Source organism: Solanum dulcamara, chromosome 4 (genome assembly GCF_947179165.1).
Source record: "Solanum dulcamara chromosome 4, daSolDulc1.2, whole genome shotgun sequence".
NCBI classification, from domain to species: Eukaryota; Viridiplantae; Streptophyta; class Magnoliopsida; order Solanales; family Solanaceae; genus Solanum; species Solanum dulcamara.
The window spans coordinates 57,785,516-57,857,604 of NC_077240.1; the positions used below are offsets into that span (position 1 = coordinate 57,785,516).

Genomic DNA, 72,089 nt, shown 5'->3' on the forward strand with positions numbered 1-72,089 from the left:
ACTTCTAAGTAGGAATGCTAATATCCTAGGCCAAATCTCCTTATTTGTGATGCTCAACTTTTATTTGTTGGGGATTGGGACACTTAGCCATAAACTCTGCAAGATCCTTCTTCATGCCACTCCACCAATAAACTTTCCTCAAATCTCAGTACATCTTAGAGGATCTCAGATGAATAAAATATCGAGAACTGTGAGCTTCCTATAAAATATGTTGCTCAAACCATCAACATCCGGAAAACATAAGGGACCTTGGTAATGAAGCATACCATCTCTCCCTAGAGGAGACAATAGCTTTTTCTAGAATTTGCTTTCTTCAATTCAACCAAAGTTGAATCACTATCTAGTTTCACCTTCACATCTGACACAAGAGATGATTTTGAGCCATTATGTGCAATAATACTATTATCTTTGAAATCAACCAAACGAACTCCCAAATGAGCTAGTCTATGAATATGTAAGACCCCAAACTTTGGGCAGCCAAACAAAAGAGAAATCTGAGAAAAAGTTAATGGTGTGAAACTTCATAGAGCCTTGTATGAACCATATAAGATTATACATTCTGTTGAAGGCTGTTGTTGAGGGACACTAGAAAAAGGGAATTTTGGGGTTAAGGACTATGGAAGGTTCTACAACTCATGAATAAGTCTACCGACTGTAGACCATCCCATGAAGGACTTTTGAGAATGTTAGAGGGAGTGGACTTAATGGAAGGGGTTACAGGTCGTGTTGGGTTCTACAGATCGTAGAAGGGTCTGTAGACCACACCACTCGAAGTTTGGCAAAATTCGGGCTATGGGGAATTTACGGATGGGTATACGGCCGGTGATATGGTCCACGGACCATAAAATCCAATTGTAAAAGGGGAACCTCAAGACCCTTTTTAGGATGCCTATCATGAGGCACTTGTATGACCGGTAAAGGGTACCACGGGCTATAGAAACCACAGGTGAAAACTGCCCGACGGTGTTTTTAAAAGGGTAAATTAGACTTTTTCCTACTCTTTTATTATTATACTTGGACGTTTTTTGATATATTCCTAAACTAATAACTCCTAAAAACTCTCCTCTAACCCTCATTCTCTTAATTACTCTCCCAACAAAAATCCACTCTCCAAAGAAATTCTCCCAAAGGTTCTTTTTCCAGATCAAGCTAGGGTTCCAAAGATCAAGTGCTTGAATCTTCATAATTGTAAAGCTTCGATTTCCAGGTATATGGAAATTCACTAATGGATTCCATTAATATATTGGGTCCCAAAAGAATCTCAAGTCTCCAATTCAATTTTATCCAATTCTAAAGGGTTTCATGTTAATTCCTCATGGGTTCTTTCTATATTGATTCAATTGTTCACTTGATTATGCATGAATTTACATCACTGCATGCTTTTACATTAATATCACATGGATCCATGCATAATGATGTGATTTATAATATTGAACTATGGATTTATGATCAAGGATTTGTAAATGATTTATGAATGATTTATGAAAAGTTATAAAGTACACTTCAAGTATGAATGAATGAGTTTGAATCATGCTTCAAGTATGAATAAATGAGTTGGGAAATGTTTTCTCACAATATGAAGAAATCATTATTTAGATGCTTAGAAAGGTAAGTGTGAATATGAATTATGTTATGATCGTGATTTTCAAGAAGCTATTCTTATGATGTATTTTATGAATATGGATTGGTACATGTTTGCCTTTCCTAATATTAATGATTTACTTATTCTATTGGGATTAACTAAGACCGGAGGGTTTTGTGGTGGAGACTTGGTACGGGAGTATCTGGTAGCAATCCCTAGTCCTAAACTATATTTCCCCTATAGGTTATCTTAATTTCCCTATCTAGTGGATCCACATATAGCACATGTTTATGGTTATGATACAGTCTATCTTGGCAAGTAGCATATCTCTTATCAATGTGGCAGTTACCTAGGATTCCATGTTATATCTCACATGGTATTAAATGTCGGTTAAAGTTCATATTCTACAAAGTACTATGTTCATCTTATAAGTTCTTATGATGTTTTATGATGCGTTGACCTCATTAAATGTTTTCAAGTTTTACTTTTCAAGGTATTTGGTTGTGCATCACATGTTCATATTAAGTATGCCCATTTATTCATATTTATTCATATTTCTCAGATAGTCAGTACATTCCATGTACTAACGCACACTTTTGCCTACATTGTCTTATAATGTTGGGCCCGACTCTCACCCTCTGGCACGTGGCTAGATCAGAGATCTATTCTACTTAAGCTTTGATTAGTAAATCCTCATGTTTTAAGTGTCACGACCCAACCCCGTAGGCCGCGACTGGAGTCTGACCTGGACCCCCATTTACGTATTTGTCGACTGTAGTCAAATTGAACTATGAGCGAAGCGATACTGCTCACAAACACCCCAATGAGTTAAAACTTTTTCGTGTACTTGTGGCCTCTTTCATTCATATCGTATCATGGAAGAGAATGCAAGCTGACAAGGCTGCCATAATGTAAAAACATTTACAACATGCCGTAAAGGCACAGCCGAAATAAACTCATGAACAACCCACACATACATGTCTACAGACCTCTAAGAATAGGAACAACAATATATGGCGGGACAGGCCCCCACCGTACCCCTGTGTAACCAAATATATACATCGGTGGTTTGGTACCAAAACTTGGCTCCAAATCAATGGAGCTTCTTCTAAACTTGCTGAGTGGAATCCTGAGCTGGTGGACTCCCAAAATCTGTATTGTACCTGCGGGCATGAAACGCAGCCCCCCAAAGAAAGGGGGGTCAGTACGATACATGTACTGATTATATAAGCATAACATAACTTGAGATAACAACTGAAATAGGGATGCAGAAAACCAAGTATAGCATTTAATAGGGTACTGTACCTGCATCTTATAAAATAAAGTCATGTATACCATTATCACGTATCGTATCTGGCCCACTCGGAGACCCGGTGTTACAAACACATCATCTATCATGATAGGTATATATATGTCATTAACGCTATGGAACGTACAGTGTGATCCCTATATATAGAAAGTGCATGCCGAGGAACGACGGCCCGATCCATGTATCATATAATAATGCCGAGGAATGATGGCCCGATCCGTATATTGTATAACAATGCCGAGGTACGACAGCCTGATCCATATAATGTATAATAATGCTGAGGTACGACGGCCCGATCCGTATAATGCATAATATTGCCGAGGTACGACGGCCCGATCCGTATAATGCATAATCTGTCGTGGAATGTACGACCCGATCCTTACATAGCAAAATATGTCGAAGTACGTTCGACCCGATCCATATATATATCATAATGCATATACATGCATGCAAAAATCTGTAACATATCAAACATCCCTTAGATATCACCATACAGCATGTTCAAGAGCCCCTAGGTATAGGAGATTACACATTCCAACACTATTCAACCTATAGAAGGCTTAAGGGTCGTAGTTCAACTACTTCAAGGCCCTTATCATTCAAAAGTGGGTACAAGTCACGAGTTACATCCAGAGTCTATAAATGGGGCTATATCCAAATCCATATCCTATAGTACCTTTAGTCTAGTCTTTCTAGAAGTAGGAAAACACAAGCTTTACATGTACCATTTCCTATCACATGGAAACTTTGAAATTACAGGAGTTCTAATCAGTAGGAAGTGAACAAGAGCCTTAACTCACACTCAGAGTTTTAAGAGTGGAATAAATTCAAACTTCATATATATAATACTTACATCTAATTCATGCCAAAAGAGAGTAAGAATAACTTTACATACACTACTTCTCAGCATATAGAAGACTTGACGAATGGAAGCTTAACTACTTTAAGAGTCTTAACATTCAACAGTGAACACGAATTATGAACCATGAATCATGTTCAGAGCTCATGAATAGAGTTACCCAAGCTTCATACACATATCACTTTGTCATATAGATCTAACACATGCCCAAAAGAAAGAACAGATAGGCTTTACATATTTATACCAAAACATGCCAAAAGAAGGAATGGCTTTACATACCTCTGGACTTTCCTTCAGGTGATCTTCATATATATATTTCATACCCGGCCCTTCATGGGGCTCGGTGAACCACTATGGAATCGTAATCTCATTTTCGTATCAAATACATCTCACTGGGAATGAGAGATAGATTCCCACACATTACATTCGGACACATAGAAGCCCTACTAGGCAATACTTAATCTTCACAGGAACTCCAATATTGAACAGTGGATAGGGGTTATGAGGCATACTCAGAATTCTGGGAATGGAATTATCCTGGCACTTCGTATACAATCCACTTAAGGCTAAACATTGCCAAAAGGAAAGAAAGATAGTTGTACGAACTTATACTAAAACATGCCAAGAGAAAGCTTCACATACCTTGTCTGAATTATTCCTTATCCCTCTTGCCTCGCCGTCCTTTGAACCTATTCAACATGAAAGTAGTATGAATATCAACCCCTTTTACTTTCCAGCACCCTAGGTTACATCTTAGTATTAATGGAATCTATTTCCTTAGTCGTTTTCCTAACTAGTTCTGTTATTCGCTAAGGCGTCGACGAAAATTGGGCAGCACCTCCCCTATAATGTGCCCTATCCAAATTTCCAATTTGGTCCCTAAGACCTACAGCCAATCAACAACAACAAACTGCAGCAATTCACACCAACAATATACAACATAAACTCCAAACGACTTATTCAAAAATGTGGTAGCACAATAGGGCGTCTAGCCTTTATTTTGTAACGCCCTTCATTATACGCAACGAGGGGTCATGTGGATTCAACCAGCAGCACCCTAAACCACATTAGAACATATTTAGTCCCTGCAAGAACACATCAAACCCCTGCAGCAGCACCTCACACGAGCAACACTATCCTTCGACGACAATTTAACTATAGCGATTCCAATTTAGTTTATTTCGAACGTCGAGCATTTCTACGATATTCTTAAAATTCTAGTAGCATACAAGGGGTGTAATACACCATATAACAATACCATAAACTCCAATTTAAAATGAAAGGCCTTACCTTACGTTAAACTTGTCAAACTCGCCAAAACTATCCAAGATGTGAAATCTGGACAGCCCACTGTCTTATATTGTCGCTTAGTTTCGGAGGGGTAATTGAGGGAAACAGTATTTGTGGCCTCAATGAAAGTTATAGACATGTGTATCAAGGTTGCAAAAAAATTTGAATTACCCCTACAGCAATTTTGTACGAAAATATATGACCAAAATACTCACAGCTGTCCGTGTAGGATTTCCAAACACAATCTGGGCAGCAGCTCCCCCATGCTTCACCACCATTTTTCGAGGAGAGAAAAGCAAAACTGGGTTGTAGAGTCTAACTAAAAGTTATATCCCTATGAAATATATTTCCAAAACATCTTGAATCACTTAAAACGAAGCCTTACACAAGGAGTTATACTCATTTTACTAACAGTAGTGTTTGTCCAAACCATGGCTGCCTTTGCTTTCTTCTCCACGTTTTTCTCTCTATTTGTGTTCAAGGTTTTGGCTAAAAATGACTTAATAGTCATCCATACATATATATATATATATTTGGAGAGTGACACATGTCATCCCCTAAGGGTGACACGTGTCACACCCTTAGGCAGCCACCTCAATTATGCAACCAATCCATGGTTGCCATGTGGCAGGTGGGGGTCCACCCCATGGTGTGTCACCTGCTGCCACATGTCACTTTCCTGAGCTGCCATGTGTGCCTATCACGTGCTTCCATGTGTCAAGTAGGTGAGTCACCTACTTGCTTCAAGTAGGTGCGTCGTTTCCTTATTTCTCTTCTGTGGGTTCGTAATTTCGTCGCACTTTAAGAGCCTATGTATTCCTTGGTACTTAGTCTCAACACGCACTCGAGTAGCTTAAGTACATAAGACCTCCAAGTTGGTAGCTTACGTGAGTCAATCGAGTCCTACGTCTCATTTCTCGGCCTCCAACTCCTTTCGAATTTTTATAACCCTATTTCCAATCTTCCTTATTATGAAGCATTTTGTTCTCCTTTCCTTGGAGTTATCTGATAGCATTATTAACTATCCGACTCACATAACGACTTTTAAGAACCTTAAGAGCCTTCTCAGAAACTTGAGAAGTTTAAGAAGCATTCTAAGGTATCAAAGTATGGGGTGTAACATTAAGGGCGAAACCACTATGACTTTCTTTCATGTTTTAGACTATTTCTTTCTTTATGTTTTGGTGAGCTAGGAACTTGTACTATGCCATGTCTAAAGTAGTAGAGGCATGTCTAGATGGTTATGAGTATGTTGTTCCCATTTATTTGGAGTTTATGTTTTGATTCTCTTCTATTGAGATATCTACTTTGAGACTTTCTTCTGTATTGTGAGTTTTTATATGCTATTTCCTACCCTGAATTGCTATGTTATGTATGATAAGAGGCTCAATTTTTATCCTTCAGAATTCTAATCGATGTGTCATGTCTAGGGCCTACCTTGGATTGTGACAGCACATCACGACCCAACTCATTTTTCTCATCTTCAATAAGAGAAACACTATTCATGGACAATCAACTAAGAGCATTGGCAACCACATTTGCCTTATCCAGATGGTAAAGAACACTCATGTACTAATCCCTAAACAATTCAAGCCACCTCCTTTGGCGAACCTTTAAATCCTTTTTGCTTAAACACATATTGTAAATTATTATGATCGGTGAACATATCCACATGAACACCATAGAGACATTGTCTCCGTATCTTCAAAGCAAACACTACCGCCACTAACACCAAATCGTGACTTAGGTAATTTTCTCATAACCTTAAGTTGCCTAAAATAATAGGCTATCACTTTACCATTTTTTATAAAAACACAACCAAGATCAATCCTTGAGGCATCACAATATACAAAAACATTATCGGATCCTTTTGGTGATGAAAAAATTAGAGTTGAAGAAAGTCGATCTTTCTACTCTTGGAAACTCTTCTCGCAAGCTTTTGGCCATTGAAATTTCACTTTTTTTTTAGTCAAAGTAGTCAAAGGCATAGCAATAGAGAAAAATACTTCCACAAATCATCTATAATAACCGACTAAATCCAAGAAACTCTGAATATCTGAAGGAGAAAGGTGTCTAGGATAATTCTTAACCGCCTGGGTCTTCTTAGGATCAACTCTAACACCATCATCAGAAATAATATGGCCAAGGAACTCAACCGACCTCAATCAAAATTCACATTTGTAAACTTAGAAAACAACTGACAATCCTTCAAAACTTAAAGGACAATCTTCAAATAATCGGCATACTTATCCTCACGCCAAGAATAGATCAAAATATCATCGATAAATAAAACAACAAACATATCAAAATATTGGTTGAACACCTTGGTCATCAAATCCATAATACAGGAGCATTCGTTAGTCCAAAATAAATAGCCAAGATTTTATAGTTACCATACCGAGTTCTAAAAACCATATTTAGGATGTCACATTCTCTTCCTTTAAGTTGATGATAACCCGATTGAAGATCAATCTTTGAAAAAGTAACTAGCACTCTGACGCTGATCGAACATGTTTTCAATCCTTTGCATGGGATACTTATACTTGATTTTGATCTTGCTCAACTATCGATAATCAATGCACATACGTAGATAACCATCTTTCTACCGAACAAAGAGAACTAGAGAACCCTATGAAGAGATACTTGGTCTAATAAAACCCCTATCCAAAAGGTCTTTTATCTGATCGTTCCACTTCTTAAATTCTGCAAGAGCCATTCTATAAGCAGAAATAGAGATAGACTGAGTATCTGGAAGAAGGTCAATTTCAAAGTTGATTTTCCTTTTAGGAGGAATACCAGGAAAATCATCAGAAAACACTTACGGAAACTCATTCAAAATAGGAACTTACTCAAGAGTAGGAGTTTTGAAATTCATGTCCCTAACCCATACTAGGTGACATATACAACCTTTAGATATCATCTTTCTAGGATTAAGGCATGAGATAAACTAACCCTTAAACGTTGAACTACTACTCTTCCACTCTATGGTTGATTCATTTGGAAACTGAAACGTAACCACTTGAGTTCTACAATCAATAGAGGCATAACAAGAATGAAGCCAATCCATACTAGGAATAACATCAAAGTCAATCATATCTAACTTTACAAGATCAACTGAGGTGACTTTCTGAAAAACTAAGACCGGATAATAACTAACACCGAATCATAAATAGGAGTAGAGACTAATAAAGATTCTAACAAGATTTTGAGATTAGCATCAAACTTCATAGCAACATAAGGAGTCACGAAAGAAATATTTGCTCTTGGATATAATAAACCATAAACATCAAATTGAAAGACTCGTAATATACTAGTGACTACATCAGGGAAATCCTCTTGATTCTATTGATTCTAAAAAGCATAAAATATGTTCTAAAACTGACCACCACCAAAACCCAGTAAAGCACCTTGCTGAACTGTACAGCTTGAAGAAGTAGACTGAGTTTGATAACGACCATTTCTACCCTTTCTAGAATGCAAAGGGAAATCTCTCACCTTATGACCCACCTTATCACAATCATAACATGCATCAAAACCAGCTAAGCAATATCCTCGATGGTTCTTTCCACACTTCCTATATGCAAGAACAGTCTGACCACTCAGATCACTCCCTAGAGACTTAGGATTAGACACTTTATATTTGTTAAACTTATTAATTGGAGCACTAGATGAAGTTGGGATAAAGAATTTCTTTCAAAGCTGAGAATGACTACCATTACCGTACCTCTTGTGACAAAAGTCACCACTATGTGTCATTGCCTTTTATTCTCTCTAACCCTCTCCCTAAGCTTCTCTTCATCAATTTGTTGAACATGAGTCATTAACCTCAAGATATCCATCTCCTTGAATAATATTGTTTTTTATACTTTTTGGCCACCATCTCCAAAATACTGGAAATGAACTTTCTCATATGAGCTCTAGAGTCATCTACCATTGTCAAAGCATACTTAGATAATTGAGTGAACTTCAAGCCATATTCCTTCACTATCATATTTCCTTGTCTCAAGTTAATGAACTCTTTAACTTTACTCTCTCTTATATCAAGGGAACATAACTGATCTAGGAAAGCACCCTTTAACTTGTCCTAATCCAAAGGTTTCGCATCAATAGCCCTGTCTTCCTTCCATTGAGTGAACCAAACTTGAACAAACCCTTTCAATTGATAAATGGCCAAATCTGCCTTCTCCACCATAGTCATACCCATAATATCTATAATCATTTGAATCCCTTCAACAAACTCTTGTCAATCCTTGTCCACCTTAGAACCATGGAATTCAAAGGATTCATGTGAGTTGTCTCAAATCCTTGTCATCGTCATCATAGTACCCATATTTGGATTCATGGGAATTACCACCTCTTTATTGGCTTGTGTCATTGTATCTTGGAAAAGCACTTGGAAAGCATCCCAAAACTCGATATGTGAGACTTACTTGACAAAGGATCAACCAGAGATTCAAGTACTTGTTGCTTCTCATCTTGATTCACGTTCCTTCTCAATGGAGTTGTTCTTTAAGGCATGATTCTGAAACACATAGAATATGAGTTAAGAGGAAACCTTATAGAGTTCACCTATATCGCACGACTTAAGAGTGATGAAAAAAGTGAAGATTCTTAAATGCCTCATAGCATCGTATTCATAGATGTAACATGCTTCACACTAATGAACAAGACTCTACTTAATGAGGTTTGTCAGACACTCTAGGACTCTTAAAAATCTGATGCTCTGAATAATAAGTTTTTCACGATCAAATCTACCCCCTAGACGTGACATGATGAATAGGATCCCAAGAGACCCTAAACAAGCCACTTGATATAAGCATGACACTAAAATAAATAACATAAACAAGTAATTTGTAAAGAAAAACATAAGTCTCAAAACTAGCAATCTCAACATAAGGAGAATCTAAGTATAAAGACTGATAATGTAGAAATAATACTAAGTCTGACATAGCATCTACTATCATAGGTGTAGCATAGGACAAACCCTATCTCATAAAATAATTTGAAAATTGAAAAAAGTCTAGAAAAGACATAAAAGAACTCATAAGATGGGCATACGCTCAAACCATAAGGAATAACCAAAGTAGTGTACACTGGCAGGATCCAATACTAATTGCGGGCTTAATTAGGAGCATAATGACCTATATTATAAGATAATATAGGCAAAAACGTATACGGTCAATACTATGAAATGTACTGAGTATGAAGAATGTGCAATGCATGACATAATATAATGATCAATCTAAAATATGACATAATCCTTTAAAACATAGTTAGAAACAAGAAACATGGTCAGTGCAAAATTCATAAGAAAATCATAATCTTGACATAACATAATTGAGAATCATACGTCTTTGTGAGAGATATTGTTAACCGATATAAATCATGTGAACTATAATATGATCCAGTATCTTCCCCACATTGAAAAGAGGTTGTTCAACTTGCTAAATGACTAGGGGATTGCTCTATTCCAAAGTCATCCCAGTGCAGGTAAACTCTCAAAGGGATATCATGCATAACATATCATAAACTTTGAAAATGGTAAGAATCTAGCAATACCAAATTCACCATAACTTACTTAAAATCATAGAATAGCTTTTTTCAACATATCATCATATCATAACATATTCATAAAAGACACTTGTATAAGCATCTAAATCATGAGAAGCTTTTTCATAGAAAATCATGGAGATCCTTCATGATGAGAATACATAACTTTGAAGAAACCTTGTTTCATAAAATCATACTTGACACTTTATCTAAAAGCATCCGTAAATCAAAGTTTTCTTAAATTATGATGCATGCATAATTCTCAAAACATAGTTCATAACCATACAATAGGTATAATGCATTAGTTCATGGAAGAGTCCTTAGAAATATATAATTAAGATCAAATCATGCATAATAAGATCGTTGAGAATGAATAAAATCATAATTGATTGAACCCAATGCATAATCATCAAAACCCTAGATTTTTGGAAGAAATCATAAAGAAAATTTGGAGATTCTTTGGGACTCCATGGATGAAATTCCCACATACCTCAATGAATTCTAGTCTTGAAACTCAAAAAGAAGACTTGAAGCTTGAAACCCTAGTTTGCTTGAAGAAGAAGACCTTGAGAGAGAATTTCTTGAAAGTCTTAGGAGCTTTTAGTGAATGAGAGGGAATAGGGAAAATTTTAAGGGTAAAAGTAGTTATAGGACTTAGGACCTAGTACAATCTGTAGGTCGGCTTGTATACCTACTTCTGAGCTTAATATTTTTCCAAGTGTTAGGCTCACCTACAACTGTCTTCTACAGACCTTAGGACCTTTTTACGGTTCGTAGGTGGCCTCGTGAGACACTACACTAGCAAAATTTTTTGCACTTTTATTTTCAATCACACTTTCCAAATTTTGAGGTGTTACACCTGCCGGCCATATATGTCATATCTTGGCTCGAGTCAGGTGGACCAATGCATGAAATTCCAGCTAACTTAAATGCAAATAATACCACGAGGGTGGATATGCCACAATCTTTGTTCTCTCTGTGAGGATCTGCTCTCAATCTAGTGCACAAAATAACATCATGTGTCTGTACATAAAATCATAAATACCTTCCCCTCATTAAAAGTAGATTTTATTACATAATGGTTTGTAGGCTTATACAAGTAAATTACAATAAATATCATTTATCCACTCAAGTAGAATCTACATATAGCACTTAATAATTCGACTATATATGACCATTTATTCTTATTTTTAACACATGAAAGATATACTATTTGACTACTAAGAATTATAAGTGAAAACACTTACGGTCATGCGAAACAATATGAATACTCGACTCGAAGGAGTATTATGAATGAGGACTTCAACAAACGTATGAAGTATGAGGACAATTAATTTCAAGTGGAAAGAGCATATAGATATTTTGACAATATTAGGATTGTAGTCATGTGTTAACATATAGAAAGTGAAGGCTCTGCTCACGCATGTCAAGTAGACTATGTTGACTCTTTCAAGAGAAATAAGTGATTAAAGTCGTGCCTTAACACTAAAGGAGGTTTCATTTTTACATACCTTGTTCACTGTCTTACACAATTGTGAATAACCAGACTCTCCTTACATTAAGATATCTACGCAAAAATAAGTGATACAATCTTAACAAATAGCCCATTAACATGACCAGGTCATATTGATAATATGTCGGCTATTAGGCAAGCAACTAGGATGTCATACCCTTTTTAATTGTATGCATCTCTCTACTTTCTTCTCCAATAAACAACTACAAGTATAATTCACGATAACCATATTTTAGTAGTTAATTAAAATGTGTTTCATGTAAAAATAATTCACCACAACCAAATAGGCAGTATGCCCGCATGACAACCAAACGATTGGTGTATTTCCAGACCTTCCTTTTCCAACCCAAAATGACAACAACCAACCTTCTCGTGAGGTAAAAATCTGCCCCAAACCACTAACACATATATAAGAATAACAACTCCCAAATATTTCAACAATACAACAAAAATTTAAACTCATGACTTTCGATCACCATCTCTTAAGTTCTTACCATAATTATATCTAGAAATTCTAATTCAATTTCATAGACAAGGACGGGTGGAGAGGGCAAAAACATACCTCAAATTTCTAAAAATTTAATACTTGTACTTTGTCTGCTCAAAACTTTACACTCTCTTTCATGGAATGACGCTTGGAACAAGAAGAAATCAAAACACTTTAAATAACATTATGCCAAAAGGGGTTGTCTAGAGAGTTTTTGCTCTAGGGGCTGCCTGAAGCCCTTCAACGTGAAACCACCACTTCTTCACTCCCTTAAAATTTAAAAAAATATAAATAAATAAGAAATGCATACCAAATACTTACCTTCAAATAGAGAATGAATGAGAAAAGCTCAAGAACACCAAGGGAGAAAGAAGGGTAACCAAATGCTAGCAAGGGAGAGAGAGATTTTGTTTTGTCTTGTGACACAAATATGAATAAGTATGTGTATAGATTTGTGGATGAGAAGAGATGGATCTTTTGATTTACCCATGACCTTCCCCAAGTCCAATTGGCTCAATAAATTTGGGACTTACACAGTTCAAGTAGGTGATCCACCTACTAGATTTACTTTAACGTTTAGCCTTGTATTTCTTAAGTAGGTGACACACCTACTTGTCCTTCTTTATCTTCATTTATCCTATTTTAATTAATATAAGTGAAATATATAAATAGCTCAAGCACGTAGGATGTTCAATCAAGCAGATCAACCAAACATGACACATAAACAAGTAAGACAAATAAGTTCAAGCAAAGAGCATAAAGCCTTTAATTTCATAGGTAATATACCCCTAACTCTGCATAAGTTGGGAGATATTCTCATTTAAAGTCAGATCATATGCTGAATCACTTGACGTGACCCTCCACAAGACATCCTTTTGACTTAACTTTTGTTTCAACGCTTCTCTTGACCTAAAACTTTGGTTAAACATATTCGTCGATGTTGCTTAATAAAATCATCCATTTTCATCCTTATTTAAATTTATCAATTCCAACTTAATAGAATATGTATTATTAGCTACCAGTAGGGGTGGGCATGGTATGCTATGGTACAATATTTAAAATTTTGGTATGGTAATTTTGATATTTAACTTTTAAAATTATTATATCATTTACATACCAATTTAATTCTATATGGTGCGGTATTTTGAAGTTAGATTTTGGTATTTTTCGGTATGGAAAATAGTAACCATAGTTTGTACAACTTCGACTAATATATACTCGTATAATAGAGTATTATGACTTTAATAATTCAAAAAAAAGGTTTTAATTGTATCATAGTAACACATTACACATGTAGAAATATATATTCAAAATAAAGTGCAAATAATTTCTTTTGTTAATCAATTACATTTAAAATATATTTCAATCAAAATAGAGTAGGCAAAGTTATTACTTCTAAATATTTAGTTTATAAGAATACTAGGTTGCATATTTGTTAGTATTTTAATAATATATATATGTTATTTAAGTAACTATATACTTTGGTATAGTATTCGTTATTTTGATATGTTATTTTTAAATATCAAATATCGTACCTAATACCAAAAATATTTAAAATATATATCAAATACCATAATACCAAAACTATGGTACAAAAGAATTCAATATACTATGATAATTCGGTCAATGTCACACCATGCCAACCCCTAGCTACAGGGTCTTACAGTAAATATTTGATCAATGCAATATAAATCACTTCATTTCACAAAAAGAAACAAAGAAAAGGAAAGTAAATTATGATTGGAGATTGCAATAAAATATTGAAGCATTATGACTCTTTGTGATATGGAAAGTAATAGTAAAAAGAGTGTCTTTCACTTAAAAAGTCTTATTTTTAGACAATTATAATATTTTTTTTCAAATGTCAAGGTTAATCTTTCATATAAATTATTGTGATTTGTAGTGATCAAATTATACAACAAATCTAGCACCAAAACATTTCCTTCCGAAATAGGGTAGTTCCAACTTCAAAAATAAATTATTACACATTAATCGAAAACTATTACTTTAGGGTGTTATTATCCTCATTCAAAAGGGGGAGGGGTTATTATTTCTTTAACCTTAAAGTTTAATATGGTAAAATGAAATTTATGTCATAAAAATATTCCTTAAGGGAGATTTTCGCTTTCATCAAAAAGTAAAGGAGTATAATTTTCCAACTCTTACAATTAAGGGGACAAAATAAAATTAACTCTAAAACTTATACTGGCAATCTATAAGCACTTTAAATTTTATAATATACAAAAAATTATGAAGAAGGAAGTATGATATATGATGTAAATAACTTAATTTCATACCTAAAAAATAATAATCAAGATAAAAATAGCAACAAGTAATAATACTTGATTTCAATAATTTATGTGGGTTTACAATTTTATAAAATCTTATACAAAAGATGTGATCCTCTAATTCTTCTCCTCATGATCGTCAACTCAACCTTTACTTTGTTCTTGAATCGATGGAATACTTGTTGGTGTTTTACCACAAATGCAGAGCCACGATTTGATCAAAATCATGGAGGTATGGAAACTTGCGATTAACAAATTGGAAGAAGACTTCTTTGTATGTGGAAGACTTGTGGATCACCACTGGAAAGCAAAATTTCTCTATGTATTTTTGCAACACCCCTGAAATCCCTAGCCGGAACAAGCTAGAAATAATCTGGAAAATTGCATCAGAGGCTGACCATGGGACCCTTCACGGGCCATATTGAAGTTCACATCTCATGAAAATAGTCTGTAAAGAAGGCTTGCCATCAGGGAAAAAGGTAAGGGAAGGACCACGGAGGGATCTACGGCCTGTGGTACTCACCACAGACCGTGAATTCATCGGTGATCCTTACCCCCAGGACTTGGAGCATGCACGGACAACAGGAGGGGACCATAACCCGTGGGGACCACCACAAGCTGTGGTAGTCTCTGTGGTGGCTACCCATCCCAAGCCAATATAAGTCAGGGACCACGGCCACTCACCACAGTTATACGGACCGTGGTGAACGTCCGTGAAGGTGCCCGACTGAATTTTAATGAAGGGTATTGTTTTCTTTTCCTACCTTTTTCCAACTGAACCCTACATGTTTAGGGACCAAATATCTATCCTTTCTCATACCCAATAGGTTTTTCCTCTCATTCACACTTTTATTTTCTTGAGAGGAGTGATTGGAGAAAAGAAAAAAAGATAGGGTTCAAGGTCTTCGAGCCATTCCTACGAGTTTCGATCATCCCTATAATTTTCAGGTATGTAAGGCTAATCACAATGTTGGACTGAGTTTGTATATGTGTCCTACATATTCCTTTCATCAAAATTGAGATTAAGTTTAAGTTCTAATTCCATTTGACTAAGTTCTTGAGTTATTATGTAATTCCTTATCGAGTTCTATATATATATATATGAATATATCAGTTAATTCTTATGATTTGAGTTCTTAATTGACTGTTCATGATTTAATTCCCATGAACCCCTACTGAGTTGATGATCTCTTTTTGCAATATATGCATTTACTTTGAGATGAACAGAATGATTTTTATGCATTTATGACTTTTAAATTAAGTCTATGCATATTTTATTGAGATTTGAAAGAACATGAGAATTGATTCTAAATGAGTTGAGCATTGAGTTACATGATTGATTTGAGATAGAGTCTTGAGGAGTTAGGAAAGAGTTGAATGCATGTTTTACACATAAGAGTTTGATGATTGAGATAAGTTGAGATTGATAGAGTCCAATGAGACTAAATGCATTGATTTGATTATAATGAGTTGATTGAGTATATGAGCATATTGAGTCTTTAGGGAGTAGTATTGAGATCGATTTGGGTAAGAGTAAATAACAACTCAAACCCCATAAACTATATAGCCAGTGTAGGAAAGAGCCATGCTCTCAAGTCTCAAAATGATAGACTTTGATTGATTGTGGATCCAATGAGGTTAATCGTCCCTTACCCTAGCAAGGTATTGGATGGCTACGGCAACGGCAGTGCATAGCATAGTATCATCACTAGCTCATAAGTGATGGTCGTTGGTTAGAGAAACTCCCTAAAAATAAATGGTTTGATTTGGTTGAGTTACATATTATTGAGCTTACTTTCAAAGCATTGTTTACTATAAACTTGGATATTATTTTGAGTTGATTTGAATTACCTTTGAGTTGATCCCCCTGAGTTGAAGTTACCTTTGAGTTGAGTCTTTTGAGTTGAATTACTTAATGTCGAGTTGTTGAATTATGTTTTCTTCAAATATTTTACATACTCGTATATTTCATGTATTGATGCTATTTTGCCAGTATATTTCATGATGCATATACAGGTGCTCGAGATCAACAACAGGTACTTCGTTGAAAATATTTTCCTTCTTGAAAGTGGTGGACCTCCTTGCTTCTTCTGGAGGAATCACATTTATTTTTGTTATTACTTATGAGTAGTTTCTTTTGAGATAGTCGTGGATTTGTCTCGGCACCTTTATGACAGGTGATAGAGGCTTCATAGATTTAAATTGCATAGATTAGAGTAGATGTCTTATTTGAGTCTGTTTTTTTAAACTATTACTTTTGAGTTTGAATTGACTGTGAGATTTCTCATTTAAACTACTCTTTCCTTGAGTACTATTTTGATGGCCCGCTTGAGTATCTCCTTGAGTATTTTAATTCTTTTTCTGATATGATTGAATGAGTGATCGGACCAGGTGGTTTGCTTGGGGATAGAAATGATCCCCGAGTGCCGGCCACACCTAGGGTACCCTCTCAGGGCGTGAAATACTTGGTATTAAAGTACAAGGTTCAAGAGTCCTTGGGTGTCTATAAAGTCGTGTCTAGTAGAGTTTTTCTTATGGGTTTGTTGTATACCACACTTATAATCAGGAGACTATAGGACTGTAACGCCCCGCAACTTCTAAGCATAGGTCCGAACCATCCTCTGTATGTATATAGGCCTAAATCCCGATGACTTCTAAGTTGTAAATAGATGTTAAGGTCCTTTCCTGGGTATTTGAACTGTATTGGATATGGTTTAGGATCATAAGGAACCACAAACACAAAGTCAAGTTCAAAGCATTTTTATCAGCTAAGTTTACGCATGAGTTCATCTAAGGATCAATTTCAAACAATCATATCTCTCAGCTTATATAGAGTTAGGTAGACCATTACCTATCAAATTAAAGGTCTATGAGCCTTCTTCCCACCTCCACCAAGTTTGCATTATTTGGAGTTTGGACTAGAAAGTTATAGTTGTTTTACTGAAGCATGTCCAAATAGGACAATTCAGTGAGCTCACTAGCCAATTTGGCGAATCACCAAATGGTTCGGCGAAACCCTACTTAGCTCATCGAATGGACTGAAAAACCTCTAGAAACAATTATTTTAGGCTAACTAAAGTACCCTTTTGGATACTCGCCAAATAGTTCGGTGAGGAAACCTCTAAATTGCCGATTTGGACAATGAGACTCTTTAAAAGGTCATTATTTTTAATATTTGTGGTTTTCTTACATTCCCAGAAGGGTATTCTTCGATTTTTACCCTAAATTAACTTCTCAAAGATTATATTATAGCCTTATAACCTCCTCAAGCATTCCAAACCCTCAGAAAAATTACATTTACATGTTCTAAGTTCTCTAAAGGAAGAAGCTAAGGTCCTTTATTTTCATGCCGAAGTCCAAGGTTTCAAGTCATTGTTCTTCTTCCAGGTATGTAAGGCTACTCAGAGTGTTGGACCAAGTTCGTCCTCAAGTCCTACATCTCAATTCAAGGATAAAGCTATTAGTCTAGGGTTCTACCCAAAGTTTTTATGATTTGCACATTAATTCTAATCCTTTTATTAATCGAAATTATGATACTATATATTATTTGAATCTTTTGAATTATTGTTCATGCTTTGTTCATGAGAACCCTAGTTATTGATGATTTGAAATTAAGCCCTTGTGCATATTTTCATACATTGATTTTATGAATAATTAAAGTGTCCTCATTGATATTCTAAAGTCTCATTGAAAAAGAATTTTAAGGATTTCAATTGTCTTCCATTATATTGTTCCGCATTGAGAAAGAAAAAGTTATATTTTGAAAGAGCATAATTGGTTCTTGGAAAGCATTTCATAAAGTACAGTAAATTAAAGATCAATGTTCCCTTAAGAGGGCTTTTGAGCATTAACTCAACACAGATTGTATATGAGCGCTATTGATATTTCTTATTTTGGAAGTAGTGTTGAGCACCGATGTGGGTAAGAGTTCATATAACTCAAAGTCCCATAAAATACGTAGCTAACGTAGGATATGATCTTACCAAAATATGTGCAACTCTTCACAGCCTCTAAGATGGCCTAATAGATGGATCCATAAGTTAAAGTTATCGTCCCTTACCCTGGCAAAGTATTGGACTGCTGCAGCAATGGCAGTTCAAAGTGTTGTATCATCATTGGGCTCACCAGTGATAGTTGTCGGTTAAAGAAACTCCCAAACAAAGTAAAGTATGTTATTTTTATTTTTCTTCTATTGCATATTTCATTGTAAAGTTGAATGGTTTTTACTTCATGTTTATGTTTCATTTTAATTGAGTTATGTTTAGTTTTTTATGTTCAGTTATGTGTTACACGCCGCCATTTTACATACTCAAACATTCCATTAGTAACATTATTTGACTTGCATCATTTTATGATATAGATAGAGGTGATAGAGATCCTCAACCCGCACAGCATTGAAGATCAGCTTCTACCCAGATTTTGGTTAGACCTCTTTGCATTCAAAGGCAATCTTGAGTCTTTATTTTTCAGTTATTAGTTAATAGTTTGAGGTAGTCATAGGCCTATCCTAGTACCTATTTCAGATTCAGTATTTTATAGGCTTTATATACTAGTAGACAGCGTTCAGTTTATTTCCTAGAGTATGTTTTGAAGTATTGAGTTAAGTCTCATACATTTTATATATTTAAGCTTCATGATTTATGTTAAAGAGTATTAAGTTGCATGTTTCATTGTGCCCATCTATGTTATTTATGAGTTAGAGTCTTCTGCTGAGTGAGTTAGCCAGGACAAGTGGTTCGCTTGGGACCAGCAATGGCTTTTGAGTACCGGTCACATCTAGGGTGTAGGCTCAAGGCATAAAAAACTTGGTATCAAAGCAGAGAGTTCAGGATTCATAGGTTGTCTATGAAGCCGATTCTAGTAGAGTCCTTATCGGTGTGAAGTATGCCACATCTATAATAGGGAGGCTACAGGACATTAGGATTTGTTTCACTTCTTTCTTACTTTATATCGTGCTATATAGTTTAACTCTATGGAATATCCTTCTAAATTTGTGCGTTCATGTATTACAGATCATGCCACTAAGAAGAGTAGTCAGACGTCCTACTAGACATAACAGAAACCAACAAGAGCCCCGAGGGGTCCAGTTGTGCATATTGAACAACCACCACATGATGAAGTTACTAATGTTGAATTTTGTAATGCCATTTAGATATTGGCTCAGGCTATGACGGCACAGGTTGACCGATAGGGAGCAGGCCGATAGGATGCTCAAAATACTTCCGGAGTTTGTGAGTTCTTAAGAATAACCCTAGTAGAGTTTACAGGGTCTGCACTCCATGAGGATCTACAAAACTTTTTGTATGATCTGCAGAAGGTGATTCAGGTAATGTACATCACTGATGCAGAGTGTGTTGAGTCGGATGCATACTAGCTCAAGGGGGTTACAAGAGTATGGTGTCACGACCTAAGCTAGGGTCTAGATGTGACACGGCGAATGGGTAATTTTAAGATATCTCAAACAAGCCTCTTAGGATTCATTAAGCTTTTTCGTCGGTAATGACATTAATAATAGCATAAACAAAAGGGGGAAAAGGGACTATGGGAGATCATCATAACAGGAACCATAATAACCAAGGTTCATCATATATATGTCCACCAATACCTCTACCTTTAGATTTAGCGGAGGCTAAGACATGTCCCTAGATCACCCACAAATAAACTAACAATGAAGAACCAAAATAGTTATCTTAATGTCTCAATATAACATATGCGAGAAAGGGGAGGAGTATTATTCCCAAAATATGGGAACTCACCAAAAGTAGCCTTCAAGCGATCCAAACTAACCACATGAAGGAGGAGGAATGTCGGTCCCTACATGGTGATATCATGTAGGCAAAAGTATGTGCTAGTACTTTGAATATACTAAGTATGTAGGCATGTAATGCATTATATCATGATACAATAAGGTGATGCATGGACCATGCTAGAACCATACAATCATTTGAATTACCATTTGGTGTTATGAAGCATAGAGAATGAAAAATAGAAACTTGAATGAATCATTAAAGAAACTTAAACATTTTAGAGGTAATCATGAGTCATTATAAGGAACCGTATACTTGTAAAGTACCATGAATCGTAAATAAGTATATTATAAACCTTTTGAAAGAAATATTTAACTTTGGGAGAGCACATACTTTACCTGTGAAAAATATAGAAGACATCATATGAAATATCTTAAATATTGGAAAAGGGACCATGTACCTTTGTGAGGGAGACCGGTACCAGACATAAACCATGTGAGCCATAACATGGAGTCCTGATGTTACCCCTACACCAGAAGAAAGGGGGAGACTATTTTCCAAGATAGACTCTATCATGCCAAATTGGATCCACTAAAGTACACTAAAGATCGAGCCTCAACTATGGGTGACCCTCTAAGGAATCAAGCCTCTTCTATGGGTGATCATTTATCCTACTGTGGCATATAGTTATAGGACAATGGGATCTTTCGACAGGTCTCTTGAACTTTACTATGGAAGAAAATACCTATCTCAAGGTCCACTCGGTGCTAAGTAAACTCTCAATAGAATAGACAAACCATAATACATAAATACAACATCATGTGGGAGGGACCATATCTATAATCCATCCACCATTTATAAAGTATAATCATAGAATAGCTCCTTAAAACCTTTAGCAATTCAAGTATGCAAGAATTGTCCTTATTCCATAAAGAGTCTTTCATTCATATCATCTCATCATCCTTTTATTTTGAAAGACTCCCTTTTGATCATAGACATTGTTTTTATAAACATTCATTTGGAGTCAAAAGCTTTCAAGTCAAACTCCATTGAAAACATAGTAAAAGTAGGTGAGTTCTATTCAATTCAACTTTCAAACATGCTTTTCGATAGAACCATGCATAAACATTATCAATTAAGTCAATTCAGAACATACTTCAAATAACCCACCATTCATTTCAAAGACCTGTAATAGCTTAAGTTAGGAGATTACTTGAAATTCAATAATTTATGCAATTGAGTAGTAATATAAGCTTATTTGAACATAATTTCAATAATTTGAACCATAATCTAGCAATTTGAGAAGGATTGAACAAGACCCATTTAAAAATTCACAAACCCAAAATAGAAAATTAGGGCATTCATAGGTAGTAATTAATTTCATGAAAATTGAGTCAATAACCACAATTCCAATCATGCTTCATGCTAGTAAGAAGAAATTAGAAGTACCCATAAAGAACTAATACTTGAACTCAAAGGAATTAGTTTGAAAGGGTTTTGGGACTCCATGGGTGGAAGAAACCATAGATGAAGAAACCAATATACCTTAGAGAAGAACTTGAAGAAGAATTGAAGAGATCTTGAGAAGCTTTAAGAAATCTTAATGCTTGGTCTCCAATGGGATGCCTTGAAATTCTTTTGATTTGAGAGGAATCTTGTAGGAGATGTTTTGAGAAGGAAGAGGAAGGAAAATCTAGGGTTTGAGGTAGTAAGAAGGGTGGAAAATCACCCTAAAAATTGTCCAAACCAGACTATATACGTTCAGGGAATTCTCTAAGATGCCCTCAATTAAATATGGAAATTTTCACAAAAATTTGAACTATCCGGGAACAACTCCGCGATGTGGAGACGTACCATTTTATTTTATTTTCTTCCAAAATAGGTAAATCAAGCTCGGGGAATACAGTAACATAATTTACACATAAAACATACGCATCAATGGATTTATGTATAATTTCCTGTGTTAGGTCAAATTTGACCAGATTTGAGTTCAGCTTGAGTTCGGGCAATTTTGTACTATCAGGGAACAACTTTGCGATGCGCCTTGGTTGCGGAGTCTCCAGTTTTGTGCATTTCTTGAAAATCTCATATCATGGAAAACGAGTCCGAAAAATCCACCAAAGCTATTTTCCCTCTATTTCACCTTATAATAGCATATTCCAACCTTCAAAACACACGGGGCCTTACAATATCTCCCTCTTGGGAACATTCATCCTAGAATGAGACAGGACTTAGCTCGAATAGAGTAGAATGTAAATTAACAACCCATCATGAATGCAATAACACATTAAAATGCAAACAACATGGGATTTTCAAACTTAGAATAAAACATGAATTTTAAAATCAAGTTCATGAATCATGCATGCACATGTAAGGACATAAAAATAACTAGAACTCAAAAATTCATAAGGATAGGCATGAGAAGCTAACACTTCAACTAGCACGGAAACTTAAAAACTCGGATTATCAAGTCAATCATGGCATAACGAATACAAAACTAATCCATACAATCCATTATCATGACTAAAGGAAACCCATAAAATACAGATGAAGTAGCCCGAGCCATCTCTCTTCCTCTTCTAGTAGCCACCGAACAATCCCTCATTATATGCCCCATATAACCACACTTATAGCAACCCTCCTTATTGGCCATGCATTCTTCTTGGTGAGTCCTACCACACCTATCACAAGGGGGAAAGGGACGTTCTTCCTTGTTAGGCCTAGACACCGAGGCATTAGCAAAAGCTGAACCACTATCGGTCTGCGCCCCTTTGAAGTCCCTAGATTTCTCCCTTAGCTTTTTATCTTCTATTTGTTCCGCATATATCATGAGTCGGAAGATGCCATCTCCTTGACCAACATGACCGTCGTGCATTCTTTGGACACCAAACTAGAAACACCGGAGGTGAATTTGCTCATTCTTACGTTTGGGTCGGAAACCATAAATGGAGCATACTTAGACAATTTGGTGAATTTGAGAGCATACTCCCTCACATTCATGCTCCCTCTGCGAAGATTGATGAACTCTTGTATCTTTGCCTCCCTTAGCTCCAAAGGAAATAATCAATCTAAGAAGACACCCTTAAACTCTTCCCACTCTATGGGTCCCGTACCTTCACCCCTCTCAACTTCTTATTTCTCATACCAAACCCTTTCTACATCCTTGAGTTTATAGGCCGCTAGATCGGCCTTTTTATTTAGAGGTACTCCTATAATTGCCACAATCTGATATACTTCCTCAATAAACTCCATTGGGCTCAATAAACTCCATTGGGTCCTTATCTACCATAAAACCATCAAATTCGGGTGGATTTATCCTCTTGAAGTACTGAATCCTAGTAGTCGAGGTAGGCACTTGAGGCGGAGGAGGAACAATACTTTTATTTGCTTGGTTTGCTACAACTTGGGAAAATAAGGTGATGATGTTTTGGAACTTCGCATGTGTAACTCCTTCCTCATAATATGGAGCCTGGGAACCGTAGGAGCTTGGTCCTCATCATTAACCCTTGCTCTAAGTGGAGGTACCCTTCTTTGAGGCATTATCTAGAGAGCACAAAATGATTTGTTAGTTGGAGAAAGTCTTAGAACACTCTAGGGCACGACATGAATCATGAAAGAAATGGAAACTTACCTAAACACCTTATAGTCTCCTATTTAAAATTGTGGCATACTTCAAAACCATAAATAAGACCCTATTTAACGTGGTATGTCGGACTTCGAAGACCATTCAAAACTTCAACCCAAACCTAGGGCTAGACGTGACACGGCGAATAGGAAGTCTGAATATCTAAAACAAGCCTCTTAGTATTCATTTAGTATTTTCATCAATAATGACATTAATAAAAATTGAAACAAAAAGGGGAATAGGGACTATGGGAGATCATCATAATAAGAACCATAATAACAAAGGTTCATCATAAATATGTCCAACAATACCTCTACTTTTAGACTTGGTGAGGACTAAGACATGTCCCTAGCTCACCCTCAAATAAACTAATAATGAAGTACCAAAATAGGTGTCTTAATGTCTCAACATAACATATGCTAGAAAGGGGAGGAGTATTGTTCCCAAAACATGGAAACTCACAAAAAGTGGCCTTCAAGTGATCCAAACCAACCGCATGGAGGAGGAGGAACACTGGTACCTACATAGTAATATCATGTAGGCAAAAGTATGATTTAGTACTTTGAATGTACTAAGTATATAGGCATGTAATGCATTATATCATGATATAATAAGGTGATGCAATGGACCATGCTAGAACCATACAATTATTTAAAGTACCATTTGGAGTTATGAAGCTTATAGAATGAAATATAGAAACTTGAACGAATCATAAAAGAAACTTAAACATTTTAAAGGTAATCATGAGTCATTATAAGGAACCATATACTTGTAAAGTACCATGAATCATAAATAAGTATACCATAAACCTTTTGAAAGAAATCTTTAACTTTGGGAGAGAACATACTTTACTTTATGAGAAATATAGTAGACATCATATAAAATATCTTAAATATTGGAAGAAGGACCTTGTAACTTTGTGAGAGCAGCCGTAACTCGACATAAATCTTGTGAGCCATAACACGAAGTCCCGATGTTACCCCTATATCGGACGAAAGGGAAGATTATTTAGCAAGATAGACTCCGTCATGCCTAAGTGGATCCAATAAGCTACATTAAGGATCGAGCCTCAACTATGGGTGACCCTCTAAGGAATCAAGCCTCTTCTATGGGTGATCCTCTATCCTACGATGGCACATAGTTATGGGACAATGGGATATTTCTATAGGTCTCTTACCTTTACTACGGAAGAAAATTCCTATCCCAAAATCCACTCGGTGCTAGGTAAACTCTCAATGAAATAGACAAACCATAATACATAAACTCAACATCATGTGGGATGGGACATATTGACTACCCGTCCACCATTTATAAAGTATAATCATAGAATAGCTCCTTAAAACCTTTAGCAATTCAAGTATGCAAGAATTGTCCTTATTCCATAAAGAGTCCTTCATTCATATCATTACATCATCTTTTCATTTCATAAAACTCTCTTTTAATCATAGACATTGCTTTCAAAATCATTCATTTGGAGTTAAAAGCTTTCAAGTCAAACTTTATTGAAAACATAGTAAAACTAGGTGCGTTCTATTCAATTCAACTTTGAAACATGCTTTTCGATAGAACCATGCATAAACATTATCAATTGAGTCAATTCAAAATATACTTCAAATAACCCACCATTCATTTCAAAGACCTGTAATAGCTAAAGTTAGGAGATTACTTGAAATTCAATAATTTATGCAATTGAGTAGTAATATAAGCTTATTTGAACATAATTTCAATAATTTGAACCATAATCTAGCAATTTGAGAAGGATTGAACAAGACCCATTTGAAAATTCATAAACCCAAAATAGGAAATTAGGGCATTCATAGGTAGTAATCAATTTCATGAAAATTGAGTCAATAACCACAATTTCAATCATGCTTCATGCTAGTAAGAAGAAATTAGAAGTACCCATAAAGAACTAATACTTGAACTCAAAGGAATTAGTTTGAAAGGGTTTTGGGACTCCATGGGTGGAAGAACCCATAGATGAAGAAACCAATATACCTTAGAGAAGAACTTGAAGAAGAATTGAAGATGCACCCCTTTTAGGCTAGGATGTGTTTGAAGAGGCCTTCTTGGGATGTTTCTTTCCCCAGGATTTGAGAGAAGCCAAGGGAAGTCAGTTTCTTAACCTAAAATAGGGTACTATAAGTGTGCAGGAGTAAACCTTAAGTTCACTCAGTTTTCCCACTATGCTCCGAAAATGGTGGTTGATATGAGAAGAAGGATCAGCTTTTTCGTATCGAGACTCTCCCATCTACCGAGCAAGGAGGTTATGGAAGCTATGCTGATTAGAGACATGGACATAACTAGATTGATGATCCATGTGCAATAAGTTGATAAAGATAAGTTGAAGGGTAGAGAAGAGTTTCGCAATAAGAGGCCTACGACAACAAACCATGAGTTGGAGAAGCAAGGAACCAGAAATGGGAATCGTGCATTATTTCAGGAAAGGTCATCTACACATGCAATATCATCGTCCAGTTTATCACACCTAAAAATAGAAACGATAAGAAATCTTAGAATTTTAGAGCTCAAGGTTTCTAGTCATTGGGTAGTGTGGCACAAAGAGTTACTCGGAACCCAGTTTGTAGTAAGTGTGGTAAGTCTCATTTGGGAGAGTGTCATCTTAGTATCAATGGTTGTTACAAGTGTAGCCAAGTGGGCCACTTCTCCAGAGAATGTCCAACATAGAAAAAGGGTAATAGGGGAAACAGAGCCCAATCTGCTTCAACAGCTCCACCAAATAGAGGTAATCATAGAAGTTCTACTTTAGGAATAGGCGGAGGTTCAAACCATCTATATGCTATAGCCAATAGGCATGACTAGGAGAACTAACCAGATGTTGTCTCTGGTATTCTCTAAGTAGTTTCTCATGGTATTTATGATTTACTTGCTCCATGTGCTACCTTATCATTTATGACTCCTTATGTAGCTGTTAAATTTGGGATTCTTCCTGAACAACTCTTAGAACCATTCAGTGTCTCTTCTCCTCATTGGTGAGACCATTCTAGCTAAGAGAGTCTAACTTGATTGTATAGTCTTCGTCTACCATAAAGATACTTCTGCATATTTAGTTGAGCTAGATATGGTTGACTTTGATGTCATTCTTGGCATGGACTGGCTTTACTCTTGTTATGCCTCAATTGATTGTAGAACTAGAGTAGTCAAGTTTTAGTTTCTGAATAAGCCATTTATAGAGTAGAGGGAAAGTCCAATTTTGCCTACAGGTCGATTTATTTCATACCTTAGGGCTCAAAAGTTAATCTCCAAGTCTACCACATAATTCGAGTTAGAGATGATAGTGCAGAGAATCCATCCCTTGAGTCAGTTCTTATTGTCAATGAGTTTCCTGAAATCCTCCTCAATGATTTGCTCAGAGTCCCTCCTGATAGGGAGATCGACTTTAGGATTGATGTTCTTCTTGATATACAGCCTTTTTTCTATTTTCCATAAATAATGGCTCCCACCGAGCTAAAAAAGCTGAAAGAGCAATTGAAAGATCATTTAGATAAGGGGTTCATTAGGCTGAGTGTCTCACCTTGGGGCGCTCCTATCCTAGTAGTGCAAAAGAAAAATGGGTCTTTAAGAATATGCATTGACTGTCGTCAACTGAACAAGGTTACCATAAAGAACAAATATCCCCTTCCGAGGATCGATGATCTTTTCAATTAACTTTAGGGTGATACTAGTTTCTCCAAGATAGACCTCAGATCAGGCTATTATCAGTTGAAAGTAAGAGAATGTGACATCTTGAAGATAGCCTTCAGAACTAGGTATGGTCACTATGAGTTCCTAGTTATGTCCTTTGGTTTGGCTAACACTCATGCAGTATTTATGGATCTCATGAATAGAGTGTTCAAGTAGTATGTAGACATGTTTATGATAGTGTTTATCGACGACATACTAATCTATTCAAGGAATGAGGAGGAGCATGCTAACCATCTCAGAATTTTTCTCCAAACTCTCAGGGAAAAGGAGTTATACGCTAAGTTCTCAAAGTGTGAGTTCTAGCTTGCATCAGTGGCATTCTTGGTCCATATCATTTCTGGAGATGGTAATTGATTCATAGAAAATTGAAGCCATCAAGAACTGGCCAAGACCCACATCCCTGATAGACATAAGAAGTTTCTTGGATTTGGCTAGCTATTGTAGGATATTTGTTGAAGGATTATCATCATTGTAATCGCCATTAACTAAGTTAACTCAAAAGAAGAGTAAGTTTCAATGGTCTGATGCTTGTGAGAAAGGTTTTCAAGAGTTGAAAACAAGGTTGACTATTGCTCCAGTTTTGTCCCTACCCGAGGGAACCAATGGGTTTGTGATCTATTGCGATGCATCCAGAGTTGGATTAGGTTATGTACTAATGTAAAAGGGTAAATGTACTAATGCAAAAAGGTAAGGTTATTGTATATGCTTCCACACAGCTTAAGGTTGATGAGAGAAATTATCTATCTCATGATCGGGAGTTGGCAGTAGTAGTATTTAAACTCAAAATTTGGCATCACTATCTTTATGGAATGCATGTAGATTTGTTCATAGATCACAAAAGCCTGCAATATGTATTCAGTTAGGAATATTTCAACCTGCCAGAGAAGATGGCTTGAGTTGCTCAAAGACTATGATATGAGTATCCTCTACCATCCAGGTAAAGTTAATGTTGTTGTTAATTGTCTTAGCAGGTTGTCCATGGGAAGTACCACTCATTTCGAGGAAGAGAAGAAAGCATTATCTAAGGAAGTGCATAGACTTGCACATTTGGGAGTTAGTCTTGTACACTCTAATAAGGGAGGTGTTATTGTCCAGAATGGAGCTGAGTCTTCATTAGTTGTTAAGGTAAAAGGGAAGCAAGATTAAGATCCTATTCTTCTTCAATTGAAAAATGATGTTCATAAGCAGAAAGTAATGGCTTTTGCCAAAGAGAGGAGGTGAAATATTGAGATATCAAGGCAGGTTATGTATTCCAAGTGTTGATGGTCTTCAAGACAGAATAATAGTAGAGGCCTCTAGCTCCAGGAATTCCATCCAGCCTGGTTCTACAAAGATGTACCATGACTTGAGAAAGGTCTATTGGTTGAAATGTATGAAGAGAGACATAGCAGAGTTTGTATCCAAGTGCCCGAATTTCCAATAAGTCAAAGATGAGCATCAAAGGCCTTGTGGTGCAGCTCCAAATATAGAGTAGCCAGAATGGAAGTGGGAGATGATCACCATGGATTTCATTACATTCTTACCATGATCTCCCAGGCAGCATGATTCGATTTGGGTGATAGTGGATAGGATGACCAAATTAGCTTACTTTTTGCCGGTTAAGACCACAGATTCAGTCGAGGATTATGCAAGGTTATATATTAGAGAGATATTCAGATTGCATGGAGTTCCCTTGTCTATCATCTCAAACAGAGGTACTCAATTCACTGCTCAGTTTTAGAAGTCATTTCAGAAAAGTCTGTATTCAAAGGTGAATCTTAGTACCACTTTCCATCTGTAGATAGATGGTCAGGCAGAGCATACAATTTAGACTCTTGAGGACATGTTAAGAGCTTGTTTCATTGATTTCAAAGGTAATTGGGATGACCACTTATATTCCTTTATTCGAGCATTTAGAGAGCACCGTATGAGGATCTTTATGGGAGGAGAAGTAGATTCTCATTTTTTTGGTTCAAACTTTGTAAAGCTAAGTTAATAGGGCCAGAATTAGTTCATCTGCTTGCAATTGAGGAGCCCTCCAATGGGCACCACAGAACCCCCACACACTGGTTTGCTTCCTTGGCTATTTCCTTGTGCAGGTCCACAAAGAACCAAACAAAGGAAGACAGCAACCATTCATGCAGAGGCCTTCTTGCAGCAGCTCCAAGTCACTTTGAGCTCCTTGTTTGTTTGTTTGTGGGTATGCAGGTACAATCATGCAAAATGCAAGAAAACACCCAAGCAACTGCTCATGCCATGGCTGCATCACCTACAAGTTACAATTTGCTGCTCTTCAGTCACTCCTTTTCTCAACAACAACTCCAATGTTGCTGGTTATTATAGCTCTATATACTTCCTCTCGTTTCATCCTCCTTAGCTGATAATCATGATTGTGATGCTGTTGCATACTTCCCTTGGACTTACTTGGTACGACAAGACGAAAAAGGGCAAAGATAAAAAGAGCTTTTTCACCCCATACGAGATAGAAGGTTCATATACTTGTTCTTCCTCAATTTAGCTATGTATGGTACGTAGCATAGTTGAATAGGACTAGTGTAGGTTACTTTTTTGTCTTCTCATGGAAGGGGAGAGTCTCCCTCATTTATGCTTTCTTAGTCGACTTGTATCGGGAGGAGTCCTCTCATAGGTTTACTGCTTTCTAGTTATAGATAGCTCCTTTTGCTACAGGGATGAGTTAGCCGACCTTAATAGGTTAGCCGACTTATGAACCAACATAGGATCGGAGGTAAGGTTTATGTCCCCCTCCTTATATTTTTCTGTTTTATTTTATGTTAAGGCTTGGGGGTGATGCTCAACCTCTGACTGTGCACGAGAGGTGGGAGCCTCGTGTAGGGTCTGTTCCCATAAAAAAAAAAAAACTGTGGAGAAGGTGAAAATTATTCAAGAGAGGCTGAAAACTATGCAAAGTCAATAAAAGTTCTACACGGATGTTAGCAGAAGGGACTTAGAGTTTGAGGTAAATGATTGGGTGTATTTGAAAGTTTTGCCCATGAAAGCTATTATGAGATTTGGGAAGAAAGGAAGTTAAGTCCCCGTTACATTGGGCCTTATCAGATTATCAAGAGAATTGGCAATTTTTCCTATGAGTTAGAACTCCCGCTAGAGTTAGATGTCATTCATCCGGTGTTCCATATTTCCAATCTTATAAAACGCTTAAGAGATCATTCATTTATTGTTCCTACAGAAAACATTGGAGTGAAAGATAGTTTGTCTTATGAGGAGGTTCACGTCTAAATTCTTGATCATCAAATTTGTAAATTGAGGACCAAAGAGGTTGCTTCATTCAAAGTCTTATGGAGAAATCAGTTTGTTGAGGAGGCTATATGGGAAGCCAAAGAAGATATGAAAGCCAAGTACCCGCATCTATCTGTCCCCCCTTGTGTCGATGTTGAAGGTACTATTCCTATTCCTATCTCTAAGTTAACACCTTCTTGAGTTTGACTAATTAAGTGAGCCTTTTGAGTTCTTGCATCATATTCACACTTTGAGTAAATTGTTATCTTGGTCATAATTTAAGGATGAATGATCCCAAGGGGAGATATTGTAATGCCCTGCAACTTTTAAGCATAGGTCCAAACCATCCTCCGTATGACTTCAATGTTATGAATAGATGTTAAGTTTATTTCCTAGGTATTTGAAGTGTATTGTATGTGGTTTAGGTTCATAATGAACCTCATACACCAAGTCAAGTTCAAAGCATTCCTATCGGCTAAGTTTTCACATGAGTTAATATAAGGATTAATTTCAAATAATCATATCTCTTACCTTAAATAGATTTAGGTAGTACCTACCAAATTAAGGGTCTATGAGTCTTCTTTCCAACACCACTAAGTTTGCATCATTCGGAGTTTAGATGAAAAAGTTATGGTTGTTTTACTAAAGCATGTCCAATCAGGACAATTTAGCGAGCTCACGAGTCAATTTGGCAACTCGCTGAATGGTTCGACAAAACCCCAACTTAGCTCGCCAAATGGACCTAAAAACCTCTAGAAACTATTATTTTAGGTGATCTAAAGTACCCTTTTGGCGACTCACTGAATAGTTCGGCGAGGAGACCTCTAACTCACCGATTTGGCTAACGAAACTCATTAAAAGGTCATTTTTTTAATTTTTATGGTTTTCTTACGTCCTCGGAAGGGTATTCTTGGCCTTTTAACCTTAATTAACTTCCCTAAGCCTATCTTATAGCCTTATAACCTCTCCATTCATTCCAAACCCTCATATAAATCACATTCACACGTTCTAAGTTCTCTAAAGGAAGAAGCTAAGGTCCTTTACTTTCAATCCTAAGTCCAAGGTTTTAAGTCATTGTTTTTCTTCCAAATATGTAAGGCTACTCAAGGTGTTGGACCAAGTTCATCCTCACGCCCTACATCTTAATTCATGAATAAAGTTATAAGTCAGGGTTCGACCCAAAGTTATCATGATTTGCATGTTAATTCTAATCCTTTTATTTATCAAAATTATGATACTATGTATTTTTGGAATTTTTGGAATTATTGTTCATGATTTGTTCATGAATGAAGTTGACAGAGTTCTACCCGACAAGTAGTCTCCTCGGCCAACGTTAGGGGTTATATTGGATTCCATATAATAGCTCGCATGGTCTTAAATGTCAGTTATAGTCATTTTCCCACAAAATGAATGTTTTAAAAGATATATATATATATATATATATATATGATCGATTATGCATGCATTGCATTATGTTTCATATTATATAAATGTTTTAATGTTTCCTCAATGTTCATGCATGCTTACATACTTAATACATTCAAAGTACTAACGCATACTCTAATTTTGTTTGAAGACTACTTTTGGTGAGTTCCCATGTTCTGGGAACAATACTCATTTATCTTTCTAGCTTATGATATGTTGAGATCTTTAGACACTTACTATGATATTTCTTTCTATAATGATTGAGGGTGAGCTAGGGACTTGTCTTAGCCCCGTTAAATCTAAAAGTTAGAAGTATTGTTGGATATATATAAGTTGATGATTTACTATTATGATTTTTGCTTGTTTATTTATTGTCATTACCTATGAAAGGCTAAATGAATGCTAAGAGGCTTGTTTGAGGTAATTTTGGGTTCCTCATTCGCCATGTCATGTCTATGCTCTAGGCTTGAGTCGTGAAAGTCAGTTTCTGTTGCCAATGAGTTTCCCGAGGTTTTTCCTGATGATCTACCTAGAGTCCCTCCTAAAAGGAAGATCGACTTTGGGATTAATGTTCTTCCTGATATGTAGCCTATCTCTATTCTGCCATATAGAATGGCTCTCACTGAGTTGAAAGAATTGAAACACTAGTTGGAAGATCTCTTAGATAAGGGATTCATTAGGCTGAGTGTCTTACCTTGGGGTGCTCGTGTCCTATTCGTGCGAAATAAATATGGTTCCCTCCGAATATGTATTTACTATCATTAGTTGAACAAAGTCACCATTAAGAACAAGTATCCTCTTCCCAAGATAGATAATTTGTTTGACCAGCTTCAGGGTGCTACTTGATTCTCTAAGATAGACCTCATATCAAGCTATCATCAGTTTAAAGTAAGAGAATGTGACATCCCAAAGACACCCTTCAGAACCAGGTATGGTCACTACGAGTTTCTAGGCATGTCTTTTAGTTTGAAAAATGCTCCTACAACATTTATGAACCTCATGAATAGAGTGTTCAAGCAGTATCTAGATATGCTTGTGATCATATTTATCTATGACATACTGATATATTCGAGGAATGAGGAGGAGCATGCTAACCATCTCAGAATTATCCTCCAAACCCTTAAGGAAAAGGAGTTATATGCAAAGTTTTCCAAGTGTGAGTTCTGTCTTGCATCTGTGGAAATCTTAGGCCATATTATTTCTGCAGATGGTATTTAAGTTGATGTGCAGAAGATTGAGGCGGTAAAGAACTGGCCAAGGATCACATCTCTGACTGATATCAGTTTCTTAGGTTGAATGGCTACTACCAAAGGTTTGTTTAGGGGTTTTCATCTATGTCATTTCCATTGACTAAGCTGACGCAAAATAAGGCTAAGTTCTAATGGTCGGACACCTGTGAAAGGAGTTTTCAAGAGTTGAAAACGAGGTTGACTACTGATCCAGTTTTGTCCCTACCGAGGGAACAGATGGGTTTGTTATCTATTGTGATGCATCCAAAATTGGATTGGGTTGTATATTGATGCAGAAGGGTAAGGTTATTGCATATGCTTCTAGATAACTTAAGATTTATGAGAGAAACTACCCAACTCATGACCTTGAGTTAGTAGCTGTAGTATTTTCTCTCAAGGTATGGTGTCACTATCTCTATGGTGTGCATGTTGATGTGTTTACTGATCACAAGAGCTTACAGTATGTGTTTAGCCAGAAAGAGTTGAACTTAAGGTAGAGGAGATGGCTCGAGTTGCTCAAACATTATGACATGAATATTCTCTACCACCTAGGTTAAGCTAATGTGGTTGTGGATTCTCTTAGCAAGTTATCTATGGGGAGTACAACCCATGTGGAGGAAGGAAAGAGGGAATTAGCTAAAGAGGTGCATAGACTTACACGGTTAGAAGACAAGCTTATTGACTCTAGAGAAGGTGGTGCTATTGTTCAGAATGAGGATGAATCATCTCTAGTTGTTGAGGTGAAGGAAAAGCAAGACCAGGATCCCATCATATTCCAGTTGAAAGATGACGTTCATAAGCAGAAGGTTATGACTTTTGCCAAAGGGGGAGATGGAGTGTTGAGGTACCAAGGCAGGTTGTGTATTTCAAGTGTTGATGGCATTCGAGAGAGGATCATGGTAGAGGCCCATAGCTCCAGGTATTCTATCCATCCATGTTCTAAAAAGATATACCACAATTTGAGGAAAATATATTGGTAGAATGGAATGAAGAGAGAGATAGCAGAGTTTGAGTCCAAGTGCCCGAATTACCAATAAGTCAAGGTTGAGCATCGAAGGCCTTTTGGTGTGGCTCAGAACATTGAGTTTCCAAAATGAAAGTGAGAGATGATCAAGATGGACTTCATCACAGGTTTATCGTGATCTCACGGCAGCATGATTCGATTTGGGTGATTATGGACAGGATGACCAAATCATCTCACATCTTGCCCGTTATGACTACGGACTCATATAAATACTATACAAGGTTGTATATTCGAGAGATAGTTAGATTGCACGGAGTTCCCTTGTCCATCATCTCATACAGAGGTACCTCATTCACTGCATAGTTTTGGAAGTCATTCTAGAAATACCTGGGCTCAAAGGTGAATCTTAGCACTGATTTTCATCCACAGACAAATGGTCAGGCAGAGCACACCATTCAGAACCTTGAGGCTATGTTGAGAGCATGTGTCATTAATTTCAAAAGTATTTGGGATGACCATTAGCCTCTCATTGAGTTTGCTTACAATAACAACTTTCGAGTATCCAGATGGCTCCATATGAGGCTCTTTATGAGAGGAGATGTAGATTTCCGATCGATTGGTTTGAGGTTAGTGAAGCTGAGTTGATTGAGCTAGACCTAATGCATCAAGATATGGAGAAGGTAAAGATCATTTAACAAAGATTAAAGACTTCTCAAAGTCAATAAAAGTCTTATACTAATGTTAGGAGAAGAGACTTGGAGTTCGAGGTGAATGATTGGGTGTATCTGAAAGTTTCACCCATGTAAGGAGTTATGAAGTTTGGTAGGAAAGGAAATTTGAGTCTGTGTTATATTGATCCTTATCAGATTGTGAAGAGAGTGGATAATGTAGCATATAAGTTGGAGCTACCACTAGAGTTAGATGTTGTCCACCCAGTGTTTCATATCTCCAGATGCTTAAAAAGTGCTTGGGAGATCCTTCACTTATTGTGCCTACTGAAAGCATTGGGGTGAAAGAAAGTTTGACTTATAAGGAAGTTCCAGTTCAGATTCTTGATCGTCAGGTTCATAAATTGAGAACCAAAGAGGTTGCTTCAATCAATGCTCAATAGTGAAACCAATTTGTTAAGGAAGCTACATGGGAAGCTGAAGAAGATATGAAGGCTAAATACCCTCATGCCTTGTAATAATGACATTGATGGTAAGTTTCATTTTTCCTGTCTTTGAGTTGATGCCTATTCTGAGTTTGAGTATATGATGTGTATTCTTGAGTCCGACTAGTGATTGTTTGATTATTTGAATGTTTAAGTATCTGAGTTCTTGATTTGCATTTGTGACTTGAGTGAGTTCCTAGCTTGGCCATCATTCGAGGATGAATGATCCCAAGGGGGAGATATTGTAATACCCCTGAAGTCCCTAACTAGAACAAGCTAGAAATATATCACGACCCGAACTAGGGCCAAGCCGTGACATGGCGATCGAAAACCTGAAGGATCCCAACCAAGCCTTTTAGCATACATTGCATTCATAAGGTCAAGTAAAATATAATGAAATCAAGCGGAAGAACAATCTCAATCATAGAAGTATAGGAATAAAAATGAAAACTCAAGTCATATGTCCAAGAACGGAATACCACAACTCTATGTCTAAATATGCCTCTACTATACTAACATATATGGGGGAATAGAACAAGCCACTAGCTCACCCAAACAAGAAAAGAAATATTCTCAAAATAACAACATAGTCTAAAGGTAGCAAGAAAATATAAGCTCGATTGGTAGTCCCCGAAGTATGAGGACTTACCAAATCAAGTGAACAAGTCTTCTATCTAGCCATGAGAGTGTGTAGGATGATCGCCAAGCCCTACATTATAAGACAGTGTAGGCAAACAAAAAAAGTATGCATTAGTACTTTGAAGGTACTAAGTATGTGAGAATGCAATGCAATATGCCATGATATAATAAAGTGATACAATGGGCCATTTTAAAACCATGAAATCATTTGAAATATTATTTGAATCCATAATACTTGGCCAATGCAATATAGGAACCATCATGAATCATAAAAGAACTTAAACACTATAATATAAATCATGAGTTATTAATGAAGTATACCATAAATCCTTTGAGAGAAACCGTTTTACCTTTGTGAGAGTAATTGTTAACCAACATAAACAATGTGAGCTATAACATGAGTTCCAATATTTACCCATACATCGGAGGAAAGGGTGATTCTACTTGCCAAGGTAGACTTCTATATACCTAAGTGGGTCCACTAAGCTATATGAAGGATCAAGCCTCTACTATGGGTGACCCTTAAAGGAATCGAGCCTCTACTACGGGTGATCCTTTATCTTATGGTGGCACGTAGTTATGGGAAAATGGAATCTTAATACGGGTCTTTTGCCTCAACTATGGGATAGAGTGTCTATCCCAAGGTCCACTCTCAGTGCTAAGTAAACTCTCAACGGAATAGTTTTAGCTATAAAATAATAAGTCAACATCATATGGGAGGGGCAATATCTACTACCCGTCCACTCTTTATAAAATCATAATCATAGAATAACTCCTTAATCATTAACTAGGTGAGAGATCCTCCACCATCATTCATACTTAACTCGAATTTCATCATAAAACGCAATTCATACTTTTCATATAATTTGCTTGAAAGCCTTATCAAATCATACACATACTATATAGCTTATCATTGGAAATCATAGTATAATGCATAAAACTATATGGAATCGTCTTAAAATCATGTATTAAATGGAAATCATGCTTAATCATATAGAACAATATCAATTGAATCATAATCGAGAGGACCCATTAAGGAATTTATGAACCCTAAATAACTTTATAGAGAAATTACTTGTAAATCATCAAAATTCATACAATTTAATAGTAATTCATACTTAATTGAGTGAATAAACAATAATTAAATCTTAATTCATATAATTGAAAAAGAATTGAACAAGACCCATAATGAGATCATGAACCCTAGGTAGCATTGTAGAGAATTCATAAGAAAATCACCAATTTCATGCAATTATCATCAACTCATGTTGAAATAGATTTGTAATCATAGAATAAATCATAATTCATGCAATTGAATAGAAATTGAGAATACTCATAAATATACATACTTGAATTGGGTAGAAAAGTGGAGATTTCTTTGGGATCCATGGGTGGAAGGAACCAATGGATGAATACCCACATACCTTGGGTGGATTCCTTGATTAAAGCTTGAAAATTGATGGAAGAATTGAAAACCCTAGTTGATCCTTCAATGGGGTCTTATAGGAGAAGAAGAGAGCCTTGAGAGGATATTCTAGAGAGAGGATTTCTAGATATTTGAATATTTAGATTGATGATTATGAAGGAAAAACTAGTTAGTGGAATGATATATTCCTTCAAAACACCCAAAAATGACTTATAATAGGGTTAAAAAATTTGAGAAATGACTAAAATATCCCTAGAAGACGTGCATAATTTTTTTGAGAATTTGACTTCTACGAGTCGTAGAAAACTCTACTGGTCATAGAGTTGAGTCGTAACTTTTTATGATCTGGCAGCCTCTAGTAAAATGGTCATAACATTTTACTTCGAACTTGAAATGAGACAAACTTGGTGGAGTTGGAAAGAGGACTCAAAGAACTTTAATTTGATACTCATGGGCTACCTGATTCTTTATATTCACGGAGATATGATCATTTAAAGTTGACCCAAGTAAAATCTTTTGCCGAAACTCAATCGGTAAGGAAGATTTCAACTCGACTTTGTGCTACAGAATTCTTGTGACCTTTATCGCCAAATCTCCACACTGAATAATTGATTTTAACATCTATGCACAATTAAGAATCACCCGGTACGACCTTACGGATGGCCCTCTACGGGTCGTCATTTCCTCTACGGGTCGTAGACCCAAATTGTCAAACACAAGCGCATGAAATAGTAGCTACTTGAAAACACCTTTGACTTCTATGGCTCATCCTTATGAGTCGTCAACTCTCCTACTAGTCATACAAATGACTCCCAAAACTCTTATGTTTTACACATAAGAGTTTGTTGATTAAGATGAGTTGAGATTTATAAGAGTTCAATGAGACCAAATGAGGTGATTTGATTGAGTATATGAACATGTTGAGTCCTTTGGGAGTAATATTGAACATCAATTTGGGTTAGAGTAAATAACAACTCGAACACCATTAACTACATAATCAGCATAGGATAAAGGACATGCCTCTCAAATTCCCAAATGATGGACTTTGATTGATTGTGGATCCAATGAGGTTGATTTTTCCTTACCCTGGCAATGTATTGGACGGCTGTGGCAACGGCAGTGCAAAGTGTTGTATCATCACTAGCTCATAAGTGATAGTTGTCAATTAGAGAAACTCCCTAAAAATGAATGGTTGTATTTGGTTGAGTTGCATATCATTGAGTCTACTTTCAAAGCATTGTTTACTATAAACTTGCATATTATTTTGAGTTGATTTGAGTTACCTTTGAGTTGAGTCTTTTGAGTTGAATTACTTGATGTTGAGTTGCTGAATTGTGTTTTCTTCAGCTATTTTATTTACACATACATTCCATGTATTGATGTTATTTGACCTGCATCATTTCATGATGCGGATACAGGTGCTCGAGATCATCAACAGGCACTTTGTTGAAGATATTTTCCTTTTTGATAGTGATGAGACCTCCTTATTTCCAGAGGAATCGCATTTAGTTCAGTTATACTTATGAGTAGTTTCTTTAGAGGTAGTTGTGGGCTTGTCTCGACACTTTCTTAATAGTTGATAGAGGCTTCATAGACTAAGATTTCATAGATTGGAGGTGATGGCTCATTTGAGTCTTTTTTTTAAAACTATTACTTATGAACTTGAATTGACTATGAGATTTCTCATTTAAACTATTCTTTCCTTGAGTACTGTTTTGATGGCCCCTTGAGTGTCTCCTTGAGTATTTTAAGTCTTTTACTAACCCAAATATAATTTGAACTTTATTTGAGTCATATAATTTTAAGAAAAAATCATAAGGCATAATAAACATGTGATATATATTTAGAGTGTGTAGTTATAGTTCAAAATATTTATCATACGTGGATATACTTATATTTAGCAAATCTTCAATTACACATAAATATCTTAATTATGGTACACTGAACGGATTTCTTTTTCCCTCTGATTCTCACTTCTACTCTCTCTCTCCCTCATAATCCCTAAACCAAAGGAAATTTCTCAATCTCTTTGCAGATCTTGATCAATTGTATATTTCTCTAAACCTTGCTTCCTCTTCATAAGGTAACAACAAAAATCGCTGACGAAGAATTAAAAGAAGAGGTCTTGTATTGTTCTTATTAATTTATGTATTATTATTTTTTTAATTTTTTTGATACCATGTATATTATACGTCTTGAATATAGGTATTTTATTCCAAAAATCTTGATTCGTTTTCATACTATCATGTGTTATATCAAATTGTATTCATATATTAGATGTATTTATATTCATCTAGATACTTGTGTTTTTCTTATACTTATTCATCAATAAGTTGAATTCAACACAACGTAGTTTGTTGTATGTAGGGGTGTACATGGACCGGGTTGGTTCGGATTTTTTACAAACCAAACAAAATCATTTGTATCGGGTTATAAAATCTATAAACAAAACCAAACCAATAAAAGTCGGGTTTTTCGATATCAATTTTTCTCGGGTTTTTCGGGTATTTTCGAGTTTCTCGTATTTTTCATAATATCTAATAAAAAGCACAGAGCAGTGCTTCTTAAAAAAAGTTCTAGTACAAAATATCAACATAAAAGATGGAGGTAGAACACTGTTTGAAGTTTTAACTTTATAATATAACTTTATAAGATGAGCTTTTTTTGTATATTATTTAGATGAACTTCTCAAGTCCAAATCGAAATATAAGAAAAAAAACAAAAATTATGAAAAAATTTAAAATAATATTTATAAATTACATTTTAATAAATATTTTTATGTATAACATAATTTAAAAGTAGTATATCTATAATCGGGTCGGTTTGGGTTCGGTTTTGACTTTTTTTAGTTAAAACCAAACCAACCTTATAATGGTCGGATTTTTTTTCCAAACACCAAACCAAGTCAAACCAAACCACTAGTCGGGTTTTTTTCCGGTTTGGTTCGGTTTGTCGGTTTGGTGCGGTTTATCGGTTTGCTCCGTACAGCCCTAGTTGTATGTCATATGATAAACGTGGAAGTCTTTGACACAACCTATATCTTGATTAACAATTGTATTCATCTGCATCTAGAATCAATTTTTTTTATGTATCAACCCTGAAAAATTCAAATATACAAGTTATAATTTGATTAGTAAATATAGTACTATGTATTCATGAGTTTGTATACTTGCCATGAAGCAAATTGAATTGCTTTTGAATTTGTATTTCAACGTTTGTCAAACCAATAAAAATTCCATAGTTCTACGTTTGAATGAGTATTTATGAGATGCTAATTTAATCATGGAAGCGTGTGCGGTGTATGACCATAATTTCAATAATTTTTTTTTTTTTTAAAAAATGATTCCATCCACGTTTAGTGCCTTAAAAAAGAATGTGTATTATAGTATACAACCGGTTAGGTGCACCTTTCGTCCAGTGGAAAAATTCACTTAGACCCAATAGCGGGCAGCACGAACAACACATCATGAATACATTAGATACAACTGTTGGCCATTAAAAGAATAGCCACGAATGGTAATTTTTCTAATTGTAGCTATTGACGTAAATTAACCCCTAAACTATAGTCATTTCAGTAATTTTCTTTAATTTTAACTTACCAATAATTTGACTTGATCAACATATCACAAATTTAATATTTAATCTAAAATTTAATATGAATTTATCAATAAAACTTCACTATTTATATATGGTCCGTGGATAGATGTTGAATTTCAATATTATTATTTTATTTTTGGAAGTAACTAATAATGAAGGATGAAAACTGATTCTCTAAGGAAAAATGTTTATAAAATTAACTAAAATAAAGATGTAAATAAAGGGAAAATTGGTTATCTTACATTTTTTGATATTAATTATAAATATTTATATATAAAAAATTAAAAGAAGGAAGGTATAAATTTGGCAACCCCTTTTCCACTGGATCCATTGCAGGAAAGGGATAATGTGTAACTTTGAATTGCAAATTAATATTGTAAACTATAAGAAAAGAAACGTTACTTTGGATAATGCCAAACATAATGGAAGGTCTTTGAAATTATCACTAAATCTTTTTGAGTTTTTCTTTCATCCAAAGTCTAAACGAAATTTAAATCTCACTTAAAACCTAGCTCCTGTTTGGCATTTTGAACTTGAAATTTGAGTTTCTAAAGTTATATTTTTTTTAACATATATTTTATTTGGAGAAAATTGAAGTTTGTGAGTGAAAGTCCCAAATTTGAGATTTTTATAAAGGCAGATTTTTTAAATCTGATATGAAATTTATGGCAACATATATTTAAAAATAAATTTTTAAAATTTGATTCAAAATATATGGTCAAACGCTAGCTTAGAATAAATAGCTCACTCCGTTTCTTTTATTCATATTTGACTTGACACACACCTTAAAAAACAATAAATACAAATAAAATAAAATTTTCACTATATCTCAAATTATTACTCCTATAAGTCATTTAAACATTGAAAAAATGAATAGTACTTGACAATAAGGATAAAATAGACATAAAATAATAAATTATTTCTTACTTTTCTAAATTTGACAAAAAGTGGACGAGGAAAATACCAATTAAATTATCCTTCAATTCAAAATCACCAACAATATAAGCAAAGGGGAAAAAAGTTTGATATAACCTTCAACTTTGTCATTTAAATTTGATATATCTTTCATTATAAAAGTAGCTCATATATACCTCTATTGTTATTCAAATGACTCAAAGTGATATTCTTATTTAAAAAATTCATGTAGGGGTATATTTTGATTCTTTTCACATATATATTTTTTTGGTTCTTTGATTCAGTAGCTAATTTGAATTTATTATTTTAATGATCAAATTTTTTTTTTCACTAACCTTCTTGTATATGCTCCTTTTTTTACAAATACAAAAAATAAATTACAATATAGACAAAAAAAATTAATACTTTTATATATTTTTGTTAACTTTTTCTCTTTTTCTATTCACCCTTGTTTTATTTTTATTTCTCCGTCCCTTTCCCTACAAAATAATTTCCCAGACCATATATATGAGCACGTGTCCTTGATCTACTTGCCATTCATATGGCTGAATTGAGAAAGGCGTTATTACAATTCTACCCATGAGAACATCAACATCTGTTTCGGTCAACTGAGGGTAATTATAGTAAATTAAAGGTACCTAAGCTTATTACAGAAATACTCGAATCCCACACGCCTCTCCCATAAGGTCTCTCTTCAGATCGTTCCTCTCAACTCTTCCTCCTCTCTCTCTCTCTCTCTCTCTATATATATATATATATATATATATATATATTAACCCTTCCTTGTCGCTCTACAAAAATCTTCTTCCCCTTTCGTATAAAAGAATCCTTCTTTCAAATTCTTTACCGCTACAAATTCATTTTTCTTCCAAGAATCAACCCTTTCTCAGCTCCAATTTCAGCACAATTTAAGCAAACCCTAGTTTTAGATTTTGCGTTTAAAGGTCTGGATCTGACCCATTTTTCATCATCGGCTCATGTTGTATTGTTAAACATTCGAGTTTTATTGTAATAATTTGTGTATGAGTTCAATTGGAGCGAATTTGTGCTACATTATACTCCAGTTTATTTATTTATTGGATATGTTATTATAAGAATATGTACTTCATTTTTGCTTTAGCAAGACTAGTTCTGTTTCGCTCCCGGTTGTGTTGGATGGGAAAATAACAATCGATAAGAGAAACAAAAAATTGGATTTTGATTTTCATGTTTAGGTGAAGAATTATCATTATTATTGTTGTCTATGTCACTGGCATCCTCACCGATTGAGTAACTTTGTCTACCAAGATTTTCTTGAAATCAAATAGATGTTGAGATTGGTCTTCTATGGTTTGGAGGAATTACTATTTTCATAATTGATGAAGATGTATGGACTCCGTAGAAATGTAGATAACTTTTAGTGTTAGAGAACCTAAGTTTTGAACATTAAATTGGAACAGGTCTTAATAGAGCTAAATTGAGAGCGAGGATTTATATAGCATACCCAACGAGCTTGGGATTGACGCACAGTAGTTGTATTGTTTATCAATCAGAAATTGATTATATCTGCTACTTTAATCCCTTGTTGTAGAGTTTCGTGTACGGAAGGGACTAGGTCAAAAGAGGAATGGCGGATCAGGAACTAGAGGGGAGCCAGCCAGTGGATCTTACCAAGCACCCTTCTGGAATAGTCCCTACCCTCCAGTAAGTTAATTCTTATTACTTCTACTAACTTTATCACCTATAAAAACCAGTAACAGGGCCTATGAATTATTTACAAGTCATTGATCGCTTATTCCTGTCCCAAAAAATTAGTGTTTTATTCGATTTTTTAAAATATAATGTAATAAATTGTCAAATCATTGTTTTGGAAAACAAATAGCATTGATATCCACTAGTGTTGAATTTTTTTTGATTCAGAACTTTGAAAAGTTTCAACAAGTAAGAGCGTGCTTGGATGGGCTTATAGCTTTTGACTTATAAGCCTTAAAAGTACCTTTTTGTTTTATGTTTAACACTGCAAAAGTGCTTAAAAGCTATTTTGGCTTAAAGGAACTTTATATAAGTCGATCCAAACAGGCATTAACTTCTGTTTAAGAACTTTGAGATCCCAAATATTTGGGTCTTGTCAAATAGGTTAATAACATTGAAAGACGTGGAAATATGTAATTAGTCAATAATCCTCTCCCACTATTACCTGGCAATTTTTCTTTGTATGCTTGCTTTGCACCTAAACGTACTCGTCATTTTCTGTTTACACAATTTCAACAAGTGATATAATTACTTCTGATATGTTTAGGTTGATTGCTGCAAGCAGCAGTAGTGTGTGTTTTAAAAGTATATTTTTCACTAAGTGACCTATGCATCTGTAATTCTTTTTAACTGCTAGGAATATTGTCTCAACGGTTAATTTGGACTGCAAGTTGGACCTGAAAGCTATTGCACTTCAAGCTCGAAATGCAGAGTACAATCCAAAGGTATATTTCTGTGCTGTAGTTGTTATTGTCGTTAGTGATAAGATACTAGATCCTCTTAGTGCACATTCAGGATATTTTTTATCTAATATATGAATGGAGCTATGTACTATTAGATCTTCTTATGAGACTGTAAGAGATTTGCTATTTTTGCTAACCTGTTGCTTTCAAATGATTTGTTTTGAACTTCACGATTCTGAAAAGTTATTAAAAAAAACAGAATAATTGTTGCTTTCGTGGTTGTGAATGTTGGGAGATAATAGAAGCTTTCCGGGGAACTAAATGAACTTTATTTGAGCATGTTACTATATTTCTTCACAATAACTTTTGAGGCAATTGTCAATTTTTTCCCTTTTGTGGTTTCCCAAATGACGCTTTTATATAATGATTTCTCTCCAAAAGATTTGTTTTAATGTCTAAGTTCGTGATTTCTTCCCATGTGTCCAAGCCTTGGTGGATAGTACCCCATGGATTGAGTCGAGGTTCGCACACGGGCCCGGGCACCATGTTTATATAAAAAAAATCTAAGCTTGTGAATGAATTTCATTGTCTCATATTGCTTTGAATTTTTAAAGATTTAATGCTCCGAAAAAAGAGTTTTAAGGGAGTAACAATGACCAAAATTAAGGATTTGTGAACAAAGTGGTCTGACTTTTTGAATGTTTGGTCACAACTAGCATTCAAGCTTGTGCTCTAGTTCTCTTAGCTCAAAAACTAAGTCCTGAGGTCATCTCGATATGTTAAAAATTAAATTACTGCCTCTAAATCATTCAGCTCAATCATCGACTGACTTGAGTTAGATTAAGGCCTTAATCTCTTTTCATTCTTTCTCTACATAAAACATGAAAGAGAATATTTCTTGTGGAAGCTCAAATAGACAGAATGTCTTTTTGCCTCTGTTTTAATATAGGAGTCAATATATATATATTTTGTATAGTAGAATAGGCTAGAAGCACACTGGTCTTTGTCGATATGTGTGCTTCAGCATGACTCATGAGGGCAGTTCCATCCTTTTAGTTGAAAAAATGTACTGCTTTAATGAGGTTGTGGGTCCATTTAACTGTTCATTCATTGGCTGACTTATTTATCTGGTTACATGGCTAGCTAGGTGAGTATATTTAACTGTGGAAACTTGCTTGTGGTTTTGGGATCCACTTTTCTCATACTCATCTTGTATTCTTATATCTACGGGTGTTCACGGTTTGGTTAAAATTCGATTAAATAAACAAATTTTTATTTGGTTTTGGTTTGGTTTGGATTTAAGTTCTAAAAAATTGATAATATTTGGTTTGGTTTTATTTAAAACAAATTGAATAAAAAATTGAATCAAACCAATAAGTTATATACACAAATTTTATAATGATATATATGCAATATATTGTTTTTCACAAAAAATACCTCTTTGTCTACGTGCCTATTTCATACCGAGGGTATTTTTAGAATTTCAATGTCTATGCTTTTAAGGTGCTTTACATATGCTTTTCTGGTGATAGGTTGGTCTTACGTCAATAAAAGATTTTTTCCCCAAATAAGTAGGACTAACATGGGTAAAATGTTGATAACGTTATTAAACATTTGTCAAATAAGGAAATGTGTTGTTCTTGGGGATTGACTAAAAAGAAAGTGTCACATAAATTGAGGCAGAAAAAGTACATAAGACCACTTTTAGTATGATTTTGTTGGGCCTGTGCTGGCATGGGGCTTTGCGTCTAGTATACATGTATGTGTGTGGAGGTTGTTCTATTTATAATAATATATATATATATATATATATATAAGAGATTCTATTTACAAATCAAGAAAAGCTTTCAACCCTAGGGCAAACTTGCTTAGATATGAAATTATGGCACTGGGATGTCATATCTGTATGGATCTGATATTAGAATCCGTGCCCTAAATCTTGAAACTATTCAAGATTAACACGGTAGCTGAAGTTCCTCATTGACCTTATCTCAGTCTCAGGACCTAAAGCAAATAGCAGAGACTTTAAAGGTATTTGTGATACGTTTCATTATGGAAGCTGCATGCTATTTATGTTTGAATTGTGAAGAACAGAACAGAAGGAGAAGAAGAAAGGGAACTATCTTTCTGAGAGAACCCTGGGTGGGGGGGAGTGGAGAGGAGAGGAGAGGGAGAGATTGAATCGGAAGATAGTGTCATGGATAGAGAGGGAGAGTGGAGGAGAAAGGGAGAGAAGAAAATAATTCAAGAATAAAAGAGATTTTTAGTGGGATTGAATTGGGAAAGTTCCGTTTGGAGGTTTTGTGCAGAATGCCTAAAAACCAGCTAGGTATCTTAGTTATTTATTTATTTTGATCACTATGGTGTCCAGACCAGCTTTCACGTACCTCGACTAATTCCACGGGATACTTGTCACCTCCCACTAGCAACATGTATCTGTCCACCAAGGCTAGGCAGATGGGAAGAGAATCACCTTGTGTTTTTTGTCTCCAATGAGTTTTGAACCTAAGATCTCAGGATTCCCAACCACTTCATTGACTACTAGGCCACACCCTTGGGTGCTGTCTTATTTATATGTACACACACATGGATAATCAGCTTGCTGAGCTTGGCTTTGAGCATAATTTATGGTCGTTTTTTTATATATTTGTACATGCATATATGGCCATGCAATGTTGACTTATTGAACTTGGTTTGCAAGTGGTTAGTTGAGCATAATTTATCAACAACAACAACAACAAACCCAGTATAGTCCCACCATGTGGGGTCTGGAGAGGGTAAAGTGTACGCAGACCTAACCCCCACCTTGAAAGGTAGGGCGGCTGTTTCTGAAAGACCCTCGGCTTAAGAGAGAAGAACAAGGGAGGAGAGACAAGGAAAACAAGGAAAACAAGACATAGGTCAGTAGAGCCGAGCATATAGAAAATAATATAAAAATATGAATAATGAGAGCGATAAAGTCAGGGTAGGAAAGATCGGGGATAAAGGAGCATTAACTACTATAGATAAAATAGAATTCCCAAAGTAAAGTGGGCCAACTAATATAAGCAGTATTCCCATGCAAAAATCAAATGTTAATAAACAAATGAGCGCAACTACAACTACTATGGAGAAAAGATAGGCCACCTAGCCCACTATCTTAGTCTGAGTCCTCCACAGCCTCCTACCTAAGGTCATATCCTCGGTGAGATGCAACTGTGCCATATCATGTCTAATCACCTCTTCCCAATACTTCTTCGGCCTCCCTTTGCCCCTCCTGAAACCGTCCATAGCCAACCTCTCGCACCTCCGCACTGGAGCATCTGTGTCTCTCCTCTTCACATGCCCAAACCATCTCAGTCTCGCTTCCCGCATCTTGTCCTCCACCGATGCCACTCCCACCTTGTCTCGGATATCTTCATTCCTAATTCTATCCATCCTAGTGTGTCCACACATCCACCGCAGCATTCGCATAATTTATCATTGGTTTTATATATTTTTTACATGCATATATGGCCATGCAATGTTGACTTACTGAACTTGGTCTGCAAGTGGCATGGCAGATCATAATTCAGCTTGAATTTAGATAAAAGGCTAGTGCTTGATCTTTTACAAAAAGTGAATATTCTGGGCCTTAGTGGCTTGCAGCCATTATCGTGTCATCTTTTCCATTTATTTGATTTCTCGTTTTTGTGGCTTGCATTCATTGTTTGTTTCCACAAATATGGTCTGCAAACCATAAGTCCAGTTTGGTTCTTTTTGGCACTTAACAACTCAGTTAATTATTAAGTCTTATCAGTTGGTCACCTAGCCTTCAATGCGAGCTATCTCTATCACTTATCCAAAATAAGTTCTCTTAATTGCTTACCAACTGGACCATGTCAGCTAGGAAATGGTCAGTATTGTTACTGGATTTCTACTTAATTATGTCTCCTGTGTTTTTTTTTTACCTTGTTGTTTATGAAAATTTGGGTAAGGCTCTAAACCGAGATATTTGACATTCCCATTTAAGGTTTGACAATTAATAGAATTGCAGCAGTTTCATACAAAGTAATCCATGAATCATTAGAAGTAGGTATTCTATCATTTATAGAAGGTAGATATGTAAAAATTTACTTTGACATAAATTTGTGTATAAAGCAATTAAGTAGCTATTGTTTATATTTGCTTCTAAGGTTATACTTCTTAACTTGTTTTGTCACTGTATTCTAGTAGGATCTGCTGAACAGATTATTTGTGAATATTTGGATGTTGTATCAGCAGTGTTTCTTTTTCAAGAAATTGAGAATGGAAGTATATATTACTTTATCAATTTGTTGTGCTTTCAGCGTTTTGCTGCAGTGATCATGAGAATTAGAGAACCAAAAACTACAGCATTGATTTTCGCTTCTGGGAAAATGGTATGTTCTATACGGCTTTTGATGGGTTTGGTTTTAGCAAGTATTGGCATTGTTGCTGATCAAGTTGTTGATTAATTTAAATAATTCTGGAAACTTCTTACATAACCTTGTTATAATGAACTTCTCATTGATCATAAATATTCATCTTGTTATCTGCTTTTTAATTGTGAGTTTATCTGTCTCAGGTTTGTACTGGAGCCAAAAGTGAACAACAGTCAAAGTTGGCAGCCCGGAAGGTATGTACTAGTTAATAGCTAGTATTGTATGCTTTGTGATGAATCACAGATCATAATCTAAGTTTGATGAGTCAGATAATACTAATTTGGATTAAGGATCAGTCTAGTATATTTCTTGAAAAGGTCCAGACTGTTCAACGAGCTTTTAAGGTCTTATATTCCTTCCATTTCATATTACTTGGCTCATGTTGACTTAGCACAACCCTTGAGAAAACTTTCATTAGGGATTTACTTTATGAAACTAATCTTATTAGTGATACTTTGCAAATTGCACAAGCAAGTCGGGAAACGGAACTTTAAATTTGACTATTATAACTTTATGTAGTTATTTAATACTAAGGGTAGCATGAGAAAGATGTAGTAAAACTCTCTTGATTTGCTAAAATGGACAAGTAAAAAGAATTATCTGTTTTTTGTATAGGGACCAAGTATAATAAAACGGAAGGAGTAGTTATTTTAAGAAATTGTCAAGTTCTCAAATTTCTTTTTGGTTTTCAAGTGCTTATCTTTCTTATTTTGATGTTCTCCTAATCTTTTTCAGTATGCTAGAATCATTCAAAAGCTTGGTTTTCCAGCCAAGTTTAAGGTAACCACCATCGCTCGGTTATTCAGTTTCTGGATATATTATATACAGATATTGGCATATCCCCTTCTCTCATCCTTAATGTGAAATGAAAATAACAAATGGGAAGAAGAAAACTGCCTCTTCAGCAAAAAAAAAAAAGGAAGAGAAGAAAAGAACTTAATATGTTCCCATCCTTATTCCTACATTCTTTACAGTTTTGAAATGTTTTTTTTCCCATGAGTGCAAACTCTTTTCTAAAGTTCTACTTCGGAACTACACCTTATAAATATATTCCACTATATCTAGATCCAATCCATCAATGCTGGTACCTATTTTCACGTGAATCTCACATAAATAAATAAGATAGACTTTTAAGTATATTTAGGGATTCCAGCACAAAAGACAAATCAGAATCGCTTTAAGCCTGCAGGAGGTGATCGATGCTAAACTGCTTTGGTGCTTTGTATTCCCTAGAATCAAGGCAAAACGTAAGCTCACTACCCCGATCAACAAGTTGTGCAGAGGAAACCCTATAGCTGCTTCTGCGTTGGGATGTGATTGAAAGCCTGCAGTACTCATTTTGCAATGTTCTGGAAGCGGCTAAGAATTATTTTTTTTGTTTCAAGAATTAGCACTTGTTTTGAAAATGCTTCAAAATGATTTAGAACTCTTTTAAACATTCTTTCTTCTTTGGTTCTAGTTTTGTGGAAGCAATACACAAATAAAGGAACATTTGTTTCCAAACAATCCCTAGTCTAGCTGTAATTTTGTTCTTTTTGTTGTTTATGCTACATGTTTAAGTTATTTATACTGATTTTGCTCCATTGCAGGATTTTAAGATCCAGAATATAGTTGGTTCTTGTGATGTTAAATTTCCCATTCGACTTGAAGGCCTTGCATATGCCCACGGTGCTTTCTCAAGTGTAAGTATTGACATACATCAGTGTTCATAATTTATATTGTAATTGCAATGGCTGTTGTACCTGCAAGCCCTTCATGCAATTGATTAGTATTTGCCTTCTTTCTATTCAGTCTTCATATGTATTATCCTGTAATTGTATGTATATCAGATCAAATTTTAAAATTTCAATATATCGTTCCTTTTGAATTATACTGTTGGAGGTAATATTTACCTTTTTTCTCATTATGTCTTCCTATTTATCAGTCTTCATCTAGTTTAAGATAAAATTCCAAAATTGATATATTGTTGGTTTTAGAGATTAGGTATTGTTGACCTGTTTTCCTTCATGTCATTTGTCTTGGAAATGATGGCTATTAGGAATACACCGAACTTCATAGGCTCTGGTACTTTATGTGTGGTTAACAAAAGCTTTTGGTAGCACAGAATAAGCAAGCATGAAAATCTAAATGTTTTCCTCAAAGTGGTTGGACCATTAACCAGAGAAAAACTAGGTCATGGTCTTGGTTAAACTTTGGATTAACTGCAAATGGTGCTGAAGTTAAATGACAAAATATCTTGGTCATAAATAATCCACCTATCCGATTGACATCCTCTGTTTTGACTAGTCTGAAGTATTAAATACACCGGAGAACTTCAGATCTTCCACTATTTATATATATTAACAATTCAAACTTAAACTATGATTTGATGTTTCCTTATCACAATTGTTTATCAATTACTACTATAATATATAACAACAACAACATCATACCCAGTGGGATATGGGGAAGGTAGAGTGTACGCAGACCTTACCACTACCTCATGGAGGTAGAGAGACTATTTCCAAAAGGCCTCGGCTCAAGTATAGCAAATTTAAGTACAAAGATTAAGAAAACGGTGAGGAAAAAACATAGCAACTAACAAGGGAAGCAGTGCAAATCCTGCCAAAGGAACAAGAACAACAAAATAGTGCGACAATCGAAACACAATACACAACAGACTATGATAGATACCAAAAGCAAGAACTACAATATTACAACTAGTACGACGACAAACACCAACATGCCTAAATCCTCAAAAAGCAAGACAAAACCCCACTACCTACTAATCTTCTATCCTAATATGCGTCCTCCACACCCTCCTATCTATGGTCATGTCTTTGGTAACTTGAATTTGGGTCATATCCTGTCTAATCACCTCTCCCCAACACTTCTTCGGTCTACCTCTACCTCTTCTTGTACCTACTATAATATGTCTTTCCTAAAATATAATTATGTTGGTCATGTCCTTGATAACCTGAATTTGGGTCATGTCCTGTCTAATGACCTCTCCCCAACATTTCTTCGGTCTACCTCTACCTCTTCTCGTACCTACTATAACATGTTTTTCCTAAAATATAATTATGTTGGTCAATTTAATTTTACAAAATTTGGTATGTATATTGTCACTCTGTTATAGAGAAACCAACTATTTAACTGAATTTGATAGAGGTCATCAAAAAAAAAAAACTGAATTTGATAGAGATAGATAAAGGCTCAGCTTAGATTGTGATATGTGTGTCCAAGTAACTTGAGCCCAGTGACTGGCAAAGAACTTGTCGGCATGCTTTTTGTATCTTCTTGTCATGCAGTCTGTTAGTACTTGTTACCTATCAAAAGTTTACAACCTTCCTGGTTGTATGACCTTGACGCTAATTGAATTTCTCTCCTTCCCACCTTGGGGGGGGGGGGGTGAGAAAAAGTATGAAGTACGAGAAGATAAATAAAATCTGGCTCGCAGTCCTAGCCTTTCTGCTCACTTGCTTCCCTTCATCCTCTGTGGTCAAACTACTCTTGCCGTGATTATGCAGTTCTGAGTATTTTTCAGGTCATCTGCTTCATACCCCATCGTATCAGCCTTATGTAAGAATTGTTGTAAGAATCTTTTAGGCATCTCTCTCTTGACATTTTGATTCCCCCCACCCCACCCCACCCTTCCCTTTCACAATATCGTTAGCATGTACTTAATGTTATTGAATAATTGTTTCGTAGGGTTAAAGGCTGTACCATAATAGGAGTGGTATGAGGTATAACCAATCCCGTGTGCTTCATTTTATGATTTGTGAATTAAAATGATTTCTACCCTTATTTATGACTAGAAATGCAACTGGTGGATGGTTGAGCTTCAGTACTTTGATATGTTCATTCGAATCACGGTGTCGTAAATAGAAAATCAAAAGAACTGTTTAGTGGGATTTCTGACAGATAAAACCAGTATGTTGACTTAATTGTTAATAATCTTCCTTGTATTTATCATCTTTCATTTTCTCTTTGTACAGTACGAGCCAGAGCTATTTCCTGGATTAATATATCGTATGAAACAACCAAAAATAGTGCTGCTTATTTTTGTTTCTGGGAAAATTGTCATCACAGGAGCCAAGGTAATACAATAGTATCTGCCTGTTAAAGATTCTTCACTAAATTTCTGTATGTTGTGCTGGTGATTTACCATTTTATCTTACTAAGGATTTTGCTGTATTTCAGGTTAGAGATGAGACATATACTGCCTTTGAGAACATATACCCAGTTCTTACTGAGTTCAGGAAGAATCAGCAATGGTATGATGATGGGTTGTTTATATATGCAAATTTTTGTTTGGCATGATAAAATATTAGTCCATTAGAGGCTGTTCATATGCCCATTAAATATGTGACAAAGGGAACTAAGTTGTCGTTAAACCACTAGTCAGTTACTTAAGATGCATGAAGACTCATGCAATGCTGAAGCTAGTGTTGTGTAAAACTTCGAGCATTGAAAGAAATCCAGAAAAGAAAAGACGAAATAGTTTGGGGGAAGAAGCTTGTTTTAGCACCTTGTGCAATTTTTAGGGATGCCTATGCAATTTTATACAAGTAAATGTAGTTTGTTTCTCTAACTTATCCTCATCCTTATATTACTGTTGCTTGCTTGCAGAGTTGGACTGTTTCATGCCGTGGAGCATCTGCTATGACTAACTGCAGGGGGTGGTTCAAATTTGGAGACTTGTTTGTTTTTTCTTAATTGTAGATATTCTATAAATCAGGCATTGGCTTTTGTGGAAAGTTTGTTTAAGTTACAATTGATAGGTTGAAACTTTAGCAAGACTGGGATAACTGTGTTACTTCACCTGTAGCATATCATAAATTTCAATTGAGGACCCCAAAAAAAAAAAAAAAACTGGTCATTGGTTCTAAATTTGTTGTACTTGAGTCTATAATGCTTGATAGCGGCCTTTTGGTTTACTTTTCCTCGGTTTAACCTGGAAATGTGTGCCTTATATGCTGAAAGTTTTACCTGCTAATTACAAAAAAAAAATGTAACAGCCGACAAAAATTGTGAAATGAGGATACAGGAATCTCTTACGGTGTAAGTACTGTATATGTACATGTTAATATTTGATTTACATTATTGGTGAGCCATTCATTTGTCTCCTGTACTTTCAGATCTTTACATCCCATTTCATTTGCTAATTTCAACCCATTGTTTGATGTTGCATAGCTATGTCATGAGACTCGAAGTAGACTTCATTTTACTTCAATTCCCTGAACCACTTGCCTTGATCATCTCCAAAGATTCTTCCAAAAGCAGCATCTCTAGTTTGAAGCTTGACAATGCCATACGTATTCAATTTAAGCTCTCCAGCACAAGAATACCAAGTTATAAGTTTGGATTATTTGAAATTAGAGATTGTCCTAGGAAATACTTTTATCAATTTCATCAGCATAATCCCTAATGTGTTTAGATATAAGATTTGAAGGCAAATATTTTCGCTCAATCTAGTTTCTATTACATTCTTTTCATATATAGCATCTAATAGAAATTATAACATTAGCATTAGGCCAAACCCATCGGTAGCCCGTTAAAGTTGGCACCAATTTTCACTTAGACACCTAAATCAAGAGATATTCATTTTAGACACCTAATATAAGGGTCTGATGTGTCATTTTGACACTTTTTAAATAATCCGAAGTTGGAGTGTAGAGCGTGTATTACACTTTTCTCCACATAGATTAGTTGACCAATTAAATTCTGCCAACACTACCATCTTTACACGTCATAACTTTAAGATTAAATGCCCAAAACTTGATCTTCTGTCCTTTGTCTCTTCAGTTCAAAGGAAACCCTCTTCCTTCTTCATCGATCAAACCTAGCTAAGTGTATGAAAGTTCAATCTTCCTCGACTTTTATTCAGTGCCCAAAACTTGATCTTCAACACACTGTGTCCATTGTCTCTTCAGTTCAAACGAAACCCTCTTCCTTCTTCACCGATCAAAACCTAGGTAAGTGTATGAAAAGTTCAATGTGTCTTGATTTTCATTCAATTCTTAGTTAGTACTAACTGTTATGTTTGTTTATGTTGCCAATTTTCAGGTTTAAAGGTTGAAATCAAGTGTTGAAGATTGCAATTTTGTTGGGCGTTTTGACATTTCTATCATCTGCTTCTTGAAGTGACATTAGTTTGTGTTTGCATGTTTCATCCTTGAAGAAGAAGGTGTATGTTCTAGTTGTGCCACTGTCTGTTAGCATTTTGTAACTAGATTTTTTTTTGGAAATTGCACTGATAAAGTAAGGGGCTTTTTGGGTATTTCCTTTTTGAGATATAGACGACTATATATTCACATGTTTTCATCATGGGGGTCATGTTATTGCATACCCTAACCCTACTTACAGAGGAGAAGTAGATGTATTTGCCGTTGCCATTGATAAAGATCATTTTAGCCTTGTCGAGTTTCTTGCATACACTGAAGACCTTGGGTATACAAATGTGAAAGTTTTTTACTGTCAAAATGAAATTAACAATGAATTTGTCCAAGTTACTTCTAATATTCAGTTGTTAGACTATGTGAAAGACTTAATAGATGGTGATGACTTTCATGTTTATGTGGTACATGAAATTGATGAGTTAGAGGAATTGCCAACTCCAGCTGGTCTTTTGCCATGGCCAGACTCTGTTGATGTTGGAAATGTGGAGAATGAGGCTGCTTCAGATGTGAATGAGACTAAGGATGTTTCAGATGTGAATGAGTCAGATTTGCCTAGTAGTGACTTAGATATAAATACATTCCTGATGAAGATGGTTCAGATGTTGATGAAGAATTGAGATCCTTTAGATCTGAAAGGAGGAACAAAAGAAATCCTAATCCTAAGAGAAAAGAGAAAGTACCTGAAGAAATACCAGTAGGTGAAGCTGGTATTGATAGAGGCTTTGAAGATATTGGAAGAAATAAGAAGGATAGATATGTTGGCAGATTAGGAGGAGATGAAGAGTATATTGATAGCTCAGACTGTGATAGTGATAATAGCACAGATGTGGTAGATGTAGAAACTGTTAGGGCTGTTGATCAACCAGGAAGAAGGAAGAGTAAAAATGTCAGGTATGATGCTGAATGTGAAGTCTCTATTTTTGAATTTGGAATGATTTTTGAAAATGCTAAATAATTTAGAAAGGCTTTGGCAAATTATGCAGTAGAAAATAATTATCAGATTAAGTTAAGGCCTAATGAAATTCATAGAGTGAGGGCTAAATGTAAATTCAAAGAAAAATGCAAATGCTTGTGTTATGGTGCAACTGATAGAGATTCTGGTAACTTTTTGATCAAGAACTACCATCCTATACATAAGTGTTTTCCATCAAATAAGAACAAAATGTGTACAAGTAAATTCCTAGCAAACAAATTCAGGGATGAAATAATTAAACAATCATCCATAAAGATTTGGGAAATACAAGAATTGTGCAGGAAGAAGTTAGGATTGTATGTGGGTTGGACCATCTGTTACAAGGCAAAGCTAATGATTCTTAGAGAATCCATGGGTGACTGGAATATGAAATTTGCAATATTATGTGATTATGCTGAGGTTATAAAACAGACCAATCCTGGTAGTTCTATTTTTTTAAGAATGAATGGAGAAACTGCACCAGGAAAAAAATTATTTGTATACTTCTATGTGTGCTTGGATGCATTGAAAAGGGGGTGGAAGGAATGATGTAGAAGAATAATAGGATTTGATGGATGTTTCTTAAAGGGTGCTTGCAAGGGTGAAATTCTAGTAGCAGCTGGCAAGAATGGAAACAATCAGATGTTTCCTATAGCCTGGGCAGTTGTAGATAAGGAAACTAAGCATAATTGGAGTTTCTTTATCAATTACTTGAAAGAAGACCTGCAGTTGGGTACTGGACAGGGCCTTACTGTGTTGGCAGATATGCAAAAGGTAATTACATATTACATTTGCTAAAGCTATTAGATTATCTATTAAGTATTGAATTACATTTTGTTTTCTTTGCAGGGTTTTCATGCAGCAGTTGCTGAACTGCTATCAAATGTTGAAGTTAGAATGTGTGCTAGACACATTTGGTCTAATTGGAATCAAACCTGGAAAGGAGAGGAAAGGAGAAAATAATTCTGGAGATGTTCAAAGTCAAGTTTTGAAGTGAAGTTCAAGGATGAGCTTCATAAAATGAGCAAACTTGGTAAGGATATTTGTGCTGCCTATTGCATTATCCAAAGGTGTCATAGGTTAGGGCATTCTTTCAAGAGCATTCCAAATGTGATGTAGTTGAAAATAACATGTGTGAGACCTTTAACTCATGGATCATATCATGTAGACACAAATCTATAATAACCATGTTGGAGGAAATTAGGAGAAAGATAATGACAAGAACTGTGGACATGATTAAGTTTGCCAACACCTGGATATCTAATATTGAACCTATGGCTAGACTTATCTTAGAGGAGAATAAGGACAAGTCTAGGACATGCAAGGTGCTTTGGAATGCTGATGTTGGGTTTGAGATTGGAGAAAAGGAGTACATATATACAATTAACTTGGCTGATAGAGTTTGTAGTTGTAGAACTTGGCAACTGAGAGGCATTCCATGCCAACATGCTATTGCTGCTTTGTGCCACATAGAACAGGAGCCTGGACCTCTTGTGGAGCACTGGTATAAGAAGGATACCTTCTTAAAGGCTTATAGTCATTTCATCCAATCAATTTCAAATATAAAGATGTGGCCTGAAACTAACAATCCAAGGATTGAACCTCCTGAACCTAAATCAATGTCTGGCAGACCTGCAAGAAGTAGAAGAAAGGGCAAAGATGAACCAAGAAAGAAGTATGGAAAAATGTCCAAACAAGGGGTGAAACAGACTTGTTCCATGTGTAAACAACAAGGTCATAACAAGAGATATTGCAAGGTAACATAATTTATACTTGCTTGTGTCTTTTTTAATCACTTGTTGAATTTTTAATGAACATATATTTTGTGGTTAAATATTCAGGTTGCTGGTCAAAGTTCAGAAGCAGCTACCCATAATTCACAATTTACTGGTCAAAGATCACAAGGAAGTTGCCAACCTGAACCAAAAAACTTCAGTCAATCTGAACCAAAAAAGACTCTGCAAGCTGAACCAACAACATTCAGCCAACCTGCATCAACTACATCAAGCAAGCATGCTTTTTCAACAACAGTTTGTGCTGATACAAGTAGAGTTAAGAGGGTGAATGATACAATTTCAAGCCAACCACCATCATATGTGGATAAAAGTATTCCTTTTACAAGAGGAATAACAAGTCAACTACCTCGGAGGAGAAAAGAGACTGTTGGACGAAAGAGAGGAGTTGCAGCAACTGGAGAAGACTCTGCAAGAGGGGGGACAAAGAAGCCATCATATGGTGGATCAAGTAATGTTGGATTTGGCATATTCACAAGTGCAAGTGGAACCCAAATACTCAATGTATGTTGTTTTCTCCTTTGGTTACATACCAATCTTCAGTAGTGCAGCTTACTTACTAATTTTGGTTTCTCTTTTTCTGTAAAAACAGCCAGGGACTTCAAGTCAAAGGATTCTGCCAACAGGTTCAAATTTTAAGGATGCAAGTTCAACAGGCATAGACCTTAGTTTTAAGCCTAGAGGCTTGAGATGAAAAAATAGAGATACTGTCACTACCAAGCAGTTGCAGCAAATGGCAAACAAAAAGAAGAAGTAATAGCAGCTTGAAGTTTTGAATACTAATTGCGGATTGCTTAACAGCTTAACATAAAGTGTAACGTCTTTTGAGAATTGTAACCTTGTTAAACCAGTCCACTGATCATGGTATTTAGCATAATGCTAACTTTGAGTTCATTGTGGATTATGTTTTTGTAGTTACATTGTGATATTGTTAAATGTTTTTGGTATTAAATTTATGAAGTCTCTATTTTTGTTGTTGGTATTAACCAGTCCACTGTTTTTGAGTTACATTGTGCAGGGATTTTGAACTTTTAACAAGTGGAATATGTATTCACTTCAACAAGGTGTGAATTTTGAATTGTATACAACAATAACATCAAAATACATACAAATGTGACCTATCTAAAAATTTACAGCAACAACAACATGAAGATTATTTCTTCGCAGCAACAACAACATCAGCCCCTTACATTAACTTTACATCAACTTTACAACAGCAACAACATTAAAATAATATTGCACCACCACCTATCCAAAACATAAACAACTTTACAGCAAAAATACAACACATTTTAACAATTAGGCTCCAATCTCCATATTCCAATCGATACCAACCCAGTAGCGATCACACCAACAATAAATATATTTCTTGCTCAATTTATTTTTTCATCAAAAGCCTTGACTTTCTTCAACAAACTCCAAATTATCTTATTTGCTTGAGGAGGGTCTCGATCTTCATACCAATAAAAAAAATCACAGCCACCCATTTTCTCCAAAATCAATCAGAAAAAAAATTAGAAGCCCACAATTAACAGAAAATACTTATTCCTCTTTTGTTGTACTTACAGAAAATAAATGGAGCTTTAAGATTAACATTGAATAAAAGTTGCAATATATGAGTAAAAATATTAACATAAAGAATTACTTTACCTTTGAAAGTTTATAAGTAAAAAATCTACGACTTGGATTTAGTTGGGTCCAAGAAGTCTTTACTAGTGCTTCATTACCACATTTACAATATCAACATTCATCCAAAGAGGCCATGGAAGAGTTGGAGAAGCTCGACATTGAAGTGTAGGAGAAGAGTGACATGAAAAAGAGAAAAACAAAGAAGAAGAGAGAACTGATTTTTGCCTTTTTCTTTTTCCAAATTAGAGAAACAATCTAAGAAATTAGGGCATGAAAAAGAGAAAAACAAAGAAGAAGAGAGAACTGATTAGGGAAAAAATGAAGAAGAAGAGGCACACATATATAGATAAGAGAGATATGACCGTTATAGGACTTGTTTGGTGCCACATCAAATGCAAAAATAGCTTCTACGCGCCTCAGGTAAGTGCAAAACATGCGAGGGGCCAGCTATTTAAAAAGTGTCAAAATGACACATCCGACCCTTACATTAGGTGTCTAAAATGAATACCTTTTGGTTTAGGTGTCTAAGTAAAAATTAGTGCCAACTTTAAGGGGTCACAGATGGGTTTGGCCTTAGCATTATAAGAGGATAGTTAGGTATTGTTTACAATACCATTGAGCCAATCAATCATTGATTTACTGTTCATAGTATCAAATCTCAATCTAAAAGATAAATTCAGTTCATATTTGTCTAGATTTTGAGTAGGCCCTAATAAATATGCAAGGACGACTCCACACTATCGGTCATAATTTTCACACTTAGATGACTACTGACTCAATTATTTTTATGGTAAGTCAAAGCTCATTTGATATGAAACTATTATGTTTGACAATTCCTAAAAAGTATTTTAACTTCGCAGAATGCAAAGCTTTCATATATTGCTCCATAACTTGTCAAGTAGGGTAGTTACGTCACTACAAGCAATCTTATATGCCGATTTAGTACTAAAGCTTCAAGTACTTGTTTCACTGCAAGTGATTTTGTCTGCAAAAATAACATTATAAAAAAAGAAGAAGATAAAATACTATTTATTTGAGACAGGCCAAGAAAATGAGCAACAAATTTTCATCAAGCACTCTTTAACTGACCCTTCTTCTCCTCCTCTTCTTCTTATGCTGATTTCAATTAGGAGTAATAGAATTCAATAACTTTGATTTAAATTCTATATTTATTTTAAAAATATTAATTTAATGTGTAAATTATAAATTTAAAATTTGGTACTTAAAAGGATTATAACTCAAATCCATAAATTCAAATTCTTCCGACTTTGAGCTCAATCATATGGGTTAGAAAATTCAGAATTAGACACATGTTCAAAAGTTCCATTCATTGTCAATGGAGGCCAGCAGTTTTGAGAATAATTAAGAAGATATATCGACTCCACAAATAGGAATGTTTTTCAACACTTGAGTCACAAGTCACAACAATGAAAAAACTTTTGATACGAAATATTTTCTCCTTTATAAATTTTATGTGGTTCAAAATTTGAATTAATTGAATCAGTAAAATATAGAGTATTAGATAATCTAAAAAGAAGATAGACAAAACTTGGTATGCAATAAATATGCTAGACACTCCACCTTGGGAGGAATTGGATGCCGTTTTGGGAGGTATTTTGATCACTGAGAAGGTTTTTATTGGCGGAGATTTCAATGCCTACATTAGAACAACCTCTAGTGGTTTTGACAATGTGTATGGCAGCAACGAATTTGGGGTTAGAACTAATGGGGTATCATCATTCTTGGATTTTGTTAGAGCTTTTGAGTTGGTGATAGTTAACTCGTGTTTTATGAAGAAGGATGATCACTCTATTACTTACCACAACACGGTGGCTAAAATTTAGATAGATTACTTGCTTTTAAGATTAAGCGATAGAAAGTTTTGTAAGGATAGCAAGGTTATTCCGAGTGAGAATTTTATTACTCAGCATAGGCTTTTGGTGATGAACTTGGAGATTAAGCGAGGGAGGAAGAAGAAAAATTTATATGTCCAACCTAGGACTAAATAGGGTGGTTTGACACATATCTTATCCCATGTAATTGGGGAAAAGTTGATGACGATGAGCACTTGGAGTAGTAGAGATGCGGAAAGCATGTAGAATAAGACAACTAGTTGCATTAGTAAAGCAGTTAAAGAGGTTCTAGGGGTGTCGAAGGGTATAGTAGACGCTGAGGAAATTGATGGTGGAATGAAGAAATTCAAGGAAAAGTGAAAGCAAAGAAGGTTACGTATGCAACGTGGGTGAATTGCACGATCGAGGAAAAAAGAAAGAGAATAAGTAAGTCCGCAAGGAGACAAAGATGGAGGCTAAGTTATCCATTACAACAGCTAAGGAGACAACTTTCAAAAATATGTATATTGATCTAGGGGACAAGGGAGGAGATAAGAAGATGTACAGGATAGCACAAGTGAGAGAGAGGAAGCCCCGAAACATAAATCAAGTGAAGTGCGTCAAATATAAAGAAGACGAGATGTTGATGAATGAGACCTTCATGAAGCAAAGATGGCAAGCGAATTTCCATAAACTATTGAACAAAGAGAGAGACAGAGGTATTGTGTTAGTTGATTTAGAACATTCAAAAGGACAAGATGAGATCTCAATGGAGTTTTGGAAGAGCACGGGTAGAGAAGGTTTGGAGTAGTTGACTAGCTTATTCAATATACTTAAGACAACTAAAGATACCCAAGGAATGGAGGTGGAGTAGAATGGTTCCATTGAACAAGAACAATGATGATATCAAAAATTACAACAACTATAGGAATATTAAATTAAACTACACTATCAAAGTTTGGGAGAGAGTCATGGAGATAGGGGTGAGGAAGAGTGTATCTATTTTCGAGAAATTCATGTTAGGGTGATCAACCATAGAATCCATCTATCTTGTGAGAAGGGTGATGGAGAAGTATCGGGAAAGGAAAAAATACTTACGTATGGTGTTTATTGACCTTGAAAAGGCCTTACGACTAAGTCTCGAGCAAAGTCTTATGGCAAGGCCTAGAGGCGAGAGGTGTATTGGTAGTATATATTAGGGTGATAAAAGACATGTACGAAAAAGCTAAAATGCGGGTAAAAATATTGGAAGGAGACTCAAAGCACTTTCCGTTAAAGATGGAGTTACATTAGGGATCACCTCTTAGCCTATTTCTTTTTTCATTAGTGATGAATGAATTGATACGAGACATTCAAGATGATCTACCTTGGTGTATGTTATTTGTGTATGACATAGTAATGATTGATGAGATACGTAGTGGAGTTAATGCTAAGTTAGAGGTTTGAAGGCAAACTTTAGAGACTAAAGGGTTTAGGTTGAGCAACACCAAGATAGAGTATGTGGAGTGAAAATTCAGCGATATGATTTATAAGAAAGGCATGAAAGTGAGGCTTGACACACGAAATATTTCCAAGAGAGACAAACCAAGTACCTTAGATCTATAATCCAGGAGAGTGGGGACATCGAAGAAGATATCACAGATTATATTAATGTGGTATGGATAAAGTGGAGGACTGCCTATGAAGTCTTGTGTGATAAGAAGGTACCATTAAAACTCAAAGGTAAGTTCTATATAATGGTGGTTTAGACCGATATTGTTGTATGCGATGAAGTGCTGACCAGTGAAAAACTCTCATGTTTAGAAAATGCATGTTGCAAAGATGAGGATACTGAGGTAGATGTGTAGCCAAACTAGGAAGTGATTAAATTAGGAATGAGAATATTCAAATAAGGTGGGAGTGACCTTCATGGTGGACAAGATGAAAGAAGCGAGACTGAGATAATTTGAACATGTGAAGAGGTGATGTGTGGATGTACTAGTAAGGATGTGGGAGAGGCTGGTTATAGAGGGTAAAGGAAAGGTAGGGGTAGACCAGAGTATTGGAGAGAGGTGATAAGACAGGATATGACGCAACTTCAATTTACCAAGACATGGCCTTAGATAGGAGAATATAGGGTACACGTATTAGGGTAGAAGGTTAGTAGGTAGTGTAGTGTTGTCTTGCTTAGGGTGGTTAGCGATTGCCATTGTACTAGTTGTATTACTATAATTCTTATTTTTGATATTCATCATTATTTTCAATTATCTATCTTAGTATGGTGTGAATTGGTTTTGATTATCGCACTATTTTGTTGTTGTTGTTGCTCCCTTCTAGTAGACTTTGTACTATTTTCTTGTGACTTGCTATATTTTCTTCACTATCTCCTTCTTCTTTATATTTGGATTTTTCACTCTCTCCATACTCCACTTATGAAATTTTACTGGATATGTAAGCAAGGTAAAATGAGTCATTTTTTTCTTTTACTATTTGACATGGAATAATTTTGCTATCCATTTAAATTAAGGGGAAATGCCTTAATTTTAAAGTTTTGACTATTAATTTATTTTGGAGATTATGAGATTAATTTAACTATTTTAAATGACAACTTTTACACAATGCCAATTTTTATCAATATTAATTTTTTAACTATTTTTTTATTTTATTATTTCTTCTTGAAACTATATATATTATTTTTTGATAATTGTATCTTATTACTAGATTTTGCAATGTGTACATCTTTAAAACTTAAGACATGGACATAATCTCAGTCTCAGAGCTCATCAATCTTGCATCTACTCCTGTTAGACTATCAAACTACTAAGGATAAAAATTTAAACTATTCATATATCCTACCAGTCTGGAAATCATACTGCCTCTACAATGAATTTCTTGGATGATTTGCCTAATGATCACTTTTGTACTTCTCCTTTTATGCTGAAAAATTCTAGAGTTTCTTTCTTTCCAAATAAAGTGTACTTCTGCTGCTAGTGTCATTCTATACACTTAAGTGTGTATTGCTTCCCTTGATGAATGAGTTATGGCCTAGTTCACCTCTTCATTCTACTCTTTGCTACTTCTTGTGATGGATAACCATCTCAATAATTTCTGCCAGATTACATTGGTCACAGTACAAGTGAAGAAAAAATGCTGATGAGTTTCAAGTTCTGTGTTACACATTGAGCACACTGAGTCAGTGTTTATCCCCCATTTTTTCAGTTTGTCCTTAGTGTATAATCTTCTTTGTATATCCAGGTATAAGATGAATATCAACTTAGGATTTCTATGATTATTACATACCAATCTCCTCTATAGGACCTTGGTGTAATCTCCTATAAGCTTCATGTACATATCTTTGATTTTGAAAGTTGGTGCCTTCATGATCTCTATTACTTGCAGGCTTTCTTCAGCTAACCATTGCCCTTCTTGAAGGATTTTCCTCACAATCCAAGAGGCTTGTTTGAATGATACCTCTCATGGTTTTCTTCCCTTTAGGGAATAGGTGTGGACCCAAACAATCCATAGCTTATCTTTTTTCTTTAACAGATCTCACAAGTGTTTGCTACATTATTCCACACATGCACATTTGTTATATTGAGGCCTCCTTCTACCCTTGGGCAGCGTATTGTATCTCATTCTATAAGAGCTTTTCCTTTAGTTTGAGCATCACCCTTTCGAAATAATATTTTACATATTACTTCCATTTGTTGTAGAACTTTCTTTGGCAAGAGAAAGATCTGTGACTGGAAGGCTTGAAAGAGGTTAGGACACTTTGTAACAACTGAAGTCTCCCTGCATATGATAAAAAAATCACTGTACATTTATTTATTCTTCCTAACATCTTGTCTAGAAGTGGATGACAGTGGCTTATTGTCAGCTTCTTGGAGCTTAGAGGAACTCCAAGATACGTGAATGGTAGAGATCCCTTTGTGAATCTTGTGTGCTGCAAAGATGAACTATTGAGTTATTTCTGTCATTCCTCCAAAATACACACTGCTCTTGGATTGATTGTCTATGAGCCCTGAAACTCTAGAGAACTTTTGGAAGCAATCATACAATAGGGTAGTGGATGGATGTCACCTCTGCTAAACAGGAGAAGACCATCAATAAAATTTAGTTGTATGATCTGATGTTTCTGGAACCTAGGATGAAATTTAAACTTACTGTTTGACCTCAGTGTTTTCAGTAACCTGATAAGATACTCCATATCTAAGATAAAAAGATAGGGAGATAGTGGATCCTCTTGTCTCACCGCTCTTTTTACCTGAAATAGAGGACTAGGGCTTTCATTGATCATAATAGAATATGAGATTGTCTTGACACATCTCATGATCCATGTTACAAATTTAGCAGGCATTTGTAGTCCATTTAGTACTGCCTCAAGAAAATGCCACTCCAATGAGTCATTGGCCTTTTGCATATCAACTTTGAACATACATATAGGTGATATCCCTTTTCTCCCATAACCTTTGACTAATCATGACTTAGTATCACATTTTTCTTTAGCATTCTACGAGTTACAAAAGGCAGCCTGACTAGGGTCTACAAGATAGTCCATCACATTTTGTAATCTATATGTAAGCATTTTAGAGATTATCTTATAAATGGTAGTGCACCAAGAAATAGTCCTATACTCTCTGGTGGAATTGGGGTGTTGTAATTTTAGGATATGAGTAACAAAAGTCCTATTGATAGGGGGATACATCTCAGTTTTGTGAAAGAATTGTATGACATTCATAGTTACCTCTTCACCTATGATTGGCCAAGCTTTTTTGAAAAAGTATGAGTTGAAACCATCTCCTCCTGGTGCTTTGTTATCATTAATTCCTTTTAGTGCTATCAGAACATCATCACCATTAAATGATTTGATTAGTGATAACTATTGAGTTCTTATGAGCAATGGACCATCTCTGAGGACTATTGATTGAGTGACTGGCATATGAGAACTTGATTGTCCTAGGAGATTTTGATAGAAGCCCACAACTTCTTTAATGATTGCATATGGATCCCTAATGATTGTGCCATCTTCCTTGATGAGCATAGTGATTTGATTCTAGGATTTTCTGCCCTTCATACTGGCAAAGAAGTATGTTGTGTTTGAATCACCTAATTTGAGCCATTGTATTCTATATTTTTGGTTATAAATTGCCTCCTCAATCAAACTTCATTTAACCAACTGTGCCCTTATGTGCTTTTCTGCTTCCAACATACTTCGTGGTATAGGAATGTTCCTCATTTGGCTTTGCTTATGTTCAAGGTATCTTCTAAGCTGTTGGACCTTATGAAACCCTTTCATATTCCTTCTAATTTAGCTTCTGCATTTCTCTCCTCGCATACTTCAGGTTGTGCCATGCCCCTTTCATTCCTCTACCTTGTATCTGCCAGCTGTTTTGTATCTTGTTCTAGAATTTAGGTTGCTGAGCTAAGCAGTTATAAAATCTAAATGATTTCTTCTTGTTATCCCTTTGTTTCTCCACTACTATACTCAGAGGAGAGTGATCTAAGAAGAGAGGATCCATTGCCATCACTTGCAGTAGTGGTATTTGAACTACCCAATCTGCATTAATCAGCGACCTGTCAATCCTTCTATAAACATGTCCACTTGTCCATGTAAATTGCCTCCCAACTGTAGGTAGTTCAGATAGATTACACTCGTTCATGCATTCTCTGAAATTCTTTGTTTCTGCCCCTTGTACTTGACTGCCAATAGGCCTATCTTCCGGTGTCAAAATAAAGTTAAAATCTCTCATAATTAGCCATGGTTCTGTGATGTGATTGTTCAATAATTGTAGTGTTGTCCATAGTGAGATTCCAGTAGCTATGATGTGTAGCTCATACACTACAATGAATTGGAATTGAGTATCACTATGTTGCGTACCAAGCCATGAATATGATGATTCCATACTAGTGAATTTACTACACCTGGATCCCAAATTTTGCCTCTTATATTACTTGTAGCATTAGTACACCATTTTCATCCTGGCATTATCTTATTTATAATACTACTAGATCTATCATCTCTAACTATATATTATATTGGCCCTCGACTTAAATTTGGGATGACTTAAAGTTAAAGTAAGTAATAAAGTGTATCAAAGTATAACTAAAATTGATTTCTTTTATCATATCATTCTTAGTAAGAAAAGGTACACGATATCATGTTCAGAAATAATAAATCATACCTACTATGCACAGAACTTGAAGAAAAAAAAAGCTACAAGTCATATTTTTATTTTTTTAAATGGAAAATATTTATGCTACTTATTTTCTTATTTTATCATATTCACGTTCAACTATCCATCTACACCCCTCCAAAAAAAATAAAAAAATTAAAAGAACAAGGAAAAAATATTTTATTTCAAATAGTGCAAGGGTAAATTTGAGTCTTTTTTTCTTGTTTTGGAATAACCGTTAGACTAAAGGGTATTGTGGTCTATTTGGATAGTTGGAGGGTATTTTTTAAGCCAAAAATATAACGACGAAGGTTGACCCAAAAACGTAACGAGGGGGTAAATTTAACCTATTTTGAATAGTTCAAGATATGACATTTTTTCCAACCTTATATAATGAGTGTATTTAATATGAAGTAAAATATTTTCTTTGTTTGATAGATCAAAATATTTTGTTGAAAAATAAGTTTTTTAAAAATAAGATTTGCCTAATGAAAGTAGAAAAAAGTAGTTATATAAGTGTCATTCCAAATTAATGAAAGTATGAATACCGAGTTATATAAGTATTATTTTAAATTCAGTGTCTCTTCCCTATTCATTTCTCACTCCTTGATCATCCCACCTATTGCCACCTACATATCCCCACTGTCCTAACCCTCATAATATTTTGTCCGCCTATAAATATTCTTGAAATTATAAAAAAATTATTACTAACCAAAACCTAAAAAATAAAGGAAAAAGTACATACATGCCCAATAGGAGTTAACTATTTACAACTAGATGTCCCTTACATAATATGCCCCCCTAACTTTCAGCGTAGATTTAGTTATTTATCTCCTTTTAAATTATTTTGGTTTTTATTTCTCTACTTCTTCTTTCTTCCTTTTATGTTTCTTTATTTAATTTTTTTTTAAATCGTTATTTTCTTTTTATACCATAATCTAATTTATATTGAATATATATTTTATATACTTCCTTTCTTTCTTTTTTTCTTATTTATTTCTATATTCGTTTATTTTTTTCTTTTCTTTTTTTTCTTTTTATGCATTTTCGTTCATTTTTTTGTTTTTACTCCATAGTCTAATTCATACTCATTTTTATTTTATTTTCTCCTTTATTGGTTCCTTTTATTTTTACATTTTTTATTTTATTTTCACTTTGTTTTTTAATTTTCTTTATTACCTATTCCTTTCCTTTTCTTTTCTCCTTTTTCTATTCTTTATTATTATTCTTCCTTTGCCATTTATTTTTTTTCACATCATAATATTTTTTATTTTTAACCAAAATTTAATTACATATTTTTGGTTATTCTATATTTTATTTTATTATTTTATTTTATTGTCTTTTTCATTTTTTATTTTTGTTTATTCTTTCATCTGTTTCAATCTGTAATGATACTATCACAATATATTTATATATACTTTTATGTTATCATTGATGTATGTTTCAATAATTTAGTGAGACCTCTATGATACCATCGCAGTATATCTATATACTGACATTGTGTCATTGGGTTTTGCTTCAGTCTGTAATGATACCATCACAATATATCTATTTAATGTCATGTTATTATTGATGTCTACTTCAATCCTTCAACGATACATCCATGATACCATTATATACTAGCATGGTATCATTAAGGATTATTTCATATACTCAATAACACTCCTCAAATCACGTATATACCATCATAGTATGTGAATATACTGTCTGTTGTAGCACTAATGTTTCCTTCCTTCCTTCATTCAATAAAATACTCATTCATTAAATGTTTTCTTCCTTCATTCATTCAATAAAATACTCATTCATTAATGATACTATAAATTATATTCAGATATTGATATGGAATCATTAAGGTTTTCTACATTCATCCATGTATAACCAACTCATTCATCAATAATACCAACACATTATATATATATATATATATATATATATATATATATATATATATATATATATAATGTGTTGGGATCATTGACTAATGAGCAGACCTTCAATGGATAAGCTCATAATTTCTCAATGATACCATCACAACATACATATCATATACTGACATAATATTATTAAAAACTATTTCATATAATTTGTAGTACTCCTCAGATTATGTATGATATCATCACAGTAAATGAATGTATTGTTATGGTAGCACTAAGGTGTTCTTTATTCATTCATTTGCAAAACTACCCATTCATTAATGATACCATAACATTATTTCATATACTGCTATAATATCATTAAAGTTTTCTACAACTATTCATGTACAACTGATTCACTTCTTAATTATATTTTCACGCCCAAGTCTACATCCTAGGTGTGATCGACACTTGAAAATCATTGTTTCTCCCAAGTGAACCCTTTTCTGGCTGACTGCTAAGTAGAAGACTAAGCATACACACGAAAGATTTAATAAATGAGCATTTAAAACACTTGAAAATATCACATGCAAAGTCTAAAATAAACTGAATATAGATAGTAAGAATAATTTTGTAACACCCCCGAAGTTCTTAGCCTAAACTAACTCTAAATGATATGGATATTTGCACTAGAGGCTGAATACGAGACCCTTTACGGGCTGTATTGAGGTTCACGGCACATGAAAAGGGTCCGTGAAGGTGCTTGGCCTTTGAAAAAAAAGGCAAAAGAAGGACCATGATAGGATAGACGGACCGTGGTGAGCACCATAGACCGCGAAGCCCATCCATGATCCTTACCCCAGGATCCTAAAGGGTGAAAGGACCATGAGAGAGGGACACGACCCGCGGTGATCACCACAAGCTGTGGTGGTCTCTGTGGTGGCCACCTCTCCCAAAGCCAGCCAAGGCAATCTAAGTCAGAGACCACGACACTCACCATGGACTGATGGGTTATACGGACCATGGTGGACGTCCGTGGAAGTGCCCGACTCAGTTTTAATGAAGGGCATTTCGATATTTTCTCACCTTATTCCAATTGAACCGTGCACGTTTAGGGACCCAAAATCAGTCCTTTTGCATACCCAATAGGGTTTTTCTCTCATTCACACTTGTATTTTCTTGAAATAAGCAATTGGAGAAAAGAAAGAAACCTAGGTTTCAAGATTTTTAAGTAATCCCTTCGAGTTTTGATCATTTCTTCAAATTCCACATATATAAGGCTTACCAGAACATATAACTATGTTCTTCCATATGCCCTACATCTTCTTGAGTGGAATTGATACTTGAATTGAGTTCAAATGTTCATATGATTTGAGTTTTCTTGATACATTTATGATCCTAGGGAGTCCTTGCATATATAAATTTGCTTATGTCTTGATTATGTCGATGAGTTGAGTAATTGAGATATCCGTTCATGCTTTTATTCTCATGAACCCTAATTGAGTATTATTTTTTAATGTTTTACACAATGATTGAGTCTAAAAGGTGGATTGGTGAATTTGAATGAGAATGAGTCAAATTTGTTTTGAAAAGTAGAATTATTTACATTGATTGTCGTTTGAACTTGAATATTTTGAAGTATAAATGATTATTGATTTGGAGTCATAATGATTCATGAAATAAGTCTTGAAAAGAAGTCTAAATGAAAGAATTGATGATTGAGATGGGATTGAGTTGATTAGAGTTCAATGTAACTAGATGAGATGATTTGCATAATTTAGTTTTATTTGAGTCTTATGGGCACATTGAGTCTTGGGAGGAGTATCGAGCACCGACTTGAGTGAGAGATATTAACAAATCAAACTCAATAAACTACGTAGCCGGCATAGAAGAGGATTGAACCATAAAATCGAATGTTTCTCTTTTATCCCAAAAGAGGACTTGACTTGATTGATTGTGGTTTAAAGATTGGTTGATTCATCCTTTACTGTGGCAAAGTATTGGTCGAATGTGGCAATGATGTCATCTCATTATACATCACCAGCTCATAGGTGGTAGTTGTCGGATAAGAGAAACTCCCAAAAGTCTAAAGTGAATGATTTGATTGGTTAAGTCACATATTACTTGGTCTATTTCTCTTTAAAAGCATTGTTATTTTAAACTTGCATTCCTTATTAAGTCGAGTTGATTGATATTGAGGTTGTTGATCACATTCCTTTCTTGCTATTTTACATACTCGTACATTACTGATGTCATTTGGCTTGTATCATTTTATGATGCAGATATAGGTGCCAGAGATCATCAACAGATACTCTGTTGAAGATTTATTTCCTTTCTAGATAGTG

At 35.2% G+C, this 72,089-nt stretch overlaps 2 protein-coding genes across 3 annotated transcripts; both read left to right on the plus strand.

The window, feature by feature from the left end:
- Positions 1–43,247: 43,247 nt before the first annotated feature.
- Positions 43,248–54,244, plus strand: LOC129887456 (TATA-box-binding protein). 2 transcript variants are annotated; one of them, XM_055962566.1, is made up of 10 exons: positions 43,251–43,481; positions 44,108–44,220; positions 44,906–44,993; positions 49,259–49,330; positions 49,516–49,566; positions 50,108–50,152; positions 50,962–51,054; positions 53,350–53,451; positions 53,555–53,628; positions 53,984–54,244. In XM_055962566.1, coding segments are annotated over exons 2-10 (603 nt in total). In that variant the 5' UTR covers positions 43,251–43,481; positions 44,108–44,143; the 3' UTR covers positions 53,985–54,244. The 2 variants fall into 2 exon arrangements, with proteins under 2 accessions (XP_055818542.1, XP_055818541.1); XM_055962567.1 differs by lacking the exon at positions 50,108–50,152 and having other exon boundaries at positions 43,248–43,481.
- Positions 54,245–58,118: 3,874 nt separating this feature from the next.
- On the plus strand, positions 58,119–59,072 carry LOC129885029 (uncharacterized). The gene is made up of 3 exons (XM_055959266.1): positions 58,119–58,242; positions 58,327–58,782; positions 58,871–59,072. The coding sequence occupies exons 1-3, from the start codon at positions 58,171–58,173 to the stop codon at positions 58,970–58,972; spliced, it is 630 nt and encodes a 209-aa protein (XP_055815241.1). The 5' UTR covers positions 58,119–58,170; the 3' UTR covers positions 58,973–59,072.
- The last annotated feature ends 13,017 nt before the right edge of the window (positions 59,073–72,089 follow it).

Excerpts from the sequence above, each read along its gene's own strand:
- LOC129885029 (XM_055959266.1), top strand. The coding sequence starts at position 58,171 with ATGTCCAAACAAGGGGTGAAACAGACTTGTTCCATGTGTAAACAACAA. Across the intron at positions 58,243-58,326 it reads ATAACAAGAGATATTGCAAG|GTTGCTGGTCAAAGTTCAGA; the intron begins GTAACATAATTT and ends TTAAATATTCAG. Across the intron at positions 58,783-58,870 it reads GTGGAACCCAAATACTCAAT|CCAGGGACTTCAAGTCAAAG; the intron begins GTATGTTGTTTT and ends CTGTAAAAACAG.
- LOC129887456 (XM_055962566.1), top strand. The coding sequence starts at position 44,144 with ATGGCGGATCAGGAACTAGAGGGGAGCCAGCCAGTGGATCTTACCAAG. Across the intron at positions 49,331-49,515 it reads TTTTCGCTTCTGGGAAAATG|GTTTGTACTGGAGCCAAAAG; the intron begins GTATGTTCTATA and ends TATCTGTCTCAG. Across the intron at positions 49,567-50,107 it reads CAAAGTTGGCAGCCCGGAAG|TATGCTAGAATCATTCAAAA; the intron begins GTATGTACTAGT and ends AATCTTTTTCAG.